General features: G+C 30.9%; 4 protein-coding genes across 8 annotated transcripts in view; 2 read left to right on the top strand and 2 right to left on the bottom strand.

The window, feature by feature from the left end:
• The first annotated feature begins 17,060 nt into the window (after positions 1-17,060).
• Positions 17,061-20,948, top strand: LOC7470588 (polyadenylate-binding protein 6-like). Its single transcript, XM_002299711.4, has 7 exons — positions 17,061-17,388; positions 17,522-17,831; positions 18,539-18,798; positions 18,939-19,235; positions 19,329-19,600; positions 19,691-19,756; positions 19,932-20,948. Exons 1-7 carry the CDS (start codon positions 17,178-17,180, stop codon positions 20,199-20,201), a joined length of 1,686 nt encoding a protein of 561 aa, XP_002299747.4. The 5' UTR covers positions 17,061-17,177; the 3' UTR covers positions 20,202-20,948.
• Positions 20,811-22,814, bottom strand: LOC7470587 (GDSL esterase/lipase APG). Its single transcript, XM_002298213.4, has 5 exons — positions 22,174-22,814; positions 21,946-22,076; positions 21,629-21,859; positions 21,296-21,551; positions 20,811-21,214 (listed from the first exon to the last, which is right to left on the bottom strand). The coding sequence occupies exons 1-5, from the start codon at positions 22,415-22,417 to the stop codon at positions 21,018-21,020; spliced, it is 1,059 nt and encodes a 352-aa protein (XP_002298249.2). The 5' UTR covers positions 22,418-22,814; the 3' UTR covers positions 20,811-21,017.
• A 16,195-nt stretch (positions 22,815-39,009) lies between these two features.
• LOC7475109 (protein CHUP1, chloroplastic) lies at positions 39,010-42,779 on the bottom strand. Of its 2 annotated transcripts, none has more exons than XM_024592826.2 (5): positions 42,587-42,779; positions 41,853-42,085; positions 41,654-41,769; positions 40,185-40,955; positions 39,010-40,087 (listed from the first exon to the last, which is right to left on the bottom strand). In XM_024592826.2, exons 2-5 carry the CDS (start codon positions 42,022-42,024, stop codon positions 39,182-39,184), a joined length of 1,965 nt encoding a protein of 654 aa, XP_024448594.1. In that variant the 5' UTR covers positions 42,025-42,085; positions 42,587-42,779; the 3' UTR covers positions 39,010-39,181. The 2 variants fall into 2 exon arrangements, with proteins under 2 accessions (XP_024448594.1, XP_024448600.1); XM_024592832.2 differs by lacking the exon at positions 42,587-42,779 and adding an exon at positions 42,280-42,577.
• Positions 42,780-63,212: 20,433 nt separating this feature from the next.
• The window catches only part of LOC7475108 (uncharacterized), a 10,592-nt gene continuing 1,715 nt past the window's right edge, over positions 63,213-72,089 (top strand). For 2 of the 4 annotated variants that reach the window (XM_052446435.1, XM_052446437.1), the window contains exons 1-12: positions 63,213-64,081; positions 65,359-65,414; positions 65,910-65,968; positions 66,143-66,214; positions 66,633-66,716; positions 66,916-67,023; positions 67,476-67,538; positions 68,660-68,740; positions 69,016-69,081; positions 69,729-69,884; positions 70,064-70,141; positions 71,352-71,390. In XM_052446435.1, coding sequence (XP_052302395.1) covers positions 63,333-64,081; positions 65,359-65,414; positions 65,910-65,968; positions 66,143-66,214; positions 66,633-66,716; positions 66,916-67,023; positions 67,476-67,538; positions 68,660-68,740; positions 69,016-69,081; positions 69,729-69,884; positions 70,064-70,141; positions 71,352-71,390 — 1,611 coding nt within the window. In that variant the 5' untranslated portion in view covers positions 63,213-63,332. The remainder of the gene's footprint in view (positions 64,082-65,358; positions 65,415-65,909; positions 65,969-66,142; positions 66,215-66,632; positions 66,717-66,915; positions 67,024-67,475; positions 67,539-68,659; positions 68,741-69,015; positions 69,082-69,728; positions 69,885-70,063; positions 70,142-71,351; positions 71,391-72,089) is intronic. The other 2 variants (XR_008057100.1, XM_024605241.2) reach the window with 2 other exon arrangements.

Below are 72,089 nucleotides of genomic sequence, written 5' to 3'. Positions count from 1 at the left end.
TTTTTCCTATAATGTTTGGTAGGTTTTGTCGGAGCAAGAAGAGGATGCTGCCAGACGAGGACTGCTGGGAAAATATCAGTATTTTGCAATCCAAGGTTGCCAGGAACTTGCCCCAATGCCACTCAGTTTGTGTTTTGGGACAGTGTCCATCCTTCTCAGGCTGCTAATCAGGTTCTTGCTGATGCAATTCTTTTTCAAGGTGTCTCACTATTTGGATGAGGATAAGTGACTCGTCTTGCCTGTCTGAATTGTGTGATGAGTGTGTGACTACCTTTGTTTACGACTTGTTGGAATTACTTTTGAAGGTATTAATTAGTTGTTCTAGGTTCATATATGTAAAACATTAATGATGTGGTTATCTTTAGGTTTCTGGAATTATCCTTGGACTAGTGTGTGTATATATATATATATATATATGTTAAGAGTATTGCAGTCTAAGTCCACGTTCAATGAGCTTCCTCTCCTATACGAGTAACATATTATCAGTTAGAATATGTGTTCAACCATGCTTTCCTTCCTACTTCCTCTCGCATTTTTTTTCTAGCTCAGCTGTCTTGAAAAGCTTGTCTTAATTTTCATGTTGCTGAAGACAACTGATGTCTACCACCAGCAATGTAATGCATATTTTTGTGTTATCACAAATATTTTCACATGGTTATGTTCAGCCACTTCTGCTCCAAATACAAGGCACTAACCCCACCAGTTTAGGATACTAAAACGGAATGGATTAGGCCTGCAAAAGTTCAGTCCCTTCCAAGGAAGAGTTCCTCTCGAGCCTTAGCAAAACATAGAAGATTTCCAATCCAGTTGAGAGCAGATAAGAAGTAAAGTTAAAATTAATAGATTTCTTAAGTGAAGTGAGTAAAATCAACGTGGTGGGTAAAACCAAAATCTTGTTTTGAGAATTCCCGTGTTGATTAAATTCACCAAAAATAAAATAAAATACGAGGACATGACATGCTGCTTGAAAACTAAAGCGAGCAAGAACATGTGAGCCCAATGAATATGATTCTCTTCTCTCCCTTGTTACATTTTCTTCTATAAATATGCATAACATAAGAAAGATAAGGTAACTTATGGGAAAGAAAAGCACTCAGCAGAATCAGATGTTCCTTTTAATATATGATAAACCGAGAAAACTGATGATCCTACCAGCTGCTGGAAATTAAAGAGCATTTTTCAAAGAAGAGAACCAGTCCAATTAATGCTACGAGCTAGTGTCAAATATGCAGTGAATTAGAGAAAGAAATTTCATTATACCACCGACGAGGACATCAAGCAGCAAGCTGAATTGGGAAAAACAGCACCATGTCTAAACTTGGCAAAGCATTTGCCTCCTTCCATCATTTGAACAGATTTTCGATGTCAACCTCTGAATCATCAGAATGTTAGCTATATCAGAGTCGACCATTTCCAGCAGAATTTGTTGTCTATCTTGCTCAGGCTACTGAGAGAAGAGAAAGTTCACCCATCGATGATTGAGAATTCCAAGTCTCACAAAAAAAGGGTTCAGTCTGAGCTGAAGTTTCTGCAAAGACTATTTAAGCTACATTTCAAGAGAAAAAATAAGAAGCCGCAAACCAGAAGAACATTCTGGGCATAGGGCTGGGAAGTATCTGCATCGTCTTTCTTTTAAGTCCTCTAGAGATTGTGCTTGTGTAACAAAAGACAGATTAAATTAAAAAAAAAATAGTAAAAAGAACTTGACATCCAAAACTTCTAAATTGCAATGCTATAATTGCATTCAAGGCCACACAATCCCCACCAAGGTGTTCTTCTGTATATTGAAAAATTGGAAAATGACGGAGTAGAGAGGATAATTTTTTGTGAAAAGTTGTTTGATGTATGTTTGAACAATATAAAAATTATTTTTTCATGTGTCTATTTAAAAACATTTGCCTCACTAAAAGGAATAGGACAAACTTGTTCAATTCTTCACTAGAGTTAACCCGGGTTGATTTTGATCAATGTAAGGATAAAAATGATTATTATCACAGTTTTAAATCTTGACTAAGAAGTTGACTCGGAGCAAGGCTAGGGTGACAAGTCGAGTTGACCATTGACTCAAGTCAACGTAAGGATAAAATTGGTTATTATTGATACACGTGTGTGGCGTTGCAACGATTAACCTCATGGGTTGGGATAGTCGGGAATGGTATGGGAGGAAGGAACATTGAATTTTTGTCCTTTATCAGTAAAAAAGAGGGAATGAGAGTCGTCATATAATATCTTGGTCTATAAAAACCTTAATTGGTCTTCGAGTCTGTGAAAGGGACTCGTTGCATAAATAAAAGGTATTAGCACCCCTAATACATCTTACCTGAGGTAAGTTGCATTATTTATCTGTCTGATATAAACTAAAGAAATTTTGTGTTTTCTAACTATTGATATGTTTATGGTTGAAGAAAAATTCTCCTCAGTAAGGAGGTTCTTATCTTATTGGATTAAAAAAAAACTAATTGTTCTAATGCCAATATAAAAATAAAAGAAACTATTTTTTTATTTAATATTGAAAATACATCTTACTTATAAGTTCATAATCTCAGATACTAACAGAAAAAAAAATAATGTTTTTGGTATTTTTTTAATTTAATATCAGGAATATATCTTACATATAAGTTCGTAATACCACATATTAAAAAGAATAAAATATTTTTTTTTGTATTTTTGAAATGTAAGCCAAGTTCTGGTGATTAAATTCAAAATGCATGCAAATATATATATTTTTGAATTTTGTATAAAAATACTAAAACACACCATGTATTTTATTTCTTAAAACAAGATATGATTTTTTATTTTTTGAGAGACTTGACAGTACGCAATAAAAATTGTATTTTTAAAAAGAAAGATTTTTTTCTGTTATTTTTTATGGAAGGGAACCAATTCGTTTAATATCAAAAAACCACCTCATGAAATACATGAGGGGTAAAAAGGTAGGGAAATTAAAATTGATTGCAAAATCATCTTCTGAACATTTAAAAACTATTAAAAAATGACAAATGATGTATATGGCAAGACACAAATAAAAACTTTTTATCAAGTTATTTTAACCACGATATCAATTCAAAATAAATAAATTATAGTTCATTAATTAAAAACCAAACAATGCCAAATATCTACACAAATCTTATTAATTTCACAAACTTCATTCAAACTTTATGTTAATTCAAATAAATCAACATATACCCAAGCATAAATCATGAACCAACATTTAATATCCAAAAAGCAATCACAACCCAAAAAAACAAACTCACAATTCAACGCAAATTATCGAACAAAAAACGACACATGAATTCAAATCAAATAATGTCCAAACGGTCCAAAAATATACATAATAATAAACAATTTGTCTCAAACTTCACAATGTTATAGCAATTGTCCAAAAATGATTTGATTTTATAAATCGACCTTCCGAGGTGTTTAGCGTGTCCAAGAATTAACTGAAAAGGGGTCAAAAGTGTTGCTAGAATAGTGGCGGCGCATGTACCACTTGCCTCCAACACTGCTGGTGTAAATTCCCAGTCAAAAATAGATAAATTTGGGTTAAATAGAGTAACTATTATTTAAAAAATAATAAATTAGGGAAAAAATTCTAATGAATTGGGTGAACATTTTCGGGAGATTGATTTAAAATTCTGAGAAGATAAAGTAATAAAATATTATGCAAAATATTAACTAATGATAAATCACGAAAACTCCCTAACTAGGTAAAAATAACAATTTGGAGAAAATTTTTAAATTGGGTGATATTATGTGTAAAATATAAGGAAATGTCAAATAAATCAACGAATGACCCTTTATGTGAGAAGCATTGAATTTCAGTATAATTCCTGCGTATAATCGCGCTACCGAGACTAAAAGTGGTAAGTAACTGAGAAAAATTTTATGATGATTATGATTAGAAATATCCAAAGAATTAGTATAAGACCCAAGATAATTTAAGTACATTATATAGTATGCAAAATTTGGATTTTCACATGAAATATCCAACGGTATAATTTTACAATACAAAATGTATCTTCCAATCCAACTATTGGATCAGGCTGAAATTTTACGTGGGGTATTAAGACATACTGTTTTACCTTGGATTAAAATGTGAGGTCAATCAGAGTTTAGGAAGGTCCTGAAATAAAGCCACGGTGTCGAGTTAGTGCAATATACCAAAATTAGGAGGGGATAAGTTTGAGTATAATAGTAATTGACCCAAAAAAACCTAATGTAACTATGGTAGCTGATATTGTTCACACTGGACAATAGCTAAAAAGAGAAGAAGAGGCTTCTCTCTTACCTCTCTTTAAAAATCATTTGAGAAATCCTTCCAAATTATGAGAATGAAGCTTGCAAATAGGTTTATGATAAGAGAAACACATTTAGGCTGAAATTAGAAATCTTGGTTAGAGGAGAGGAACTTAAGGGAAAAGTATACGTGATGAAGAGGAAGAACAATTGAAGAAGGAATTGGTAATAACTCTTCAATTTGAACTTGAAATTATTGATAAAAGTGTTATTCTTTAGTTTTACTCTTTAATTTCATAGTTAGTAAAGGATAATTGAAAACCCCCTCAATGTTGTTATTATAGGGTTCTTGAAAATATATAGGAAATGAGAGTTTCTTTGAATATGAAGTATGAATAATGGATGTTGTGATGCATGAAAACACTTATTGTGCTTGTCAAATTTATCTCTCATGTAACTAAAATTCTGACAATCTTACTAGTCAACTCCTAGTTGAAATACAAATTGGAAACGATGTAATTTGGAGTTTGTCTTTATAAAAGTTGTAGCAAATGGAACTAGTCTTGACTTATTAGGAGTTGTATAAGTCCAGATATTAGAAAAACACTAAGTAAAGGTCCAGACCGATAGAGTACTGGAAAGATTTTGGGTGCTACTGTAATTGTCAATTTTGAGCTTTGATATGATGTAATTTGGAGTTGATGTTTTATAAAAGTTCTAGGTATGGATGTTAGCTTTCAAAAAGAACTGGTCTAGACTCATTTGGAGTTGTATAACTCTAGATATGAGAAACACATTAGGCAATGGTCCAAACCGACATAGTACTAGATAGATTTAAGGTGCTACTGTAATTGTTAATGTTGAGCCTTATAACGATGTAATTTGAAGTTTGTGTCTTTATAAAGGTTGTAGGTATGCATTCTAGCTTTCCAATGAAACTGGTCTTGATGTATTTGGAATTGTATGACTCTATATATGAGTAAAACAACGAGTAAGGGTCCAGACTGACATAATACTGGATAAATTTCTTATGCTGCTATAATGAGTGAGTTTAGACATGTAGATGGCAAAATTAAGTGTTGTATCCTTTATGAAAGTTGTAGCCCCATGTATTAGATTTTCATAGATACACACCACGTTAAACAAAGAGTTCTGAAACTTTATTTATGATTAAAACATCAAACAGTGTTTGGGGTTGAGTGGCCTAAACCAGCTAGGACTAATCAATATCTAATCTTTACTTAGAATATGTTGTTGTTTGAGTGTTCTAGCATTTGGATTGATAAGAATCATTATGAACATGAAAAATATATATGTCTAAGGAATTTTAAGGATTTTCCTCGCTAATGGTTTGAATGAAAATGATGATTGAATGAGAATTGAAATAAAATGTTAATGTTTGTTGCATTGTTGATGATAAATGTATCATTGGTAGTACAAAGGAGGCTAAGGGGATAGGATAGTAGTAGGGAGTAGCAACACATGCATATCATGGAGGTGGGTGCTTGACACCTTATCTTTTTAGAATTAATACAATTTTAATTTATGGAACTCATAATTTCTATGTTATGATGTAATTGTGAATTGATATTGTATTTGATGAGATTGTGTACTAATGTTCTTGTGAATGGAACTGGATACAATGGAAATTGTGTGTTAATTGATTATGAGTTTAAATTAGATACAATGAGATAAAGGATGTAGATTGCATGGTAAATGTCTGGAATGAGATGAGATCGTGCATGAGAAATTTAATGAAATAGTTAAATTAGGTTGGTGATTTCCACATTTATCTAATGCTATTAAGTTCTTGAAGTACTCTTATATAGTATTGCTATCTGAATTTAGTTGCTTAATTTATTCATGAATTGTAAATAATTATGAGATTAGCTTTGGCTAATAGTATCCATGTTCGATAGCCGGGAATGAAGGATCAGATTAGCTTTGGCTAATGGTTTGTATATTGGATAGTCAGGAATGAATGATCAGATTAGCTTTGGCTAATGGCATCCATGTCGGATAGCTTAGAATAAATGTTAAAGACTAGTTTTGGCTAATGGCATCCATGTTGAATAACCGAGAACAAGCATTGAAGATTAGCTTTGGATAATAATATTCATGTTGGATAGCCGAGAGTAAAGGATGAGGTTAACTCCAGTTAATGGGGTCCATACTAGGATTACCGGTAATGAGTGTTGTGAACCATCTCATTTGAATGCATTTACTGATACAATGAAATAAAGAGTGTAATGTGTTATTCATAATCGGAATTAATATTTAGGGAACCATATACAAAATTGATCATAGTTAGGAATGAATAGTTATGTATAGAAGAATTCTATATGTATAAGGATTTCTAGACCATATTACATGTCATCAGTTGTTTGTTGAACATAGCTCAAATAAAATAATACGGTATAAGATTGTATGAAGATGTGAAGTAAAATATTAAAAATAGACTCGGTAGGAAGTTATTAATTGCTGAATTTATTGGCAATCAAATGCATTTGCAAGAATTTTTGGCATCGATGAAGGGATAATCAAATTATTCTTAGTGGTCGTAGTATCAACAACTAAGAATGAAAAATGAATGATACTTAGTGGCTGTAGTGTTGGTGTCTAAGGATGAGATCTGTAGTGATACTTAGTGATCGTAATATTGGTGATTAAGGATAAAAAAAAAAAGGAACGATACTTAATGATCGTAGTATCGATGACTAAGGACAAGATATAAATTGACAGTTGATGATCAATTATTAATATCTATGAATATAGCAACTATTGATGTTTAATTGCCCAAAAAACTGATGACTAAGGAAGCAAAGTATGATTTGGTTAATTATAGGATGATGATGTAGGTTCTCATTTTTCTATGCTTCTACTTAAGTTGATAAGTCCTTTAAATTAAATCGTAGGCAATAAAAGTTACTTCCTAATTGTTCCTAATAAAAATAAAATTCACGTGGTTGTCTTTATTTTTGAATGGAGACCATTGTGTTGTTGTTTCTAAGGAGTGGAAATCATGGTGTTATTGTTTCCAAATAATGGAAACCATTGAAACTATCCTCAATTGTATAATGAAAACCATTGTATAAAACCATTAATTGATGCTTAAAAGTGTATATGATGAGAGGGTTAATTGGCAACTTAAGACTTAATATCGTTTGATGTACTACTACGTCAAAGCAAATATTAATGGGGTGATAATGTAACAAACGGTTGTGATACCTAAAAAATAGAAAATATGGTAATGTTAAAAACAAATTATGTTAAGCGGTGATGATAATTTATAAACATAAGATTAATACGTGTCAAGGATTGTACCCAAGGAAATCAGTGACTAGGGGAATGAAATATTAATTATTAATTGGTGAATCAAAAATCAAGAAAATGAGTTATTATGTAGTGATGTATAGTCGACAACCTTAAATTTAAATGTATTACATAATTCATTGTAAAGGCAGCGTTAAAAGTAACAAATATAAACTTAGACGCCACAACAGTTAGTGCATAATTTAATATGTGGTTAACCATTGACTTGGGTCAACATAAGAATAAAAGTGGTTATTATCGTATTTTTAAAACCCGACTTGGTGATCAACCTAGGTCAAGGCCCGAGTCATAGGTAAGGTTGACCATTGACCTGAGTCAACATAAGAATAAAAATGGTTATTATCATAGTTTTTAGACTTGACTCGGGGCTAGGCTCAATTCACGGGCCATGTTGACCATTAAAGTCAACCCAGGACAAGGCTCAGTTCACAAGTCAAGATGGTCAATCCATGTTGACCTAAGACAATGTAAGAATAAAAATGGTTATTTTCATAGTTTTAAAACTCGACTTAGAGGCAACCCAAGGCAAGGCCTAAGTCATAAGTTGAGATGGTTAACACTTAACTTACGTCAACATATGAATAAAAGTGGTTATTATTGTTATAAACAAATTTTGGCCCATTGGCTTTTGATTTAATTTTATGGAGGTAAAATGTAAAATTAAAATATTAGAGATTTATTTCGATGAAAAGTGTTATTTGTCAGATTGCACGGAAACTAGGGACTATAATATGCTTTTGTCATTCTATCCTTATCTTCAAGATAATCCTTATCTTCAAGATAATGATAGTTGTCTGCTTTCGAATTCGATTCTTAATCAAATTTAAACTTCAAAAAAGAGAATGAGTTTGATTGGGACTTTATTTCTCACAAGTGATGGGATTTTTACACTATAAATACAGATCTCAATGTATGCAGAAAGAAGGATCGAGAGAAAGGAGAGGGAGAGAGAGACCCAGGCGAGCCAAACAATAGCCAAAGAAAATTTAATTACATAGGTACCGTGGAAAAGAAGTAAACCAAGCAAGCTTCGTTCTCATTTAAAGAGAGCAGCAAAGAATACAAAAGAAGAAAATGTTGCACTACACCACTTGGTTCTTATTCAAAGGTTTTGCAAACCAGGTAAGCTTTCATTCTCCCTATTTTGGCATTTTAATTACATAGAGGTTGTAGCAAGCGTGCGTGAACAACTCACGCACGCTTGCTCTTTGGACCAGCCGGGTCATTAGCTTGGGCTAGTGACCGGGTTGGTCCGGTTAGGTCCAACCCAACCTATACTAGTTGGGCTCGGCCCAACCCCCCTAAAAAAAAGAAAAAAAGAGTGGGTCGGGTCTGGGCTTTAGGCCCAACCGGCCCAAATTATGTTTATTAAGGGTGTGTTTGGCAAAACACACCCTTATACCTTGGTCATAATTTTTATGTCCATCTTAGTTTGATATTTGGTCAAACGAGCATGTTTTCGATATCAGAAAATTCCAAAAATATTTGGAGATCTTTATTGATTTATTTGTGGGCCCCTCGCACTTTGATTTAGTTTTTTTTCTTTGCGTTTTGTATTTTTTTTTTTTTAAGTTATGTGCTCAATTTGTGGCCTATTATTGTTAAATGCAAAATCTATCGTGCAATGTTCTTTTTTTCCATCTAAAAAGGGCAAATAATAATAAAGGATAAACAAGAAAAAAATGACATAGAAAGTTTCTTCTTCAAATTCATTTTTTGCGAAAATATTCACTGACATCAGAGTCAAAAGTATCGTATTTTTTGGATTTGCACGATATTTACCAACGCCAGAGCTGGAAATATTTGTAGGAATTTTTCACTGATGCCAGATTCAAGAACATGAAAGGAAGAATAAAAAAGGAAAAATATAACAAATTCTTAGCAATTTTAGACAAAACCAGAAATGCAGCTTTCCTCAGGTAGGACGCTTAAGGGGTGATAACATCTTCCCTGTGGCGTAACCAGTCTCGTACCATAGAATCTCTGTTGACCAGTTAGAGTTCCTAGTGACCATAATACTAGGTGGTGACTCCTTGAACTAGACATTTTCCCCTAAAAGAACAAGATGTCAGATATCTGTTCTTTTTCCATATATAGTTTAATTTTTAATTGGTCACTGCGATGTCTGGGTGTGACAATTATTATAATTTTAAAACCTAATTTGAGGGTCAACCAAAGGCAAGGCTCAGGTCATGAGTCAGGAGGGCCAACCCGAGTTCACTTAAATTTAAAAAAAAATCAAAGCAACCTTGTTTTGACCAATAAAATTCAATGGGTTTTGTACCCATGTTTTAAACCAGGTCAACCCAAGTTTTTGTCCGAGTCAGTTCAGATCAATCATTCCTCTATTTTTTCTCAAACTAGACCGATATAGGCCCCAGGTAGGCTAGGTCCGTCCAATATCTACCAAACACAAAATAAAAATAAAAACTATCTAGTCTAGTCCAATCAATATTGTCCAACATTTTGTTTACACTTTTTTCCACCATATTACAAATCTTTCAACTCCTGGGTTTTATATGACTATAGAAGAAGAGCTTGTTGTACCGATTTTTCTAATATTTAGGGGATCATAACATGTTACTAGATGATGCATCTGATCTTTAAATATAAATTAATCCATTGTTGAGTTAATAATAAATTAAATTATTTAATTATATTAATTAGAATTATAATTTATATTTGGACCAACATATTATGAACCAAATAGGTCACACATATTAAGAACAATTAGTAAAAAAATAAACTATGATAATTTAATTAAGTATGACTTGATTAAAATATATTTTAAAAATTAAAGACTAGAATATAATTAATAAAAGGATTATATTTCTAGACCTAGAAAAATCAAGTAAGGACTTGATTGAGTTAACTTTTAAAATTATCTTGAATTAATATATGGATATTATTCAAACGGAAAATTGATATTTTACCAATTTATAGTTTTTTTTTTTTAAGATTTCTTTATAAATAGTAAGTTATGTCTCTTATTATTAAATATTGTTTATTAGACAGAAAAACTATATAAGTCACATGATAAAGAGCTGGCACTTTAGGCATAGCAATCCCTCTATCCTAAATAGGTATTTAAGAGATTTCTCACTAATGGTTAATGTGGATTACCGTTCGAGGCTGAAAAATTGGACAACTTGTAGTTTGCGACAATCCAACCTTTAAAGAATTATTCAAAGTCGAAGAATGTAAAATCTTCAGGTAATAAATCTCTATACAATTTTAGATCTGTCTATTGGGATCCTAGAGACTCCTAAAGAATTTTATTTCATTGTTTCCGCTGCGTGTATAATATTTAAGAGCCCAACACAAACTTGTAACTTGTCTTTCTTACCTAGGCTAATTGGACAAGGCTTGAAATGCAAGTAATGCTAGCTATTTGGGCTACTCCTAACCAAACAATGAGTGGGCAACTCGCTGTCTTCAGGTGATACACATAGCCTACTCTAGCCTCTAATAGTGACATTTTCAAAAAAAAAATTATGATATTATAAATGTCATCATTAGAGCTTGAGTATGATACCAACTTCCTTTTCTTTTTTTTTTTTTTTTGTATTTTAACTCTCTTTTTTTTTGTGTCGTCTCATTCTCTTCATAGCCATTAAATCTTTTTGGCTTTTATTGCTGATAATAAGATTTGGATAAAACCTAGATTTGACTTTTGTTCATTCAAATGCTTGGCAAGGGAATTTGCATGCAATGTATGGGGCATGCAGAAGAGAAAAAAAAAAAGCGTGAAGATGGTTAGGTCTTTCAAGAGTTTAGACTTGATCAATATAGTTGGGTTTACCACCTACTTGAATATAGTTTGGGCTAAGTTTTTTTTAATATTTTATTTTTATTGTACCATTATTTGAAAAATATATTTCTTTAAAATGAAAACACAAAGTAAAATTTTATATAATGTTTAATTTGTGAGTTTTTTAAAAGCTTTTGAGTTATTTTAAAAGTTTTTCTTATCTTAAAATAAAAGTTTCAACCACATAATTTCTAAAATACTATTTTGAAAAGTACCTTTTCATTTAAAATATGTGGTTTTTAAAATACTCTTTTAAAAGTTTTCTCAACAAATTTCCTACTTTCACTATTAATAAAAACCTAAGAGAGTCAATCTTTCATTGTATGTTAAGACATAGATTAATTTAGATTAGAACAGTGAAATGATCATTTTATCATTCAAAGAAAAATCATTAAACTTCTTATTAGGATAATATAGTATTTTCCTCATGCCTCGATGATTTTCGGATTGATAGAGGGCAATACGGTCTTTTCACATTCTATAATCATAGTAAAATAACTAAATTATCCTTAAAAGTAAGAAATTATTTAACTTGCATCCATGGTTTTTTTCATACTTTTCTACATGTTTTTTTAGTTATTATAAAATTGATTGAGGGACAATTTGGTATTTCAATAAATATAAAATACAATGTAGCTGATGCGTGTGTTGCTTGTGGGTGTCGCGCGATGTAATTCGGCGATCAAGCATCGCCTTTCATAACAACGTTGAAAATGTCCTTAAGTCCTCTTCCAGTGGTCAAGAACATGTGCAGAGTGGTGTAGCAGTTGGGTTCCGGTTGACTTTTTTCTCCACCTCCCTCATTTCTCTCTCCTCATATCAAGTTTTGTGCCCTCACTTCAAAAAATTAAATGTTTCATGTTAGTTTGTATTTGTATCAGTTTTGGTCATCATTTTCGTTATTGCTATTTATTTTTTTAATGCTTTTTGAAGTTTATTTTTTTTTCAGTTTTGTCCCTTAACATTTGATTTCGTTTATTTTTTTATCCAATTTAGTCCCTTATTGTTTTATTTAATTTATTTTTTATACCAAATTTGGTCCTTATTTTTTTTTATTACTATTTGTTTTTTTAATTTTGGTTGATTGAGAGATTTGCTTGATGATTTTTTCGTGTTTGCCTTAAATGAAGTAACCAGTTCTAATGACCTGATTTCAAAAATTAGCTCAATTTGATTTTGATATTTTGTTATGTTTTTTTTTAAAAAAAAATTTAATTTAATCCTTCAACATTAGATTATTAGGCTAGCTTCATGATTGTTTTCTCTTTTTTTATATAGAGTTATCATGATCTCATATCATGGCTCATGGGTTTGTTAAGTTAAGTCGAGTTAACTTAAGGGTTTTTTTATATTTTTTTAATTATTATTTTTTGCAATTTCGTCAATCATCATTTAGTTTGCTTGAGAGTTGACCTCGATGGTTTTATTCAATTTCTTTTATACAAGATTATCCTAACCTCATAAACGAGCTGTGAATTTGGCATGCTGACTCAAGTAAGGTTTTTTCGTCCTTTTCAAAAAAAAATTCAATTTGTTCTTTAATATTTGATTTATTGATAATTAAGCTTTGGATTTTATTTCTCTTTATAAGATTATCCCGTTCTCATTTAATTTTTTCTTTATTAATAAATAAGATCATTAAGATCTTTTAAGAATATTTAGATGATATCTTTTAATAATATTTACAAGAGTTTATTTTTTTTTATTAATCATTCTTATTTCTTCTATTTTTTATTGTTGATTTTTTTATAATTATATTATTAAATTAATCAAGTTTATTAAACTCATTGGAATCAATAACTTAGGTTTTAAATTTTTTTACTCCTTTAAAAACACTTTTAACACCTGGATATTTTTTTTATATTAGAAAAAAAATAACATGGTCTGCAAAAATAATGCAAAACACTTATTTAGTTTCTCGTAATGATCTCAATCCATTAAATATAACTTTTTATAACTTTTACACATAAAAATATATTTTCAATAAAAATACATGTTGTTTTGAAACTCGCTCTTTTAATATTTTCTAAAAAAATATGTGTTTAGTTTTTAATAAATATAAATTAGCTTTGTTTTTTTTAATAATCACATCATTTTATTAATGGTCTCAATTGTTTGAATAAAATCTTCTATAATTTCTCTACAAAAAAAAGTACATTTCCATCCAAAATATGTGGTATTTTTTCATTGATATTTTTTAATAAGGCACTTCATTTCATCAATGTTTTCAATTCATTAACTAGAGTTTTCTTTAAATTCCCCATAAAAAGTATATTTTCAATCACAATACATGTTTTTTAAAATATTTCTCTTATAGTTTTCCTAACAAGAATGCATTTAATTTTTAATAAATATGAATTAGTCATAATATTTATTTCTTGAATAAGACACATTATTCCATTATATTTTCAATCACAATACATGTTTTTTAAAATATTTCTCTTATAGTTTTCCTAACAAGAATGCATTTAATTTTTAATAAATATGAATTAGTCATAATATTTATTTCTTGAATAAGACACATTATTCCATTAATATTCTCAACTCATTGAATAACCTATAACTTCATAAAAAATACATTTTCAATCAAATATGTGTTTTTTGAAATAAAATTTTTAAGGTTTTCTGAACAAATAGGTATTTATTTTTTAATAAATATAATTTAGTTTCAATATTTATCCTTTTTAATAAGATACATCATTGAAAACATTCTTCTATAACTTTTTCAAATAAAATTAACTTTTCAACCAAAATATGTGCTTTTTAAAACAACCTTTATAGCGTTTCCTAAAATTATGGGCTATTCTATATATTTACTAAAATTATGAGCTATTATTATTCTATTTAATGTAATTAGTTTTATTAAATAGATTTTTCATTTTTGCAACAAACTAAAATTATACATTCTTGCATACTTAATTAATATATTTCATAAACAATAAGTCAAACAAAAACATTAATAAAAAGAACATATAGTATAATAAATGATTAAACTAAATACAATGGCTTCTAATCTCAAAGATGTAAAGAAATAAACTTCAAAGTTGTTGAGTGATGAATAAATTGTTAAGGAACTTCATGGAAAATGACATAAAAGATGAAGTTGAAGACGATAATTATATACTAAAGTTTGTATCATGCAAAGATGCACTCAAAGTATCAATCACATTACATAATTTTCTCTTAAAACATGAGAAACTACATCAAAGTTTTTTTAATATATTAAGAAAAGTCAGAGATGAGTTCTAAGAAGACAAAATTTCAAGAGAAAACACATAAGATTAAAACCATATTTTATAAAAGGTTTTTTAATTGAGTCATGTATATATATAATTTTGATGTATAAATATATTATTAATTTATTTATGAAGTCAGATCTATGCGTTTTGTTTAAAATATATTATCTTATAAATTTAATTAATTATTGATTTACCACATTGGTTTCAAGTTGAGACTGACAAAAAATGTTATTTAATCAAGGTTATTAGTTTATTGAGGTTATATTGTAACTAGATAACTGCTCATGCTATGCCCCGGTTGGACCAAAAAGTTTTTCAACATAAAAATAAAATGTCTATGTCACAAGGAACTCTTTGGTATTATTATTAAACATGGTTCTGAGAGTCAACCTTGAAACCTCTCGACTAGACTTCTTGCCTAAACCAAGTTTAAAATTAAACCATGTGAGAGTTGCACCATGTGACCTAGCTAACTTGGTGGATCCAAAAACAATCTGGACAACAAGTAAAAAAATAGTTTGACTTAAAAGAATCTTAAGATGAAATATTTTTAAAAAAATATTGAAGCGATGACATATTTGATTTACCTGAGTATCGTGAATTAACTTGCCAAACTCGCGACCTGAGTTATGGTCACTAGGTTTAACAACTTTGTTTTTCAAAGATAATTTTTCACTTAATTATATGATAACAAAAATAGATGATTGCAAAATCAAGCACCAACACAATGTCGGGATGTTTGCTTTAGACAATGATAATATCATATAAAGCAAATCAAAATAAATTATGAAGCTCAATTTCTAATCAACTCAAGTTGACCCGCTAAACATGTCATATGGGTCATGGATTATATTGGATTTAATAACTTTTTTTCTTAAACTACTTTATATTTAATTATACGATAAGAAAAATAAACACTCGCAAAATTAAGCACCAGCCAAATGGCAAAATAATTGTTTAAGACTATAATAACCTCATAGAAAGAAAACTAAAATAAATTATGAAGACCAATTCAAAGTCAATCAAATGTCAAATGATGAAATTGAAAAAAATAAGCCAATAAAAAAAATCAACAAACATCCAAGGTTAAAGGATGAAATTAGAAAAAATAAATCAAGAAAATAAATAAAATAAGGTGGATATATGGCCTTGGATGACCCAATGCACCTTGCGCAATTAGGTTGTTTAAAAAACACTAAACACGTCTAGACTTTATTGTTGTTGTTGTTGTTGCCTCAGAAATAGACGACACATCACCTTCTCTTATTTTTTTTAAAATGGATGACAAGTTGCTTGTTAGGTCGCTGCCTACAATTCGACTCATGCCAGTGTTAAGTCAAAAAAAAAAAAGGAGGCCTTTAGCTTATTTTAGTAAAGCATTGAGTGTAAAACACCTGGGATTATTCATATATGAAAAGAAATATATGGTCGTTCTTATGATAGTAAAGAGGTGGTGGCACTATCTAAGCATCATTAGTTTATTATAACAACTGATCATAAAAGTTTGAGGTTTTTACTAAAACAAAATATTGCACCTATTCAAAAGAAAGGGCTAACTAAATTGCAGGGATTGAAATATATCAGTCAATACAGACAAAAAAAAATAAAATAAAATTGATGGCTAATGCTTTGTCCAGGAAGGTTGCAACTAAGAAATAGATAGATCTTGAAGAGGATAGGCAAGGCAAATTAGCTTCCATTACTACTAAAACCCCAACCTTGTATGAACAAGTTAATGAGACATGTGAAGGTGATGTGCAATTTTAGCAGATTTGTGTTACAAAAGTTGATTACGATGAAAAATTGGCCACAATATTCATATAATGAAAGGGTTTTGAGGTATAACAATAGAATTGTTATTGGTAGCAAAAGAAATTTAAGAGATAAGCATATGATTCTCATGTGGGAGCGCATAATTCACATCCAGTGAGCACCTCTCAAGTAGAGGAACTTATTAACACAAAAATCCTATCTTTTTTAATTAGATTTTGGTCAACCAATAACCTTGTTGTTTTTATATAATTATTTAAAAAGATGAAAATGAAAAGGGTAAGACCTTCATTATTTATATTCGAATGAACAATAAAACACCATCAAAAATTCCGTATTTTATATAATTATAATTACATATTTTTTAATTTGAAATATAATAATATCAAATTAAATATTATCAACATAAAAGTAATTTAAAAATAAAGTTGACTAATTAATTATTTCCTTTTCTAGAATTAAGAATAATCCTTATTCTTTTTCATGAGATTTTTTACATTAAAAAAAGAAAAGGTATAACTTTCAGTCTATTACAAGTTTTTTTTTAAAAAGGAGGTGAATTCATATTATAACACGTGTCGTCAAACCGTAGCGGTTACTCAATTTCAAGCGATTATAGTCCGTACAGCACCCTCCCGCACCTGCATAAAACCTCACACACAGCATACCGTTATAACAATAAAAATTCCCTCCCTTTTTCATCTCTATCTCTCTAGAAAACAAAACGCCATTATTCTCTCTCTTGAAAACCTCCTGTTCCTCTTCTTTTATCCGTGCATTGAAACGAAATGACGGCGGCGGTGGCGCCGTGGAAGCAACAAGTACTACAGAGGGGAGCGTCGCTGTACGTGGGTGACTTGGACCCGGAAGTAACAGAAACGGACTTGAGAGCTGCGTTTTACCATGTGGGTCCCATTTCCTCCCTCAGACTCTGCCGTTGTCGTCTCACCGGAAAGTCTCTCTGTTACGCCTATGTCAACTTATACTCTCATGCTCAAGGTAGTACTGATTTTTTCTTTTCTTGAAGAATAGAGAAATGGGGATTTATGTTTTTCATTTCTTGGTTCTGTATTATTTATGGGCTTCTGTTTCGGTTAGTTCTTGACCTCGAGTCTCTGCTTTTTTATTTCAGCATCTAGAGCTTTGGGTCTTCTAAATCACACTAACTTGAAGGGAAAACCCATGAGGATAATGTGGTGTCAGAGGGACCCTTTTGCAAGAAAGACTGGTTTTGCCAATCTCTTTGTAAAGAATCTAGACTTTTCGATCAGCAGCTCTTGCTTGGAGAGCATCTTTAGCAAGTATGGGACAATACTTTCTTGCAAGGTGGCTGGAGAAAACGGAAGGAGTAAGGGCTTTGGGTTTGTTCAGTTTGAGTCTCAGGATTCTGCTCTGGCTGCTCAAACGGCTCTCCATGATACTATGCTGGGTGGGAAGAAATTGTGAGTCCGTCCTGTGTATTTACTACCCTCACTTTCTTTGATTTTTTATGTTTCTTTAGATGAACAGTTTTCTGTGAATGACAAAATGTTGGTTGGAAAGAGAAACAAAGAAGAAATTGTTTGAAACTGATCATTGTTTTTTGTTCTTTCAAAGTAGTGCATTGTAACCAATTGTCGATGTGAAAAATCTGTGGATACTATTTGGAAGTTGTCTCAAGAGAGGAATTTATTAAAAAAATTTAAAATACATCAAACTTTATATATATATTCATAAAGTTCGATTTAAAGTTCAAATGCATAAAAATGGTTACATCTTTCTTTAGATTTTGGATTTAAAGTTCGAAATCTATTCATAAAAATTTATTAAGATTTCTTAAATGCATCAAGCGCATGTGAATGCAACGTTCTTATAATAAGGTTTAATAATTAATGCTAACTGTTTCTAATTTTCACTTCTAGAATGTGAAGACATATTGGATAAAAATGAGAAAAATAAATCCACAAAATACACTCATAATGTAAATTGTGAACTTTCACTAGTATTGCACTTGTTTTGCTTGTTTATTCTCTCAACTTCCACACATGTTCTACTAACATGATTTCCATTGCCATTTCTTGATGTGCAGAGTTTCTTCTACCATCAGTATTAATTTGTTGATTTGCTATTTTATGTATCTCATGATTGAACAATTGCATTTCTATCTCAGGCATGTCTGCAAATTTGTCAAGAAGACTGAAAGGACAGCAGCAGCGCCATGCGAAGTGTTCACCAATCTTTATGTTAAAAATCTAGATGAAACAATAACAGAGGATGGCCTAAAGGATATGTTTTCTGTAGTTGGTGATGTTTCTAGTGTTGCCATCATGATGGATCACGAGGGGAAATCAAAACATTTTGGATTCGTTAACTTTAAGTCTCCAGATGATGCCAAAAAGGCTGTTGATGTCATGAATGGTTCTGTAATAGGTAAACTTAAAGCTAGTTCCTCTTAATTTCCCTTGCTTATATATTTATCAAAGAAAAAAAAAATCCTTGATTATATATATGCTTCAAGTAATGGGAGGATTTAACTTCTTTAACAAATGAACCATCAATTTCCAATTTAGGTTCGAAGACTTTGTTTGTGGGAAAGGCTCAAAGGAAATCTGAAAGAACAATGATATTGAAGCAAGAATACAAGGACTTGCACAACAGAAGTACTGAGAAGTTGAGGGCTTCAAATCTGTATGTAAAGAACCTGAATGTAGACATTGATGACAAGAAATTGAAAGAAGTTTTCAGTGCCTATGGGAAGATTCTTTCCGTGAAAGTGATATGCCATAATGATGGAACTAGCAAACAATTTGGTTTTGTATGTTTTGCAAGCCCTGAAGAAGCAAACAAGGCTTTGGTTGCACTAAATGGTCATCCTCTTTTTTTTTCCGTGTAATTTTTCTTTTCTATTTAAGCTTAATTAGTTTCATCATTTACTAATAAGCAATTTATAATTTTCCCAGGAGCCCTCCTTGAAGGAAAGATTCTTCATGTGGCAAAAGCTCAGTGCAAAAAGGATCACCGCCAGGAATGGCACAACTTCTCTGGACAGAACCAACCTCAGTCTTTCTATCCTTCTAACTGCAATACTGTTTCCTCAGCAATCCACCAACTTCATTTCAATTTTGATCGCTCTCCACATATCCCTTTCCTCCACCATCCAATGTTCTGTCAACATTTTGGTGTTCAGCATCCTTTTATGGCACAAAATTACCAGCAGAAGTTTTCCAAATATGTACGACTCTACTTTCACTCTGCAATGAGCTTTTAGCTATTAGAAATCCTTCTGTTTAGATTACTATCTTGTGTGCTTGTCAAATCACAGATGCCAGTGGCGGAAACGCATCTAGGGAGCACGTTGAACACCAGAGACAAGTCCTACCAACAGCATGTATGCTACTATCATTCAAAAACATTTGCAGCAATTATTTTCTGTTGCATGGCATAATCCGAAGTTGTAACAGATCTCTGAAACTATTTTCCTTCAATGTATCCTTAGTAGATTTTGCAATACACTGAGCCATTTGCTTAATTTTCTCATTTCTTCCATACTCTGTGTTTTACAGTCCTCGAAATTTGCAACCTCTAATTTTAGCAACCGAGACCTGAAACTTGGGTCTGCTGGAGATCAAAAGCTTGGTTCCGAAAAGAAGGGTAGCAAGAGAGGAGCAGCTGTAGAAGATATTTCCACTGGATCACCGTCTACCAAAAGTCTTTCTGCAGCTAAATCTACTGACAGTACCGTCATTAACTTTGGGAGTCTTCTTCAACCCGTTGTAAAGAAACTTCAGGTTTGTGGATTCTCAATTCCCCCCCTTGAAAATATCGCAGTCTAAGAGGACAACCCTATTTGCCTGATTCTCTCTTCCCCTCCCTTCTCCTGAAAGACATCAGAAAGCCCTTGGAAATGAGCAAATTGAATGTCACAGAGTTCAATTGGCAAATGCATTTGCTGGTGCTGCTTGAGCTACTAGTCAGTAGCAGTACAGCTATCCACTTTGATGACTGCTTGTCTCACCAGTTCCTGTTAACATTTAGTTTTTCTACTAGTTGCACTGTTTTGTTATAGGAAGAAATGCTATGCATTAGTTGTGCTGTAAATTTTTACTAGGAAGGATTCACACAGTTCTCAGAATTCTCAGACATGAAATGGAACTTTAGATTTTTCTTATCATACTGCCTTCTGCTTGGCGTTTCTTTTCAGCCCATCACCTTCTGTTTTTTAAGCAACTTGTGATATTACAAGGTAACAAAACATCGTGCAAATCCTTGAACATAATTTTCCTTTTACCCTAACTTCTTATTTTTATCTTTGGCAAATTCTGTGATCCTATTGATTCGGAGGGACTTCAGCTAAATGAATTCATTCGCACCTTGACGCCTTCAATATTATATCGTACTCAAATTTGAAGGAGAATGAGCTCGACGAACATATATACTTGGAATAGATAAAAGTTTGCGTCATGCATCTTGTAATCCATAAATTTTCTTCAGTTACATGAAGGATTTCTTCTTCTTTTTTATCACTTGTAATTAATACAATAATAATTCTCAAAAGAAAAAAAAAAAGAAAAGAAGAAGAAGCTAAGACAACAACAATAAGGTCCGGCACACAGGGGACATAATGCAGACACAAGAATAGTGATGCATCGTCAACCAATGAGGGAGATGCCTTGAAGAATCAATGCATCAGCAAGAACCTGATTAGCAGCCTGAGATGGATGGACGCTGTCCCAAAACACATACTCAGTGGCATTTGGGCAAGTTCCTGGGGATTTTGGATTGCACAGCAATGATGTTGTCTCCACTGTTCCCGTCCCACAACATCCTCTCCTTGCTTCTTGGAAACCTACAAATTAGAAATTGCTACAATTCATTGCTTGAAAGAACCTTTAAGTAGTAGTCCCTCAGAAAAAAGTTGATCTAGTACCATTTTCTGAAGGAGATTTAACAAGGTCATAGAGTGGCTGGAAGATGTCGAATATAACAATCTTAAGACCAGGAAGTTGTTTTTGGAGGCTTGTTGCAGCTGAGTTGATCTTCTTGTTGAATTGCTGGGCATCAGTGTTGATCCTTGAGACGCACCCATTCTCGTGATATCCGAATATGGTTCGGGCAGCTGGAAGGCAACCCAGTGGTGGGAGTGAAGTCACCCCAAGTTTCCTACCCCCCAAGCCGTACAAGGTCTGTGTTTCATACAGAGCTCTCCACCGTCATTGAGATTCAGATGAAAATATAGAAACAACTCACAAGAGTACCGTACCTTGACAAAGCTTGTGAATGAACCGACAAGGTATGAGCCATATTGATCAACAGTATAGATTTTGTTTAGGTATGGATTGACGTAGTAATTCTGAAGAAAGTCACTGCTCCCCGCACTCAAAATATATAGCGCACCCTTGATGATTGATGCCGATTTGCTACCAGCAACCTTCGCTAGCTTACCTTGGTATTCCTTGAAGTACTCCAGTTGCTGGCTCAATGGAATGGCATGCTGCAGAGCCAGGTTGATTATTAGAGATGATAAAACTTTATAATACTAAAGGACTGATCATGTCTGACATCAGGAAAATTACTTACGTTCAAGGCAGCTGCCTTTTCATCGTAACCAGATGCTGCAGATGCAAAGTTGGATCCAATAAGTAGGTTCTTCCCTGATGCGTCTGGGCTCAGATACGCCGGTGCGTAAGACTTAAATCCCAGAGTTTCAGCTGCCAAAAAGAAATTCATTCGTAAGGCGTCATTCAAATCCTTATAAGCAAGAACATTACTGACTAATCTTGGGAATTTTGATGCTTTTTTACTCACCAGTGATGTCGGTGGCTAATTTACCATTACAAAACCTCCCTGTAGGTTTCTGATCGACAAAGTCCCTTCCATAAGGAGGGTAATTGGCCTTGAATATCGTGGGGAGATAGTCATTGTTGCCAACATCCACAGCCGAGTCACCAAATGTTATGATAGCAGGAACTAGAGCATCTTGCGCACAGCCAACATCCAGAAGTGCAAATGCAAAGGCCAAAATCAATGCTGCTCTGTAGCAGATTTCCATTTTTCTGCTCTAGTACTGCATGCAAGGATTCGGGCTGGCTTAAAAAGGAGGTGTAAAGCCAGTCAACTGAAGTAATTCCTGAAGATGGTGGATGGAAGTTGGGAAGGGCTAATAAATGAGAGTTGTTCAATAGGCAATATCGGCATTCAAATCATTCATCTTTTATGTATGTATACAACTCCCAACATGCGCTAAGGTCATTTCAGGTTTCTGTTTTTCTGGCTATACATGCATTGAAGAGAACATATTTATAATTATGGATGAAGAGGCATGGTAGTTGGGATGATAAATGAGGATGCACGATCTGAATAGGAAGTTGCATGTGCGGGAGTTAATTTTGGTTGTTAAACAATTAGCCAACTCACATGCTGATGCGGCTAGTTTGATAAGTATAGACTAGGAAATGCAATAACACTTGGATTTTCTGAGATTTTGGTTGCTTTGGCATGGAAAGTAAAACTGTCCAAGTGTCCATGAAAGAGACCTTAGTGGAAAGCAAGGAAAAATCACACCTTTGCGGGCAGTTTGAACTTTGAAGCTGGAAGGGCCAGTAATTTGAGATGGGTTATCTATCCAATAACGCCTCACCCAATCCATTTCATCTTGCAGGTTTGACTTGTGTGTCATTCTTAAAGAAAGAACTGTGCTTCCTTCCATAGTGAGATACAAGTCATTCTCCCGAGTACATTCAGCGATGGTCTCTAAAATGGGACTACTGTTTTCAAGAAATGAATCTCCACTGCGTAGCCATTGGTGGATTATGTCTACATCTATACGGCTAGAGTATTGCATTAGAGTAGGCAGTAGTATATTTATTTTCTTTTCCCAATCTACAGTACATATGCTAAATGGATCTAGATCATATAGAGTAACTTGCTGTTGAGGTCTGAAACTGAATTCCTTCCACACCTATACTCTAGTTCACATACTGTATCAAATTGAATTCTTTGTACTTTAGTTACTACTATATATACTTGTTTTTCACTGCTAGAATTTTTTAATTTACCGATAGAATATTCTATTGATAATTAGACATTGAGTCTATCAGCATGATTTTTACTGATAGGCTTACAAACAGAAATACTTCATCGAAAAACCTATCATTAGTGATTTATAGTCTATCAGTGAGTTCAATAAAATTACCAACAGATTTACAGATGGACAAAGCAAGCCAAATAAAAAAAAATTATGCGGTTTAATTCGTTAGTATTTTCATCGATTACTTTCACATATCGTCGACAAAAAAATCATTAGTAATGCCAACGATGAGTTCTTTTTAATATTATCGATAGAATAAAACCGTCGGTTATTAAACAGTGGCACAATGGTGTTTGCAGTGATTCTTTCCCAACTCTCTGGAATATACTAATGGACTTAATCTAACGGTAAGACCATCAATAATTTTAAAAATATTTTTAAAAAAATAAATCTATTAAATAGAAGTAGAAAATAATTAAAATAAATTAAATTAAAATAAAAATCTTATATTTATTACAAATTTATAAATTTAAATACAATTAATCTCGAATAGAGAGGCTAAAGAAGAAGGAGACAAGTCTTCACCGAAACCGTGGAGCCAATAAGGAGGAGCACATATACCACCCATCTGTGATTTCATCTCCATTACCAATTGGCAAAGTTCGACCGTCTCAATACTAAGTCATTCTGTCTCAGTAGTTAGATGGGTTGTCCGAACTTGAACTCGTTGGTCTAAAATCACCTTGAACTCTGAAGTTTGAGTGCTCGAAATTAATTACGAGCCTCCAACAGTAGAAACACTCTAGGTCGTCTACAAGTCTTCGACCGTAATGTTTGAGATACCATACACCCAATTTCTATCAGGTCCACCAAACAATCATTTCTCCAACCACTAATCCAAATCGAGTTTTGGATGGGTCAAAGGATCGTCTTTATATCTCTCCTTCAATCGGGTGTTATACGTATACTAAAAAAACTTAGCAAATTCAAAAAAATGATAATATAAGAAGAAAAAAAAATTGAAATCCAACATACCACAAAATGCTAAGCTCAACTATCTACAAGATGTTGCACCATTTTTCGAAGATCATCATTTCACACGTCTGTTTCTACAAATAGCTCCATCAAACTTGATTCACATCCAAGAACGGTAGCCTGTAAGAGAAAATTATTGTTAGTTAAACATATTCATATAAAACATCAAATTAAAAAAATGGATGTATTAAAAAAAGAATATTATCATTCACTTTGCATGAAAAAACGAATAGAATGTATCCATCATTGTACGTGGTAATGAAACGTGCTGAATATATTTCAGCCAAACAGACTCCGAGACGTACGGAGATCTGAAATCCTTCCAAACAGTCACGTCCTTTCAGTTTGGAAGCTCTTTTTCTTTCATAATGTTTTGCTTTCTTTTGCATCTCGTACCAAAAATCACTCAACCTATATGATACAAATGAATTAGCTATTAATAAGTGAAAAATAAAATGTTAAAATTTAGATTTAAAAAATTATTTTGATTTCAATTTTACCTAATTACAACGTAATTCTCTCAAACCCTCATAACAGTAGCATTGTCGGCTTTATTCTAGTAAAAACTTTCATTGCAGTTCAAATTTGTAAAAGAATAATTTCCTCAATATTAATAAAACTAACCAAATTAACAAAATAAAACAAAACTGTTTAAGTTAATACTAATCTTAAACCTTTTGAATCATGCATCAATCATGGGTTTCAATTTAGGATTTTTAAAAACCTGACTCCATTGAAACAATGGCACTTCTATCGATGATTTCATCGTCGATATTATGGTTCGAGAAGCCTTAATATTTGTAAACCTAAAATAACATTCGTTAATTGAAATTAATTTTTCAAAAATTATTAACATGTTCTTTATTTTTTAGTAGTGCATGAAAGGAAAATAAACTTACATTGAAAGGTTTGGCTTCAATTGGGCATGGTACTTCCTAGTAAATAAATCCCATTGTAAGAGGACCTCTTCTCAGTGTGACGACATCGCACTCGACGAGCCCATATCAAAAGTGGGTGCCTATGACTCAGGTGTTTGTTCTTGGTCAGCACCTAACGACTCATAGTCGTCAAAAGCGTTGTTAAAAGAACTAGCAGCGATCTTGTCCGTACGATGTGCTATTAGCTTTCCCCTAGGTATCTACATAAATTAAAGGATTAAGATGCTGTGAACCATTCCTATTTAAAAAGAAAATTTGGCAGCACCTCCCCTATACGAGAGACTACCTAAATTTTGTTTACTTGCAAATACATAACAATTTAAATTCAATTGCCACAAACTATCTAATTTTATTCAATTTGTTTCCTTGTCATTGAGTGAAGAGTTCACTCAACTTGTACTCAACCTAGTTTTTAGATTATTGTTTTTAGATTTTTTTATTAATACATATATTTATTATAGAGCAAATCAAATTATTGAATCTTTACTTTTTAACTATGATTTTACTTTATGAATAGAAAAGGCTTATTTTCTATAATTAGGTTATATACACAATTATTATCATAACAATATTATATTGTATATCCTATAAAAATCAATCTAAATTTATAACCTTAACTTGTAATTGAAATTGAACCTATAATTATAAATATAGGGTAATTAATTATTATTATTAACTAAGAATATTTAAAATTTATTAATGTTTAATAGAATATTATTAACTAATAATACTTAAAATCAATCTTATACATTTAATTGAAATTGAACAACAAAATTAGAAAAACAATTCCAACAATAACATTCATGCAATTATTAAGAACATAAAAATAAAATAAAATAAACAAAACCAAATATAAGTGTGAAGAAAAAAAAATCTTACCTTAATTTTGTTGTGAGTGAAGTTGAGAAGAGAAAAAAAAATTCATAAAGTATGTTAATTATAAAAAAAAAAAAAAAAAAAAAAAACTTAGAAGAGAAAAGAGGAGAAGACATACATGCGTGTGAAAGAGAAGAGAATGAGTTGGGGAGAGAAGATAAACAAATGAGGGACGTTGGTGTTTTTTGTAGAAGAAAAAGAGAGAAGAAGAGGAGGAAGAGAGAAGAAGAAGAAAAGGCGTGTCCATTGTGAAATTAGAGATTTTATTCTTTTAATTGGTGTTTTTTATCGACAGTCTTACCTGCGGTTAATTAACTATTAATATTTTTAACATTTCATTATGTAATTCTGCGTGTAATATTTAATTGAAATTTTTATTTTATTAAAAGATATTTAGAAACACTCTTAAATATTACAAATAAATTTTTATTCCATCGGTGATCTCATATATAATGGCACCATGAACAGTACCAATGAGAAGTGGATAATTCCAAAGTTTTCAGGAAAATACCGACATTAACTGTCGTTGATCCTGTATGTAATGAACACCATGAACAGTAGTGTTATTGAGAAGTGAACAATATAAAAAAATTAAAATAATATATTAAAATAATATTTTTTTTAATATCAATACATCAAAATAATATAAAAAAATTAAATTAATAACATTTTGACAGCATCTACAAACGCTCAGCAACCACCTACTGTCTACACCGGTGAGTTCATCAGCAACATCACTGCAGTCTGCATTTGGTTTAATTAATTTATGCAACTTCTTCTGTTAAGATTTCCTATTGCTTCGATACGCCAATTAATGCCTTCTTACTAAATACATCTTCTGCCAGCTGGCAGTTATATATCAAGTTGGAAAACACCCCCTCTTTATACATTCTGCACGACCCATAATTGTTTTGGGAAAAAAAAAAAAAAAAAAAAGCTTTTTAAATATGTTTCTGCCATGAATGCCTTCTCACTAATACATGAATGCTTCTGCCAGCTGCCAGTTACATTTACATTTGACCCAAAATATCAAGGTGGAACCCCGCTCCTATACTACTTTGTTTACACTCTTTATACAATCTGCACCGGCTAATCTTTATAAAATCTCAATGGTTATTTCATCCCTGATAATTATTTTAGAAAAAAATATAAAATCTTTTTAAATATTTTTTTATTCTAATTATAAATCAAAAAGCATATGTATATATTTAATTAAATATATCCAGAATTATCTGTGCTAATAAATGCAAAAAAAAAAAAAAAACAAAGTGGTAACGTGTCTATTCAACTTGCCTCGCTGCAGGTTAAATAAGTTTTTTTCTAACACAAAAGAATTAATGTGTAAGTGTTATTAATGTATTTTTTGAAATCGAGTAGAAAACATAACCATTAATCAAAAAATTAATGCTTACATATTATAAAATATAGTAAAGATTATATGTATTAATAAAAACACGTAAGATCTTAAACTAATTTTTAACATGGTAGAAGAATTGAACAATATTGCAATTGCTAAATCATTTCCTTAATCTTTATATATTAATTTTTTCAAAAAAAAGTGTAAATAGAAAAATAGATTATAGAAAACCACCTTTTAACATCAGGAAATCTAGATTTCTAACACCAATTATCTTGGCCATCTAAACCTACTTTTAAAGACATCAAACCGAGTCATAGCCATAGCCATTATAGGGCTTTAGACATGGATACATTATTGGGCTACTTAGTAGTTATAGGAAAATAAATTATAGATATCCATAATGGGTTAACATGGTCTATGATCTCTGAAATAGATGAGTGAGTGAGGGAAGATAACTTCCCTATAAATAACAAAAAAAAATTCAACAAGGAAAATAGTTCTATAACAGAAGAAAAGAGCGTGAAAGAGAGAACAAAAGGTGTTCTAAAGTTTGTAGAAAAAGAATTTGCGTTCAAAATAAAGGAAAGAAAAAACTTTTTCAAACTCTCAAAATGTAATTCAAATATGTTTAGGTTGTGAATTATGAGTCTCTTTCGTGTTCTAATTACATGTGATGACAAAGTGAAACAAGTTCCATGAGCTAATTTTGCTTGAAATTATTTTTATCTATTAGTTTTTTCAACATTACTATCAAAGCATGTGTTGGTTGTTTCTTAATCCATTTACATGTAAAAACTATTTAAAATATCATTGGAACAATTGATGAAGATCTACAATGAATGCTTTCAAAGTTTTGTTAGAAATCAATGCTCATGAAGCATATTTCATGATTTTTTTTATCTATTTTTTTTATAATGAACTAGTTTTTAGACTATGTAAGATGGATTACGTGTTTCTAGATAAACTCAATAAAAGACTTCTTAATTCATTGCCAACAACTAGATTATATTTTCAATTTTAGTTTAATGTACTTAAATAGTAGTTTTAAGTTAAGTTATTTTATTTTTTCTAAAATATATGTTTATTTTAAAAATATAATCCTCATATAATTGATTACGATAATAATAATTATAGATTGGGACCTTAGATGATGACTACGAACATAATAACCTTTTTATTCTAAACCTAATGCAGAATTATTATTTGCATAATTAATAATGGTAGGATTATGTATGTATATATGTATGTATGTATTAGGCATTAAATAATACACATATATGTCTATACATTTAGAAATATAGAATTTAAAATGGCAAATGCTTTTAAAATGTTGGTCTAGCTCAACAAGGGTGAGAAATTGAATAAAACAAATTATAAAATTTGAGATAAAAAAATTTAATATATGCTTAAAGAGCATGAGGCTTTACATGCTCTAAATATCTTCGTATAAAAGCAAGAAGATGGCACCAAATTCCAACATAAGAGGGGTCGTGAGGCTAATGTGTTAGTGTGTATGTCATGTAGTCAACTGGTTGGTTACATGTGAAACTGACTTTGTTCATGTAAAAGCATATTTATTATTAATAAAGGTTTTCTTTGTCTTTGATATTCATTTGTGTTTAATATTATATTAATTAATTTAGGGTAAAGATAATGTTCTTGGAATAAAAATGTTTTGTAGAGAAAATTATAAAATGGTTATAATTACGAGATTCTAAATGCATCCAAGCATTGTTCCTAAATGTTTCTAGTCAATTTTGTATTAAGAATGGACTTTAAGAGTCATTTAGACTAGTACATATTATGTTCTTTTCTTTCTAAAAAAAGCAGTTATTCTCATAAATTAGGATATGAAGGATGCTTGGAACTAATATGTAGGTACTTGTAAGATGATATGTACATTGAAGTAACCCGTATGAGGATTTCATAAGGAAAAATCATTTGTGTCTATGAAAAGACTCATTTAACAGTTGTGTAAATGATCCTTAGACTTAAAATCAATAAGGTATCTTATATAAGGCATGTTATGCTTTGATCATGTCTACACGTTGTTTTAATCAAGGGTAAAAACAATAGGTAGATATTAGGTATAGAATGAATTATATGAAGGTATTTGAGTGATCAAGAGAGGACTCGTCACTCTAGGTAAATTAGAAAAAATGTTCCACGTGTTTTTAAATAGTATTGATTGTGAAATCTTTGTACAAGGTGAAATGAGATTTGAAAAAAATTTCAAGTCTTATTCAAAAAATCAATGACTATAGTGTTGAGAATAAACATGATTTAACCGCATATACTCTCCATGTTATAATATCTAAATAAATATTCTTGATGAAGGGATAATAATTTCACTGAAAAATTATTCACTGAAAGGTTAAGTCAAACCATGTACGACTTTTTTAATATTTGAGGGATCATGATACATTGCTAGACGATGCATTTGATCTTTAAATAAATACCATAGTTGAATTGATAATAGATTAAATTATTTAATCTATTATTCCTAGCTGGACGATGCATTTGATCTTCAAATAAATATCATAGTTGAATTAATAATAAATTAAATTATTTAATCTATTATTCCTAGTTTATTAGAATTGTGATTTATATATAGGTCAATATATTAGGAACCTAATAGGTCACACATAATAAGAACCATTTGTCAAAAAATAAACTTGGATGATTAATCAAGTTTGACTTGATTCTAAATAAATTTTAGAAATTAAGGACTATAATGTAATTAACATAAAGGATTATAATTCTAGACCTATGAAAATCAAGTGGAGACTTGATTTAATAAATTTCTAAAATTGTTCTAAAATAATATGTATTATATTATTCCGATGGTAAAGTGATAATTTATTATTTATAGAGTTATTAAGATTCATCTATAAATAGAATATTATGCCTCGTGTTTTCTACAACATAACATACTTTACACACTCTACCTATATAGATAGGAAAAGTAGATAAAAGAAAAAATTAACACTCAATGCATAACAATTGTTCTGAAGTACATCATGAACAGTACATTGGTAACAGTCAAGGCCAAAGAAATAGTTTCTGTGATAAAAAATGTGTCGTACCATTCATCGAAGCAGAAGATTGTAGAGATAAAAATATTCACGCTTCTAAAATTATGAACACTAAGTGGGTTCCTGCAAATAATGTGTTGAGAAAGCTAAAAGTCTTGGAAACAACAAGGATGACAGCTAATTGTTTTCTGAAACATGGAATTCCATTCCAATTTATTGGGTTCAACACCATTGTGTGACAACCTCAGAGGTATGAAGCCTTCAGGGATTTTATTTTTCAAGATAAAATAAGGATGGAATCAATACCTAACAATAGGATTAGGAGGATGGGTTGTAACAGGTTTATTCCATGGCATAAATGTTTAGTCTCGATGTAAATTTTAAGTGTGTTGATTTGTTATGTTGTGTGTTAATGGTTTTAATACATGATTTTCTTGTGTAATAATAGTTTTAGTATTCACTAACTCATCTAAGATAAATAAACTATCACTAGGTTGTCTTAAAATATTAATTGGTGAGTAATAAAATTGCTTAATACATTATATTATTATATTTTAAAAAAATTCAAGATATTTTTTTCAAATATTATTGTATATTAATAGTTTTATTATTCACAAACCTACCTAAGATAAATTAATTGTCACCGGGTGTTGTCCTAAAGTGTTGATTAGTGGGTAATAAAATTCCTTAATACATTACATTATTGTGTTTAAAATGTCTTCGAGATATTTCTTTCTCGCAATGTTAGTATATTAATGATTTTGTTATTCACAACCCCACCTAAGATAAATGAATAGTAATTGAGTGTTGAATGATGGGTAATTAAATTGCTAAATATATTATTTTGTTGTATTTGAAATGTTTTCAAGTTAGTTTTTCTCATAATGTTATTTTGTATTAATGGTTTTATTATTCACAAACTCATCGAAGATAAATAAATCATCATTAAATGTTGTCCTAGAGTGTTGTTTAGTGGGTGATGAAATTATTTAATACATTACATTATTGTATCTAAAATATCTTCAAGATATTTTTTCTCATAATGTTATTTTGTATTAAAGGTTTTGTTATTCACAAACCCACCTAAGATAAATAGGTATTTTCGTAGAGTGTTGATATTTAATGAGTAATAAAATTGCCTAATACACTACATTATTGTGTTTAAAATGCCTTGAATATATTTTATTTAAGATGATGATGATGATGATGCTAAACTATTTGTTATTTGAATTTTTCATGCTCGTGTTGATATGTGTGTGAATTTATGCTTGTGCTTTTGTTTTTTGGTACCTTTCTATGATGTGAGCATATTTAGGTTAGGTTGGATGAGTGTGATTCTGCATACATCCATTGAGTATGAGCAATGGTTTTTAGGCCCACTTCAATCAATATAATTTTGAACGGACTCATGCCTATCAATTGAACACCATCCTCTCAGGTCTAACATCTATATTTCAAAAGTAAGGACTGAGCCTTATTACCATGCCTAAATTTAAAATCACTCTTTTAGATCTTAGTAGTACTTTACCTTTAATAATAAATGTGCATATATTTGTCTAGAAAAACACTTGGCATGTAAGCGCAATGAATGACTAGTAAGGGTTATAGAACAAGCCCTTACCTTAGATAAGATTTATAGAATGATTTTTATTTTTTTATGACATAACCAGCCCCTTACCAAGAACTTCTAAAGACTAGTAAGGGTTCTTGGGTACCATAAAATTAGATCGTGATCTTCAAGGACATAGCTAAGATAATTTTCTAGGGGGGCAAAACTAATAGAACAAGGCATAAAAAGAATTTTTTTTCTACCATACATGAGTTATAAACACAACAAGACTGCATGATTTAGTTTTGTACAAAGAACTTACAACAAACAAATATAAAAAGGTTTTTTATATGGGATAAAGGGCTAAGAGCAATACCCTAATAGCAATACCAAATTGAATTAAAGTTATGAAATTAATTTTATCTTTGTAATGCATCCATCATTTTAATTTTATTAGTCTTCATACCTATCAAATATAAACATATAAGTTTATAAGAAACAAAAACAATGAAAATACAGAGATACAAATGAAAATGAGAAAGCCTCTGGAAGAAAATACAGAGATACAAATCCACATAAAACGATCCACAAGTTTGTAGCAAAGAAAGAAGTCGACTAGGAAATTACTGTCAAAAGGATTAGAAAATAAACCCATGTCTGTCTTTCTGTTCCAAGACGTGCAGATATCACAAGATTTATAGATACAGCTAGACCTCACTTGAACTGCTTTAATTAATCTAGAATGTACATCTACATCATTCAAGCGTCAAGAAGGACATGAAAACAGCTATATGGAGAAACAAAATGCAATCAACAGTAATCATCAACTACTGTGATATTGCATGCTACAACATCTAATTCATTAAAATTATGCTTGGAAAGTTCACTAGGATTAGGAAATAAACTAAAAAATTAGGAATACACAGCTTTAATAACACCTCTGCAACAAACCATTCTTGATTTTTTCTTGAATAACACCAATCATTCAAATCAAGCATGTTACAGATTTAAAAATATTTTATTGGGACCACGTGATTTTTCAAGAAAAGACGAAATCATTTCCAAAAACATAAAATAAACTTGCCTATATATGTTATAAAGAAAAACAATTTAAAAGATAAAGGGAAATTAAGAATATACATAAAAACATGACAAACTAAAAAACCATTTCAGGATATGTGATGCTATTATATAAATTTCAGCCAAATGGGTGTTGATTGGTAATTAGATTTGGAAACCTTTTTTATGACTTCCATGTGTAGACAACACAAAGAGATGATGCATCATGGAAGAAAGATAATATAAAAATAAAATATAAAGGTATTCACAATATTTTGTTCTACAAAACATTTTTAGAATAATACTCACCTAAATCCGATATTATTTAACTTTTTAAGTGGCCAGGATTGTCATTCTTTTTGGTGTTTAGAATAACCAAGAATAGTGTTTGTAGTTGTGGAAAAAAAAAACTATTTATCTAAGCTGGCACATAAAACAAGAAGAACAGTCTATTAAATTCAAGTTGCATTCACTTTTATATACCTATAGAACTGAGAATATGGAAGCATTTTAGATAGAGAATGAAAATCTATTAAAAGGCAAATGAACCTTGTAAAAGTAGTAGTGGTAATAGTTTGCTTGATAGAAAGGATTAATTTTAAAGATTGCGTGAATGGGAGAAAAGTGAGTGAAGATGGTGGGATTTGTTGTTTTACAGTAGCAGTAATAGCTAGATTGAGTACAGAACTTTGTATTTTAGAACAAAGCCCAAACCATGTTGTTAAAAACAAAAAAAAAAGTTATTAAAAGTGTAGAGATTTTTTTTCTTATGTTATAAATTCAGGCAAGATGATAAATTTTTAAGAGTAAACTCGATGTGAATTGATTTATTTAATAGGTTTAAAAGAAATCTGGATGACATTTTTTTATTTTAAAAAACCAATATTGAATGATAAAATTAAAAAAAATAAGGCAAAAAATAAAAGAGAATGTCGAGCCATGTAAACTTTTCAAACCAGTAATCCGGGATATTAGATCAAAAATATCACACATGAAAAGGCAGTGAAACTCAATTCCCAGCAAATATAACATTGAATAATGAATTATCACTATTATTATTATTATAATAATTCCTATTCTCATTGTTATTATTATTATTATTATTATTATTGTAACTGTCACTACAACTACCACCATTATTACTATTATCAATAAATAATATCATAATTATTATTAGTATTAGTATCGTGATTATTATCATTATCATTATTGTCGTTGTTGTTATCATCGCTATTATTATTACTATTTATACTATTGTTATAATTATTATCACTGTCATTATAACTAATATTATCAATATTTTTATTCTTATCACTATCATCATCATTATTATTACTATTATAACCAAAATTATTATTATTATTATTATTATTAAGTACTACTACTACTACTACTACTACTACTACTACTACTACTACTACTACTACTACTATCACAATCACAATTACTATTAACTATTATTATACTATTATTATTATAATTGTTGTTGTTGTTGTTGTTACTACTGCTGCTGCTGTTAATATAATTATCACAGTTATTACTATTATAACCATAATTATTGATATTATAACCACTACAACCATTATAATAAACTATTATTATTATCATTATTATTGAAATAACAAAAATTATTAACTTATTTTGAAGGATAAAATCATAAATCGTAAAAACTTTGAGAAAAGGGCAAATAAAATAAATAAGAAATCAAACGAAAAAGGACCAAACTAAAATAAATATTATTACTATCGAAAACAAAACCATAAATTTGATTTGAAGGGTAAAATTAAAAACTGTAAAAACTTTGACAAAAGAGCCAAGGGAAAAAATATGAAATCAAAAGTAGAAAGACCGAATTGAAAAATATAATATACACAAATTAGAATTGAATGACTAAATTGTAAACAAATAAAACTCAAACAAAAGAGAAAATAACCAAAATCAAAAATCAAAACAAAGAGAATGGATTCTGAAACACCAACCAAAAATAGGGCTGGATTTAGGAGCACTGAAACTATAAAAGGAATAAAAACAAAATAAAAAATAAAAAAGAATGAGGACTAAAATGAAAAACAAAACATATGAGAAATTCTAATTGAAGGACAAAGTTGAAAAAAAAAACTTCTATAAAAAGAATAAGGACGAAATAAGAAATTCAAATAATGGGGACTGAAATTGAAAAACAACAAACAAAGAAACAAATAAGACAATTATGCATTTTAGCTGTCAGGAGAAAGAAAAGAAAGAAAAACAAAAAAAAATCGATCACTAGTGGCAATCCAACCATTATAAGCATACATGCGCCACACCATGTGAAAAAGGACACGGTTGTGCAATGAGGGAGAAAGCGGATGACCAGATTTGGTCATCAGGTGGTGTCACACGCGCTACCATCCACTGATTGGTGCGTGTAGAACACGTGACAACATCTTTTCGATTAAAAAATCAAAAACAAAACGTGAAAATACTAAAACACCCCTATGGCCCTCTTAATTACATAAAATACTCATGAGAAAATACCAAAATAACCCCAAAGGCAAAGCTTCTTTTTTGTCTTTTCTAAGGCTAAAAACGTTATTTTACTGTACATGAAAAGTGAAAAAACCTTGAAACACCATTTTCCAGCAGCGTAACTTTTTTTTTATCTTGAGAGCGAAGAAGTATTTTTACTATTATGAAAATTGTGAAAAGTTAAGAAATCTCTTGGTCAACAATTCTAAATTTTATTGACTCTAGAGGTAAAAAAGTATTTTTACTGTGTTAAAAAATTTGAAAAAACGCATTCATCCCAAATAATCTTTTAATGATCACGGAGCTAAAGGAAAAGAAAAAAAAACCCCAAATCAAAAGCTTAAATTTAATCCATTCAAGAGTAAAAGAATGTCTATGGTAATCTATGTAGAGCTATAATAAAACCCACATGCTGTCTAGCTTTTGTTAATATAGCATTGTGATTCACTAAGAAAGAAGCATAATAATATAAATAGTTTCTGGAGGACGAGTTTTCAAGGAGTAATGCTACTTGAAAATCTCAATGGCTTTGGACGGTATATAAATCATGTTATAAATTCTTAAAAGCGATATGTATATGTTTTGAAAATTTGCGGAAAAAATAATTTTAAGGGACTGTAAATTATAAATTAGTCCCTTAGTTTCAAGAAATTCCCTTATTTAAAAAATTAACTAATTATTTAGCGAGTGTTGGTCATGTTTAATTTAATGTTATTTTTTTTCAAAAATATTTCTTCTTTTCTCATAATCTTTCCATAATATCTATTTATTTTTAAAATAAAAAACATTGGAAAAGAATGTAAATTGGATGAAAAGAATTAAATAATTAGTTTCTAACACATGCGAACTAATTAATTCATTTCTCAAAAATAGAGGATTTATTTATAATTATGTTTGTAACTTGCACAATTCTTATCTTTACTTAATTTTTTGTATAATATAGAACAAAAGTAGAATATATTATGGAAAAAGACTTGATATTAAGACATGAGATATTTGCACAAAACATGTAAGTATAGCACTAGCATTCTTCGAGCTTCAAAACTATAGTTTTAAATTGTATAGAAAACTCTGAACTAAAAGTTCTATACTCAATCTCTTCTAATGAAAAATATCACATAAAGTAGTTCAAATAAGAGCTAAAACGGATCTAGATATAAAAACATAAACAAAATAAAACTATAAAATTTAACTAAGAAAAGAATCCTAAAATAACTAGAAAAATCCCGAGCAACAACTTCTATATTAAATTTATGCTTGTTCTTGAACTCAAACGGTATTGTCTTTATAATCTTGTAGAACTTTTTAGTAAAATTTCAACCCAATTCAATTGTTGAATCGGAATTTAATGTCTTATTTTTTGTTAGAAATGTCATGAATCTGGACTTTTTCTTAAGTTATGACTGTTGTTACACGTCCCATGTTAGGCTTCCTCACTTACGATGAGAAATTAAACTCTTCAATTACAGATAAATATAAATAAATACTTTGAATATAATATTTATTGTTACCAATTTATGCATTAGATAGCTTGCCTTTTCACTAGTGTAGATGCCACGGGAAGAAAGTTTGTGTATGTATAGAAGGAGTTAAGACTTGCATGTTCCTAGATATGTATATCTTTTCTTAGTGCTTTAACCTCTCTGTGGAATGAAACTTCAAGATAATCCTCCATGATATCTCCATATAACTCTACAGAAATCAACGTAGGATCACATTTTGCTTCTTCCTTCCCCAACTTAATTTCAAAAGAATGAAGTTGTTTGTCAGCTTCCTCTCAACATGATAGAATAGCTTTGAAACTTCAAAACTAGAGATTTATATATCTAAAAATTTTCATTTGTAATCTCTCTAATTCATCACCTTGCAAATTAAATCTTAATATATAGTAGTTTTTGGTTTCAATTTATAATGTAGCAGAACAAATCTATCCCTCAATAATATTTTCATTCAGAACCACAACAACAGGTGGTTTACCTTATGTGATCAAATTATTATGAACCATTCTTCATCGGAAAGAAATTCTAGCTTTCAGCCTATTCACGACTGTTTTTTATCTTCTCCTCTGAAATATTCATGCATTCCTGAAGTCTATTGCATTTAGCAACCCAATCAAGGAATTTCGCTATGTCCAGATCTCCATTGAAACTAGAAATATGAATCATCGGATGAAATTCATTAATCTCATGAAAACATCTTTCATGTCTTTGTCTGGTATAATTTATGTAGCCTCCTACAATTTTGATCTCACCAAACTCTTCCACGCAGGTAGGTGGTGGTTGTCTATATGGGATTAATGTAGGAAGGGGTTTGGGGGGTTTGGTTTGTCTTGAGCTAAGTCTCAGGGCATATCACTCTTCTTTTCACTATTTTTGTTTGCGTATTCCCTGGTAGAAGTTGATCTAGCAGCTTAGTTATGTCTACTAATGACCATTTCAATCGATCAAGCCTCCACAATTGTGTTCTTTGCAATGCTTCTTGAGCACACATCACATATGGTCTTCACGGGGTGGGAACATTTTTTTCCCAATATTGAATAGGCTAACACACTCTAAAACCAATTGATGCATCGTATGGTATTAGGGTTTCTCAAGCTCTAAAAATTACAATCTTTAAATTGTAGAGAAAACTTTGAATTGAAGATTTTTTAATAAGGTTATGAATTATCAATCTCTTCTAATAAAAAAAAAATAACACAGAAGACTGTTTAAATAAGAACTAAGTCCAATCTAGGTATAGAAATCTAGACCAAATAAAATTATAAAAACTTAACTAAGAAAAGAATCCTAAAATAACTAGAAAAAACTCATGCAGTAACTTCTAGGCCAAATTTGTGCATGTTTCCAAACTCGGATGGTGGTAGTCTTTGTAATTTTTTTAAAGGAACAAGACATTTTGAGTGCTTAGCTTGGTCAAATAAAAAATTATAGCTCGTTTTTTTCATAAAAATCATTTAACATGTCTGAATTTCTTAAAAGTAAATAGTTTACAACAGAGTAAAGCATGAGGATTAGTCTCCAGCGTCATTTTCCTTCGCTGGTTACGAAGGGATCCGCCTGGTTTTGGTTTTGTGAAACCACCACAAATTCAGTGATTTTTGTGTCTAAAGAAAGCTAACTTCATCTTCATCACCAAAGTAGTTTTTCTAGTGGGGAACTTTCTGAAAAGGCACCGATGTTACTCAGATTTCAACAACTCTTGATCCCACTATTGCAAGGTATCTCCAAAGAAGGAGGTGGACTGGAAGTTGACAGTTTTAGAAGATTAATATGGCAACTCTTAACATTTATCATATATAAAACTCGTCTTTTTCTACAAAAACTAGTTTCTGTGATGTCATTAGTGAATAATATGGAGAAGCTACACTGACTGGTATATCCTTCGCTTAAGGTTTCGAGAGTATAATGAAAAGGTTCTGAGGTGGGATTATTTCGAAGAGGAGCTACGGAAAGCCTCAAATGAGCCGATTGATACTGATTTTCTGTGCAACTTGTCCATCCTATTGCCATTTCCCGCTCTACCTCCGGAGTCCTTCAAAACATCAGCAAATTTTGCCATCTCGGATTTCTCAATAGAATGCAAGTCTTGATCCAGTAAATTGTCAAGTGACAAATCGCTAGTTCTACCTGATGAAAATCTCATATGCCCATTAGACGATCCTACCTCCCTAAATCTCTGACTGTTCTCCAGACTCCTGCTGATTCTTTGGATATCCATGGAATGTCTAAACGAATGCCTGGATGAATAGAAGGATGGAGTTTGACCTCCAGTAGATTGCAAATCACTTGTGGCGTCTGTTGGTGTTGAAACACTTAAACTGCCATTTGGAGAATCAAAATCTCCTGTCACTCCAGTTCTGTCACCTGAAGATCCATGAATGTGATTATGAGTCTCCTTTCCCAATAAAAGTTTCCTAAGCTTGTGGAACATTTTGGTTTTCCCTGAGTGGCTCGTTTTTGGTGATAGAGGATCATCAAGTTCTCCTGCGTCTGTGATATAGGAGGCCTGGGAGGATGACCAGTGATCAGGTTCAAACTCCATTATGTTGATCCCCTTCTCCGCCATTCCTTCAGTATTTGCAAATTCAAGTATGAGCTGTTTTGCTTTCATCTCAGACCTAGGGCTTAGAGACTTACTAAGGTCTCTTGCAACAGTTTTACCATGAGGGGGCTGAAAATTGCGCATTTCATATCGCAAGCAAGCATTTACCCATCGAAGATAGACTAATTCTTCAACATCACTGCACCGGTCTGCTTGGAGTTGCTCAACTTCCTTTGCCAAGTCCTCATTTTCCTGCCTTAACCGATTGCCCTGCTTCCTTAATGTTTCTGTCTGCAACAAAATGAAACTAGAAAATGAATCACATGATAATCGGGTATAACTGAGGAATGATGCATGAATTATTAAGAATGAACTAATTACTAATTACCTCTGGATCCTCCAGAATGGAATTAGCAAGGATTTGGGTGGACTCCAGTTGAGAAAACAATTCAGAGTTTTCTAGATGCAATCTGGAGTTAGATTTCCTCAACTCTTCTGCCTCAATCTCCAAATCCTTCAGCCTTTGCAACTTCATTTTAATATCTGAATCAGTTTCAGCAGACATGAGTTCCTGCTCTTGCAACCTAGAAACTCTCTTTTTAAGGGACAATATCTGTTCTTTGTTCTGCTCTGCTTCAGACCTTAGTTTTTTCTTCACCAGTTCAAGTTTTGACCTGGCAGCATCAAGCTCGGCAACAACTTTCGCATGATCCACCACTTGAGCTTGCAGTCTTCTGTTATCAGCCCTCAAGGACTCAATTTTCAGAGCAAACAACTTAGCCTCCATGTTGTTTATTTTCAAACGGTTTTGCAATTCCATCACAGCTGCTTCTTGCTCTTTTAGGCCATAAAACTCAAGCATTTGGACCTCAAGGTTTCTTTCCCTCTCTCGAAGCATTCTAACCATGTTCTTCAGATGCCTGATATCTTGCTCATAATCGACCTTTTCCACACTTTCGAAGGATCTTGGAGTTTCCACATCTGATATAATTGTTTCTTCTTTCTTGGATGTCTCAGAATTATTGGCAGTAAAGTCCAATTCCTTCACAAGATCATTGAATTCAGTCAAGAGATACCCATCTTTATCCCCACTGTGTCTACTGCTTGGAGACAAAACCTTGGAATTATGAACAGCAACATTCAGCACGCATGAGTCATCCTATGGAACAGAGAGCATGAAATTACTTTTCAAAAATTAATAACAAAGACATAAAATTTCATCTTTTGAAGAGCCATAAACCACAGCTCAATAGCCAAACAAACAGGTAAGAGAATTTAGTTTTCTAAAATGACTCGTGACAAATGGAGTACAAGTAACTCTATGAAATAATCCAGAGTGACACAGATTTTACCTGCAAACATCATTCTGCAGAAAAATAAAAGGAGCACAGGGTAGAATTTAGACACCATATTAAACGAGTTAAATACTTTATTCTGGTGCCCTCATATTTTTTACTCGGGCAGAACTTACAATGAAGTCTTTCCATGGCCTAGCGAGCTCATAATTTTCACTAATTCCTTAAAATATTTCTTGAGGGAGAAGCGGCGGGTTCAGTTTTTACAGATATATTCACAAAAGGTAAACATGTAGTAAGGTGATGAGAAAACAAAACAATTCAATTTCAATTAGATAAACTGATTTTAGAAATGCTTTCACAATAAAATTGTTCGATTCAAAAAAGCAAAGTAAAACAAAGGAAATACTACAAGGTTCACCGATCACCACTCTGCCATCTTGAGTTCACTGCTGACAGACAGTTGCTAATTCAAGTGTTACTATTAATCAACCTAAATGCATTGAATATTAGCAATAGAAAACATTATCCTGTACTATCAAAATTTATGAACGAAACTTACATATCTTTCTGCTGAAATTGAAGCGACACTGCCAGAACTCGATGTTCTATTCTTCACTTGAAGATCGTCTCCGTGCCAAGTTCTTTCCCCCCCAACGTCAACCTCACTACCATGATCTATAAACAATGAAAATAGACAGAATTATCAAAACATGGACAGAAATAAAAGCAAGACCAGTCAGTGGATAAGGAGATCAAACCTGAAGAGCGTGGGGAGCAAGGAAGCTGGGAAGACTTATTCATGTTGATTTTCAAGCGTGCAAGGAGAAATCCAGCAGAAGAGAGTGCTAAAGCCACCCCAAATTTGATTAAAACAGGCCTTATGTCACTTTTATCTTTTACCATGATACAAGTCAACTTATGAATCCACATGAAAAATAGAGAGAGAGAGAGAGATCATAATTCATAGGTCGTCTTCATCATCATCCTCCATCTACATAGCCAAAACAACCAATATTAGCCAGCCTAATATTTACATTAACAGACAACAAGAACATATATATATTGAAGAACCAGCAAAACCCACATATAGAATTAATCTTGATTCTAAAAAAACATAGAGAAAGACCTTGAACCCCATGGTCCTTGCCATATAAAACCAAGAATCCAGAATAAGCCAAACCTTACCATTTAGTACGTAAGTTTTAAGATGGGAGGTGGCCAAAAGGGATAAATGAATAATCAAAGAAGCAAAATTTAATTCAAAGCATGCTGATTTCTTCTAAACAGAGAGCTTAAAAAAACTAAACAAATAATGATCCACGCCATGTTAAAGCAACAATTGATGAATAAGAAAAATCCCAAAAAAGCAACGTCTTTATCAACCATGCTCGTTCTGTTGGAATACAAGCCTATAGCTAGAAACCAGAAAGGATCAACGAGATAAAAAAATAAGGGAGAAAAAAAGCTCATGTCGATAAGACAAATTGCATACCCAGAAACAGAAACCGAGATCAAAACAAGCCATTTCAAGTTTAAAAAATTAAAAAAAAAATGAGGTATGACAAAAACCCCACTGGAAAATTCAGTTATATATAATTTTGATAGAGAGAGAAGACTAAATTATTAAAGAGAGGGATTGCAAGGGCATTGAATCTTCAGTGGCAAGCGCGCTGTCTAGAAAGCGAAATTATTGATATCGATTTTTTAAACAATATAAATATAATTTTTTTTGTGTATTTCAATGAAAGAATAATTTTAATAACTTATTTGTACTTTAACTACTTTTAATTTTTTAAGAAAAACATTGAAAAAATAATAATCTTTAAATAATTTATTTTAATAACGTTTTTTATTGAGCTATCTCTTTTAGCTGTAAAATTAAAGAAAAAATTATAATTTTGAAACCTATTAGTTTTTTTTTAAGATGGTACGTATTTGATTTAATTAATAATAAAAACGTACAGCTTGTTGGGTTTCTGTCTTGTCTCGTGTTCTTTTTAATGGCATATCAAAAAGTTAGGTGAGACAGAGAGAGACAAGTTGATTTGTTTTATTGTCTGAAAGAGAAATTTTGGTTAGAAACTACAAACACCCAGATTCTGAACCTTTTTCTTTTAAAGAAAAAAAAATATTTAGAAACTAGTAAACTCTTCCTGGAATTTTTTTTAATGAAAAATAGTTTTTTTTCTATTTTCAGAAAATAAATTTTTTTTTCATTTGAATCAATGGACTTTTAAAAAAAAAATACTACAACAACAACAACAAAAAAAATTTCTAAAATAAAAAGTAAATAAGTTTTCTAAATCCTTATTAATTTTATATATATATATATAAGTTGTTAAATTTGGTTTTGAAATAATTTATTTTGATACCTTTTTTTTAAATAATTAGAACGAGCTAAAATCCCTTTGAAAAACATTGTAACTCACACTCATTTACATTGTTCATTGACACACTGTAATGACCTTTTTGTTCCTTCACTAAAAAAACTTAATACTAGTTATCAAGTGGCATTAACGTAATTTCACATAACCCATTTATGATTATTATTATATTGACGGGGAATAAATAAGTTTTTTTTTCTTATTGATTACACAGTGAAATGACCAAAATATCATTGAAAGTAAAAAAGTTAAACATGGCATCAAGGGGTTTTTTTTTCACAAAGATTTTTTTGTTAATATAATATCAGTTGAGAGGCAATTTGGTATTTGAAAAAATATAAAAAAAAAACAATTAAAATACATAGTGAAACTACAAAAAAAAACCCTTAAAAGCAAAAAAAAAAAATTAAACCTAGAGTCAATGGGGGTTTTGGTCTTTTCACAATGGTTTTTGCATAATTATTAAATCAAGTTAGGGGCAATTTGGTATTTAGATAAAAAAAAAAAAGGCAGGGGCAAGCAGCGCACTCAACGACGTGTGGGAGGTGCCTGCACCCATTGTGCAGCGCCTCTCTGCATCCAAAAATGTCTTTTTGTCATGTCGGCGTTAGTGGTTCAATTTGTCATTGGTGACCCTTTTTGCTTTCTTTTATAAAGAAAATAACATAATATATACCCGTCTCAATAGATCTAATTAATGTTTAGTCTTAATAAAGCATTAATTAGGAACATTTAGGAACAATGTTGTGATGCAATAGGAATCTTAAAATTTTAACTTTATAATTTCTTTTGCAAGATATTTTTGTCCCAAGAACTTTATCTTTACTCTAGATTCATTAATCAAATATTAGATTTATTAATAAAATATTTGACAAATATTAAAGATAAATAAAGCTTTTATTATTAATAAATATGTTTACATGAACAAAATAAATATCACGTGTAACCAACCGATTAGTTATATGGCATATACACTAACAATCTTTCACTTACATTAAAGTCAATCACTTATATATCAAACACTATATCACTCTACTTGATTATAATGATTTTACTTAGACAATGACTTAGTAAGATGATCTACAAGATTTTCTTTAGAAGATTTTTGATATGTCTTTGCATCTTTCTTTCTATGATTCTCTAATCAAATTGAATTGTCTAAATATATTTTTTAGATCATTGATGAGACCTTGATTCTTTTGCTTATGCAATGACTCCATTATTATCACAGTATAGGGCTATTGGATCAACAATACTAGGAATCACACCTAATTCAATGATGAATTTCTTGATCCAAACAATTTCTTTTATCCCTTTAAAAATAAAGATGCACTCAACTTTAGTTGTAAAATCTACTTTGGTTTTTTATTTTGAATTCTTCCAACTCGGACCATTACTCAAAATATAATATAACTAGACTGGATTTTTATTTTCAATATTTGATTGAAAACTAACTTCCAAATAATCATGAGCTACTACTTTATCTCCTCTATAGACTAGAAAAACATTATTAGTTCTTCTCGAGTATTAAATAATGTTTTTCACTATATTTTAGTGACCTTCACCTAGATTAAATCGATATCTACTCGTTATACTCAAAGTATAAGATAAATCTAATCTTGTATATAGTAGCATCACATACATTATGGATCCTATATTTGAAGTATATGAAATCATTTTCATCTTATCTCTCTCAATTTATGTTTTAAGATACATATCCTTAGAAAGATGTATCCTATATGAAAAAGTTAAGTATTCTATTTTGGATTCTTCCATGCCAAACCATTTTAACATTTTATTTATATATGTGGATTAGGATAATCCAAACAACTTTTTAGATCTATCTCTATAAATCATTATTCTCAGTATATAGGTTGTTCTCTCATATCTTTCATGGAAAAATTCTTGGACAATTAGATTTTTACTAACTAGAGTAAAGAAATGACATTTCCTATTAATAATGTGTCATCTATATATAATATTAGGAAAACGACTCTACTTCCACTGACTTTTTTATAAACACAAGGCTCATTCATGTTTTTTATGAAATCAAAATGTTTGATTATCTCATCAAAATTGATATTTCAACTCCTTGAAGCTTAATTAAATCTATAAATGAATTTTTATAAATTGCATACTTTATTGGCAAATTTCTTATATTCAAAACTTTCAAGTTGTGTCATATACACATTTTCTCGAAGATTCTTATTCAGGAATACAATTTTGATATCCATTTGCAAAATCTTATAATCATTATATGCAGTTATAGCAAGTAAAGTCTTTATGAATTTTAACATAGTTACTTGCCATAAGATTTCATCGAAGTCAACCTATTTCTCTTTGTTTGTAACCTTTTATAACTAGTTTAGCTTTTTACATTTATAAATTATCATTTATGTCAATCTTTCTATTAAAGATCCACTTACATCAAATGGGTTTTATCCACTCAAATGGATTAACCAAGGTTGATACCTGGTTGGTATACATGGAATCCATTTCAGATTTTATAGTCTTAAGCTATTTTTTAAAATCAATATTGGATATTGATTAAATATAATTGGTAGACTCATCAAGTATGAACAACTCATCATTTTTAGCTTTCATGAGAAATTCATATCTCATTGGTACATAATGTGTCCTACTAGATCTATAAAGTTTTTATGTTTCTTGAGCTTTAGGCTAAACATCCAATGTTATAGCCTTAGGGTTAGGTTTTATTTGGGTGTTAGTTTATGGTTCTTAAATTTCTTCAAGTTTTTTTTCCTTCAATTGCTCATTGCAAGAACAAATTCTTTTTTTAGAAATGTAATATGTTTTGAGACAAACATTTTTACATAATGAGATAATATAAATAATATCCAATGGTTTCATTTGGATATCTCATATATTTATATTTATCTGACTTAGGTCCTAACTTTTCAAATACAATACGCTTCATATAAATATCATATCTTAAATTTAAATATGATAAGATTGGTATCCTAACATTTCATATCTCATATAGAGTTTTATCGATAAATTTTGATCGAACCCTTTTTAAAGAGTAAATAATAGTTTGTAGGGCATAGCCCCAGAAAGAAAGAAAGAAGAGAGAGAGAGAGAGAGATCAGAGAGAGAGAGAAATGTATGTTTTGGACTGTATCTAATCTAATAGGGTGCAATTTCTCCTTTCAGATAACTTAGTAGTATCAAGTCTAACGATTATTTACACAACTATCACATGAGCCTTTTCATAGACAAAGATGGTCTCTCCTTATGGAATTCTCATTCGGATTAGTTCAGTATACATGTCATCTGATAAGCATCTACATATTAGTTCTAGATATATAATAACAACTACTTTATTTTATAAAGGAAGGAACATAATATGTATCAATCTTAATAACTCTAATTAATGTTCAGTCTTAATAGAGCATTAACGAGGAATATTTAGGAGCAATGCTTTGATACAATATAAATCTCATAATCATAACAAGTTTATAATTTTCTTTACAAAACATTTTTATTCCAAGAACTTTATATTTATTGTAGATTTATTAATAAAATACTTGATGAATATTAAATATAAATAAAGTCTTTTATTAAAAATAAATATATTTACATGAACAAAGTCAATACCATGTGTAATCAATTGATTGACTATAAAATATAAACACTAATAAGCTTAAAGGTTACTTTTTTTTATATAGTTAAACAGTAAGAGTGTCCTCGAGCTTAGCTTCCAAGCTTAAATTATTTATAAACTCATTAAGTAACTTAAACAAGCCAAACTCTACGTACAAGAGCATAAATCAAACATCTACCTAAGTTAATTAAACAAGCTTATGGTGTGTTTGTTTCCTGAAAAGTGGTTTTCGGGAAATCACTTTCCAAACTTTCATGTGTTTGTTTGCTATTAGAAAAGTTGGTCAACGGAAAAAAGTTTCTAGTCAAAGAAAAATTTGGCTTGGTTTCCAAGAAAGTGTTTTCCTTTTATTTTGGGCTGAAAATACTTTCCGGAAGTTGTGAAAGATTTAGAAATGCTATATTATTTGTTGATTATATCAAATTTGATCCTTAAACTTTTGATTGCTATATATATTTTGTTTTGAATATTTTTTTTTCAATTTCATCCCTTAGAATTTAATTTTTATATTAACTTTGGTCCTCATTTTTATAATTGTTATTTGCTTTTCCCTTATTATTTTTTAATTGAAATTTTTTATCTATCAAATTTGGTCCTCATTCTTTTGATTGTTACTTATTCTATTTGAAATAATTTATGAAATTGTAATTATTATTATTTTAATTTCTTCATCTTTCAATTTTTTTATTTTTTAGATTTGATCTCTATTATTTTGATTATTATTTATTTTATTTGAGATAATTTATGAAATTATATATATTTTTTCAATTTCATTCTCATTCAACTTTTTAATTTGTAAGATTTGTTCCTTATTATTTTAATAAACTTAAAAAAAATTAAAACATTAATAAGTTATTATCCAGCTCATTTTCCATGACATAAACAAATACTGGAAAGTGTTTTCCAACTTATTTTTCATTATACTACTAAATATCGGAAAATAATTCACTTTTTTTTAAAAAAACTAATTTCCAGCAGACAAACAGGGCGTTAATTAGTTGAGTTTCATATTTTAGGATTGTTATAAAAACTTAGGCAAGCTAAATTTAAAGATATCATAACTTGTTAATTTTATATACTGGTGTCAAAAATAATTTTTAAAAAATTAAAAAATATTATTTTTATATAAAAAATACTTAAAAAAACAACTATTAACCCAGTATATAGTAAATTACGTGTTGCGTTGTTTCAACTTGCAACACAAGAAAACATACCTATCAGTGGATGTATCATTTAACGATATTGTGACTTTGCATGCAACATTCTTGAAAATAATGTAAGAATCAAATTATGGAGCACAGAAAGCCACTGGTCATGTTCAAGCTCATGATAATAATTATGTTGGTGGGTACTGTACTATTAAATATATAAGGTTGGTCTGCAAATTAGGTTTTAATTTCTTTTTCTTTTTTGGATTCAAATTTTTAAATCAATGTTTTAAAAAAATATATTAGGATTATTTGATGTTTTAGTATATTTGATGATGAACACCAGAAAGAAAAAAGAAATAAATTTCAAAAAAGGGAAAAAAATTTATAAGGGAAAAAGATTCGTTATTTATGTGAATAGTGTCAAGAAAGTGTAGAAAAGAAAATATGAAAAAAACAAAATGTTCACATGGACAATTAAAATGAAAAGGAAAAAAATTGCAGAAAAAAAAAACAATTATTACATAAAGGGGGGAAATCCCACGGTTTACGTGAACAAGCAAGAGAAAAGGTTTGAAAAAGAAGGGAAAAATCATTATTTATTGACGGAAAAGTAAAGAAAAAATTAAAAAAAAAAATTGCACCAATTGAATTTAAAATAAAATCATATAAAAAAACCTTAGTTAATGTGTGTGAGTTATATTTAAAAAAAAATCAAACCATTAAAGTTTTTAAAAGTTATAACAAGTTATTTAAATGCTCGTTTGTGTTATAATTTAACCTGTTTTTTATAAATTGTTTTTATTTTAAATTATTTTTTTAATATTTTTGAATCGTTTTAGTGTACTAATATTAAAAATAAAAAATTATTATTTTAATGTATTTTTAAATAAAAAATATTTTAAAAAACAATTATTATTATTATTATTTCCAAAAATAACCGTGATATTGTTTTTTCTTTTTTAATCTTTTGAGATATTTAAAATGTATATCGCCGTTGCAGCGAACCTGATGGCCATAAACTAATCTACACGGTCCAAAAAGCCGACATCTGGTCGCACAAAAATAAATGTTGACTATGACATTAACACGGCCCACAATTTATCAAAAAAAAAAAGAAGCAGCGTTAGCGTTATGGTGACCACGTAGTTGCTTTGGTAGGTCGAATGGATGGCCCTGAGATTGACACATCAAATAGCACTCCATCACAAACACATCTCTACTACTTATCATAACCTTACAGCTAAATTTCCATCCACCTAATTTATATTATAACACTACCTTACATCTAAATGTTTTGGCACTGAATCTCTTCGTACTAATAAAAAATTGTAGCCGCTTCAAAACAATATTATAATTATATATATATATATTATATATATATATATATTATATATATATATAATACTTTCTATAGAATAAACTAAACATTGTTTTTTTTTTTATATCATAGATGCACTTATGGACGCGATTCATAAATAAATAGCTATTTTCAAGAGTTAAATCACAAGGGAGAGCCTGTCAGCTCAAGGTCCTCAGTCGATCATACATTTAGGGTCTGTTTGATATTATAATTGAGGTTGTGTTTTGCTTAAACCGGTTAAGAATTTGATATATGGTTTAGGGGTGGGTCCCATTAAAAAAGTAACCTGCACAGCATTTCAAAAGACAACCCCACTTGTTAATAAAGTCATGGCTTGACAAAATAACTCCACCTTCTTGCATGAACAAGTCATGATTTCAAACTCTTCCCATGCTTATTCCCAAAGCATGTTACCATGCTTATGCAAACTTGATGTTTTGATTCATTGTTATATATATATTTCTTCATTCTTACTGTATATTAGTTTGTGTTCTTAGATTATTATCAAAATTTAATCCATGGTCCATAAGGACTTTGATATTGTTTTGCTATATTTTTTATATATTAATAATCATATACTTATATAATTTAACATTATGAAATACATGTTCTTTTTAGCTATTTTATTATCAACAACAATTTTAATCAAACATCTTTTAGCTGCTTTTTATTTAACTGCAATTTCAACCGCAATTTTAACAAAACACATATTTTAATCCAACTTATAGCAACTAAAAGTGCTTTTTTTAAAATCTCTTTTTTTAAAACCCCAACCATAAAAGCTATTGCAATGCCAAACACATACTTACATGTGGATTGAAAAATGCAAGTGGTAGTATTTAAATCAGGAATGTCATCTCCTCCTAGTTGACTATTTACCACTTGACTATTATCAGTTGAATTACTAGCTGACTTGGTATAGAATAAACACTATGTCCTCTTTCATAAACTATAGTAGACGATAATAGTTGGGTTTTTTTCAAGGTAGACACGAGAATCAAGAGAGAAAGAAAACAAAGAAGAAAAGAAATGGAAGAAAAAAGCTACTTTGTGGCTTCTTGGTCGTCATGCACCGCCATAAGAGAGAGCTGCTACCGATTCTAGTGATTAGGGAGAGTCATAATCGGATCTTAGAGAAAGTCACATGCACCATCTAAAAGTGATGGACTTCCTCATATATCGGCACATGTGATGCATGCACCATTATTTTTTAATTCGGCTTTTCGTTAAAGTCTTTTTTATTTGGTCCCTGATTCTTTGATAACTCTTTTTTTTTTTTTTTATTTGGTCTCTAAAGGTTTTATAGCTTTTCAGTTTGGTCCTAAATTTCATTCCACTCAAGCTCAATAAAGACTTAACTGGGGAGAAAAGAAGGGCAGAGAAATGAAAAGGATATCTTGACAAATCGGGTTAGCTTATTATGATCGTGTCATGACCCTGCTAGTGAATATGACAAGTTAACTCGGGTTAACCGGAGTCGATAAAAAATGGTGTTGTTTTTTTGTTTTGCTCCCTAAATGTTTTTTTATTATTATTTTATTCTTTAATAGTTCGTTGTTTTGCTTTTGAGCCTAATCAAGTTTGGCAAAGGTTAAAATGATATCAACTTGAAAAGTTTTTCGAGAGCCATATCAGGTTTTCGATAAGGTGATTGGGTTATGTGCTAGGCCTACTTGGTCAAATAGGCTATGTCGAGCCAACCCCAACATGATATGATTTGAAACCCAAACCATCCAATGAACCATGATATAGGGCAATGTCGAAAAAATATAAAGCGAAGAAACTATGCTAGCAAGTTATTTTGTTTTGATTCAATTATTATTTCTCTCTTATAAAAGAATATAGACGAATAATTCAATGAAGAAGCTAAATAGCATGACACGTCACAAATTTTGTGTTCTTTATATGCATCCATCACTTAGCATCCCGGTCTAGTCTTTGTTATCGTTAACAATTTTTTTAGTATTTATTATTGCACATGGCGATCAATTAATTTTTTTAATATACTAATCGAGCTTTTAATACGCCTTTTAGATTTTTCATTGTCAACTCAAATTTTCATATTGCCTATATTTTTTTTATTTGCACATGTTTTTTTATGCTTAAATTAATTTTTGATCTGTTTCTAGCATAGTATGGATACCAAAACTAGTCATTAACTAGTCTCAACTATAAGTTAAGGAGGACTGATATCTACTTAGTGGAGATCACAATTTCTACCAGACCAATATGAATGTAAATGTTTTATGGATAATTAATGTTTTCGTTTGGTTATCTATTTGATAAGAGAAGAATATAGATATTGTTAAATTCATTCATAATATAATCCAAACTCAACTTGCAATGTATATTAATAGAGTTAATTTCAATCTATTTCCTGAGATTTTACACAAATTCACTTTCTTTTTCTGAGTTTTCGTTTTGTATCCCCTCAAAAGTTTTCATACTGAATCAACTAACAAAAACTGTTTTTTAGTCCTTGAAATTTGATCCTTTAGAACCTTCTACAAATAATTTGACAAGATAGGTATTTTTTTTTAACCATAGCTAGCATCCTAGTGTCAGCATTAATAGGTTTACTAGTTGCTTTATTAGTTGATGGTTATACCCTTGTAACAACACAAAAGTTTAAAATTGTTTCACTTTGAACATCAAGCTTCTTAGTTCTAAGGTTTGCCAGCACAAACACGCCCAGTGGAGGCATATTGGGTCTGGCACTAGCCAGACCTGGCTATGATTAGGTTTCATAGTGCGCTAGACCCAGGTATATTGGATCTGGCATTAGCTAGACCTAAGAGATGATTGGATCTAACACCATTAATTCTATATATTTTATATAAAATCATAGAGGAATTATTTCTTAACAAATAGACTTAATTAAACAAGTCTATTAGGTGTATTAAAGTCTATCACGGTCCACCGTGTCTCCATCCTTTTGCTTTGCTGGATAAAATGAATGGAATACAACTCACAATACAACTTAAAATATTACAAAAGTGAAATCACACTACATTCTTTCCTCTCCACAAAAAAAACAAGACTTTTGAGTTATAAATATACCATGAGACCTTTAGAAGAAAGATTCACATTCTTCATTCTTTACTACTTATATATTTTTAGAGCACATCTCTCTAGAATATTATTATATTTTCTCTCTCTAAAAAGATACTTATTTAAGTATCAAAGAGTCCCTATCTCCACTAAAAAATACATTTTGCCAATACTAGTCATAAGTCACATTGGCCTAACAAGCTATAAACCACCTTGGTTAAAGAGAATTGATGAAATTGCTATAAATAATTGATTAACCGATTATTTAATCCGAGAATCCTATTTCTAGACTATTTGGATTTTTGGTATTTCATCAGTTTTCAATATTAACCTTACTAAAAAATTAATTAATTTTCTTTCTCACTTTTTAAATATAAATGATATACATGGTACTATTTGAACCTCTTAAATCCAGTATAAGATTTTATAATGAGAGAGTTCTATTTGATCAAATTTTAAAAATTTAAAGACTAAAAACACTTTTTTCTCTTACTTTTGGTAATTTGAAATTTTGAAGAGGGACATTGATACTTCTAGAGATATATTGAAAACAAATTAAAATTAACCCGAAATATTTTAATTTTTCCTTGTATTTTTTAAGTTGTCTTAAATATAACTTTATATGTTTAATTATAATTAATATATCTTTAAATATAAGCATAATCTCTCTAATAGAATAGAAACTTTTATTAGAATGTTTTGTCACTGGAAATGTGACTTGCAAATGATTTAAAAAAAAATTATATTTACTTATTAGCATATTCCCATCATATAAATATAGAATTATTTTAAATATAATTACAAAATTATTAATTATTTCTTAAAGTATAAAATTAATTATTTACTTAAAACTAATAAAAAAATTTAACAAATGAAACGATGTTTAAAAATAATTATTTACTTGATTCCAAAAGGATTAAAAAAAAATCACTTTCCACGTTATTTCACGAGGGTAGTTTTGTCATAACTCGTTCTTACGGGAGATTGTTTTTATATCTAGGACATATTGCATGCAATTAGACATGTTCTACGATGAGATAGCTCATAAAATGGAAGGGCATATTAAGTAAATTTCCCATAATAAATTAATAATTTTTCATTCAATATAAGCATACACTTACCCAAAACATATATTATTTTTAATTCTCATGTTGAATAATAAATAGTGATTGATTAATAGATGTTTAAAACCTGACACGTTGTAAATATGATGTTGGAGAATTTTTTAAATAAATTATTTATTTTTGTACTTATTTTTTTTTTAGTTTAACGTGGGTGTCCGGGCCAGCTTGCGCGCACCTCGACTAATCCCACGGGCCCTGAAGTTAACGACCATGTTTGTACTTATTTTTATTTTTATTTAATTTAGAAATTTTTTTTCTTTTATGATGTTTTTATTCTTCCTATTTAATTTAGGAATTTTATTTTATTTATTCATTTTAGGTTTAAAATTAGTATAAATAAGATTGTTTACTTTGTATTTCATAAGACTATTTGAAGAGAAAACATTCAGTAATAAAATCTTGAATTAAAGTTTTTGTACGGTGACCTAATTCGGTAGAATTTTATGTTGTTTGTGCTTGCTGTATTTCTTGTATTGTTTTTGTATGTGTTAGTTGGTATCGAAACTTTGTGTTAGTTGGTATCAGAGTCCAATGATTCCTAGTGGTGTTGTGTGATGTTGAATAATCATAACTAGAAGAGGTAATCACCAAACAAGACATGTTGTAGGAGGAGATGAAGAGGTTCTCTATTGAAAAATAGATAATTACGAACTAGTGATAAAAGATATGTAATGATAAATTGCAGAATTAACACGTCAACTAATGGTGATAAACTTCTTGAAACATGTTGAAGAATTATCTCATCAATTAGCGAATATGAAGAACAAATAACTAGAGGGGAGTTATAACAAATTCATAGCTAATTTTATGAGCTCATTCAGAAGTATGAGAAGAGGATATAAATATGGATTAATATTCTCCACCAAATTATGATGTTTTATTTCGATAATGATTATGTTGATAATGTTATTATAAAGAATGATAGTAATAGATGTGATGACATAAAAAATATCCTTATTGATAAGTTTAAGGTTAAGTACAAAGAAAATAAGGAAGGTGCTCAACAAAAGAAAATCGTTGATTTAGGCTATGTTGATTTTTTTGATAACAAGTTTTTTTTTTATGAATGAGATAACAAGTTTATTATTATCACAAATGTATATTTATTCAATGGTTATATGGATACAACATATATTGATGAAGCTAGTTTGAGTTTTGCAATTCATTATGCTAGAAGCAAGTACAAAAGAAATTATTTATCAATTGATGTTTCTTATATAACATTTAACGTGAAGGGACTAAAATTGATATCTAAAATTTTTATGTACATGAAACGAAGAAAGAAAAATGGTTGGAGAGTCTTGATTAGAAATCCATAGAAATTATTTGTTTCCGTAGTTATTATTATTGTTATTTAGTTTAGAAAAATATTGTCCTTTATGGTTTTTTTTATTCTTCCTATTTAGTTTATTAATATTTTTATTTAGTTTAAGGTTTAAAAATATTAAAAATAGAATTATTTAGTTTGTATTTCAAGCGACTACTTAAAGAAAAAATATCAAGTGATAAAATTTCAAAATAGGCTTTTTGTACGGTGACCTTACTCGGTAAAATTCTATGTTGTTTATGCTTGTTGTTTTTCTTGTATTGTTTTCATCTATGTTCATGTAGCTATTCAAATTCTTGACTTAATGAGCAATGAATAGATATTGATTTTTTATTTTGGGTATAAATATGAATATATAATAAGTTAGATTGATGAGCATCATTTGTCATCTTTGCATACTTAGTTATCAAAATTTAAATCTCAAATAAAATTATAATATTAAAATTCTTATGAATTTGTTATTCTTGTTTTGTATTATTTATATTTGATTAGATTGGAGAGATAAACACGATATCAATAAAATTATTCCAAGAATACTACCAACCCAAGAAGAAAAGAAAAAAAATCCATAGTCATTTTGATATTAGATCCTTTTTATCTCATTAACATACCCTGCACTTTGTTATGGGAACTAGACTTACCAAATAGGTTGGATTGGAAAATTAATAATCAAGATATAAGTCAAGATAGTTTGTAAAAAGTCCAAATATAAATTGAACTATTAAAAACTAGATGCGAGAGATCTTATCCCATAAAATACCTTTCTATCAACCATTTAGGGCTCTTAGAATACAACATCTATAAATGTACTCTTTTAAAATGTTTACTAGTTATATTGCTTGTACATCGTCGTGGATATGCATACAAAATGTGAATTGATGATGTTTTAATTGCTAAGGATCTTAAAAAGAAAAAGAAAACCTTTGAACCAGATGAAGTATGCATGTTATGAGTCGAAGTATGCATAACAAGAAAAGCATTATCCATGTAAAGCAATAGTCAAAGAGATATTTTAAAGAGCTATTTATGTGAAGAGATAACAAAATTATGTTTGTCAATTTGAAATGATAAGTATATAGTAAATAATTATTAATGAAACCCTTAAAAAAAAAGAATGAATAGGATATGAGAAAATAAGTAAATAGATGATATCAAACATTCAACAAACTCTTTGTGAAAATACAATTAATTTTAGGGAAAAAATCAATATCCAACAACATCACAAACGAATCCTAACACCGTTTATTTTATATTCATACAACACTGCTGACCTTCGCACATCATAGAATAAAAAAAAAGAATTCAATTCTTTCATTCTTAACCTTCCAAGGACAACACAACCTCTCCTTACAAAAACTAAAAGGTATTAATCATGGTTCCTCCAAGCTAAAAGAAGCATATTTAATGATTTAATGAGTTAAATTATCAATTGAAGAAAATAAGAGAATGCAACTAATGAAAGACCAATAATCTCTTTCAACCAAGGTTCTATTCCAAGGCAATTCCAAGATAATGCAAAATGCATGTCTTAAAGCAAAATATCTCATAATAGAAAGCTCATTTGCTGAGATCTTTATTACCAACAAAGTGCCAAGAGCATCATAACAACCAATCAAAGGCTTTTATTGAACAAAGTATAGTAAACAAAAAGATGGCAATCAAAGACAATGAAAGAGAAGATTCTAACAAAAAAAAAACAACAATATTGCAAAAGCCAGGGAGAAGAGAAAAAAACACTAAAAGGATAGATGAATGGATAGATAGATAAATAAATGGAAAGGTAAATTACAAAACCTAAACATCCTCCAAACTCAACATTCATAGTAGAATAAAAAAAGGAGCAGGACCTTAAAAGATGAAAGAAGCCTAGGGCAATGTTTTTGAAGATGCAGAATGCAAAATAGCCTGAAGCTTAAAAGATGATCGAGCAAAGACGATAAAGGGCCTCTATGGAACACATGAATAAAAAATAAATTCTATATCAAAAGACAAAGGCAAACCCAATTAAATAATTAACCATGACTGAAATAAAACTTAATCCTTTAACTTGCACATCACAACAATATAAATCATTGATAAAAGTTTAGTTCAGAGTACTCCATCCAAATGAAAATGTGACCAAAAAATAGGGTAAAGCTTGAAAGAGAAGAGTATAATTTTTTTTTTAAAGGTGCTTTCTAAACAGACCAAACACCCAAAGGCAATGAAAGCAATAAAAAATTCATAATAAAACCATCCAACAATGCTGCATGGAAATACTACCATGCATGCTTCCCACCTTCTTTAGATGTGAAATCCCAAGATAATGGATGTCATCGACTGATGGCCAATCATATTCTGTAGCATATTTGGACCCTCGGATAATAACAATCAAGACCACATACCATGTAGGTAGTAGCAGAATCTTCCTCATAAGTAAAAGAAGAAATAAGAATAAAAAACTCAGTAACAAACCACCTTCAAAGCAATAGACAACAAACACAAACAAAATAGAAACCAACAACATGAATATAAAAACCAATCCTTGGTGCAATAACAGAGAAATGTTAACTCAAAATACCAACCAACATAGAATGACATCTAAGACAAATAATATAAACTAATAAGAAACTTGAAAAAATTGGCATAACAATACCTTAATACAAGTACCAGCAAAGCAAACAATAAAACAAGAATCATGTCAGCTCAAGCACAATGAGCGAAACCCAAACTTGTGAAGCCATAAAGAGGAAATGAAAAAAAAAAGTTAACATGATGGTTAAAAATAAGAAAACTAAAACCAACCAAAAAGAAAAAAAAAGAATAGAATGATGAAAGAAACTACTAGCAGGTAGAAAATGTCACAACACCAAACCACCCCACCTGCAATCGATGAAGGTTGTTAAACCCAAACCACCCCACCTGCTCTTTATCAGAAAAAAAGATGTTAAAACTATAGCATGCCACTCTAATAAAAACCCAAAGAAACATGACATGAAGTGACATAACATTAGCAAGACCAATTATATTTTTTTTTTCTTATGAAAAAGGAATCAAACCAGAATAGTTGTTAACGAAACTAACCCACACACAACTTAACAGCATTGGAAGGGAAACTAGAGGTAAAGTAACTAAAATCAACAAATAAATCGCTAACACCTAATTTAACATCCAATCCAGCATAACAATCACCAGCCCCCTCAAAGTTGTTGAAGGACAAATGACGAAGACAATTGCGCCTTGCATTTAATGAATAATCATGATTGCATACCATTATCTGCTAGACAACCCTCACAACACTCAATAGCCCAACCAATCTAGATGAAAACCAATGGCTTCCTGGAACCCAACTCTAGGACCAGTGCACCCTCTGCAGGAAAACTTAAACTGAGAAGAGATGTGAGGCAGCCCAAAAAACAAGCCATAAGAAAAGCAAGGATTCCAAACATGAATGTCTAGCCACTCATAGTCGAGGAGTCAAAGAGCCTCAAGGTGACACGAACAACAACTTTACTTGCCTATAGGAAGCCCCTGATTAATAGTAGTGAAAATAGGTTGCACATGCTTCCCTTTCCAACAATGCCTCCAATAAAAAAAGCAAAGAAAAACCTAAACAGCCCTGCTTAATAACATATAGCCACTAAAATCATCAAGAGTAAAATCAGCAGCACACTCTCCTGACCAACCACACAACACATTACCTTGACTAACCATGCCTTTAAGAAAGAAAACAACAAAAAACCTAGACATCATTTGCTCAACAACACCTAGCCATTTAATTCATTAAGGGAAAAACTAACAACACACTGCCACAATCCACAATCAAAATGTCTCAATGTCCACAATAAAACATACAAGAAAACAATATGTTTTATATTTTTGTAAAATTTGTTTTGCGAAAATTAATTTTCTAGAAATTGTTTTTCTCCATTTTTCAATGTAAAACAAACATTAACAAATATACCAAACACATAATATTTTCCAATCAACTTCTTAATAAAACTAATTTGGATGAAAATATTTTAATTTTAAGAGTTTAAAATGTTTTTCATGATATTACCAACTCACAATATTCATTAACACCACAACTTATTTATTTCAACAATCATTATGAGCCCATTACCATTACCATTACCATTACCATTATCACCATCATAATTGCCTTACCACCACCACCATCCCATGACCATTAGCTACCACCACCAACACCACTCGCCATCACTAATTTTTTTTTATCAATGTACTTACCGCTTCATAACCATTTCCATCATCTAATACTTTAATACCATCACTATTACAACAACAATTGCAACCACTAGTTACCACCACTATTGCAATCATAACCATCATTTCTCCACCAACACCACTGTTACCACCACTTGGTTATTAATGTAACCACCGCTTCATCAATATTTTTATAATCACTATATCACTTAATACTATCACTACCATAATAATAATTACCACTACAAATTGTTACAGTTGTCATCTTATTACAAAAATAACATCAATTACAATTATAACTATATCATTATTGTTATAATAACCATCATCTTACTACCATCATTGCCACAAACATTATTACAATCACCATCATAAATACTATAACCATAACCATAACTATCACCAATAATATTATCATAATTATCACAATCACCAGTACCATTATTTTTATAACCACATCATATTTTTTTATTATTATCATTATTTAAAGCTACTAGTGAAAGTAAATGTATCTTATAAAAATATTTTCTTTAACATATCCAAATAATAGAAAATAATTCATTTTTTAGAAAAATAAATTTCACAAAATAAAAAACAATTTTGGTAAAATAAACAAAAGTTTTAATCCAAAAAAGGTGGTTCGATATGCCTTTAACTTTGGACCATGCTTAATTCCGAGAGGACGAGGACAAGACAATACTTTTTAAGTGATATTTTCCCATCTCTCCCACCCTTCCAAATCTTTCATATTATAAAATTTAAGCTCATTTAAATTCGGAGATACGATATGAAGAGCGTGTTTGAGATTGAGTTAGAGATTATTTTTTAAAGTGTTTTTCACTTGAAAATATATTAAAATAATATATATTTTTAAGAAATTATTTTTGACATTAGCACATCAAAATAATAAATAAAACACAAAAAAATCAATCTAAAGCTAAAGGAATTAAAAAATTCTCAAAAGCACGGTCCATCCATTATTCTAAACACTACTAAAAAGATGATGGTGTTGATGTAACATTTCACCCATTACCCTAATATAATGAGGTTCACAGTGAAGTTCCTTTTTTTTTTCCCTATTTAGCCCCCACCTTTTCTTATCCTTTTCATTTCCCTCCCTTTTTCTTTCAATTTTATTTTTTTAATTTCATCTTTAGATTTTTTTTAACAATCATCTATGTTATTTTAGAATCGGTTAAGTCGACTGGATTACATCAACACAACTTTCACATGTTTTAATTTTAAATATAAGCTAAGCAAGGAGTCAAGTCAGGATTTTTTTTTTTGTCAATTTCTCAATTTCATTCTTATGCTTTTTTTTATCATTCAACTAAGTTGTTTTTGGACTAACTACGTCAATTAGATCATGTTAGGACAATTTTTACATAGTTTAATTTTAAATCTAAGTTGAAAAAGGAGTGAAATTAAAAGATTTAAAAATTAATATCATTGACTAGATTTAATAATAATATCAAATAATTATTTACAAGTTAAATAGTTTTTTCCTAAGTTGAATTTTTTTTATCCGATCTATGAAATTAATTCTTAAATGATTCATAAGTCAGAAGAAGAGGTGGCATCCATTTAACCTCAATGGACTAAAATCTATAGAGAATACTTGAACTATCGGTTATTTTACTTTCTATAGTTTTTTCTCTCTCAATTTTAGTACATGATTTATTGTGTGTTTGTATTAAGGCCCTTCCATCACAATTTGTTGTAGAGACTTCACGATTCCGCCTATCAAATTATATTGAAAGACCACCAAATCAATTCTTTTAGCCTTATAAATAACATTTTAAAATAAAAAAATTCATTTTAAAAATCAAATCAAATACAAAGTCCTAGAACAGTCGAATTTAATAAAGGTGGAGTCCAAGATTTATGTGAATGAATCAGTGGCAGCAAAATGTTTTACTTCAACATCAACATTTATGATAGGATCGTAAATGATGGGGTTTAGCCAAATACCTAACAACTGAGGTATGAGTTTTATAAAATTTTAATTTTTTTTATTTAAAATTATTTTTTTTATTTTTAAATTATTTTAATATGTTGATGTTAAAAATAATTTTTTTAAAATAAAAAATTATTATTTTCATGTATTTTTAAATGAAAAACACTCCAAAAAATAACTACTATTGCACTCTTAATTACTACCTAAAATAAAAAAAATCAAAATAAAAAGAGTAATCAAAACAAAGTATAGATAGTTCTGTGCCCCTATATGTATTTTTAATACAACACGAAAATACAATATAAACTCAGGTCGTAAAAACAGATCGTTAAATAGTAAGAAATTTTTTTTTCATATATAATTCAAGTATCTTAAAATACAATGTTCAAATAAAAACTTGTACATAATTCAATCACTTTAAAATACATGATTCAAATAAAAATTCATATATAATTTAAGTAATTTAAAAATAAAATATAATTATTTATTCATTATTTTTATTAACTAACAATTAATAAACTTAAAATAAACAATCTACTAGTATACAGGTGTCTACACCTTGCTTATAAAACTACAAAGAATAAGAACTGTATTATCTTATAAGAACTGTATTATCTTTGGTCTAGAGCTTGAATTGTGTGCGAGGAACAAGAATTGTGTATTGTTTTCTCACAATTGTCTAAAGAAAGATCAGCGAGCAACAATCCAATTCTAACCATAGTTAGATTGCACACTTGGAAAGGTGAGGGAAAAATGAAGAAGATATTGTGCAGTGACCAATATATAGCACTGTCTTCACTTTTTTAGATACTCATTTCTCACCGCCATTTCTTGATCCCAAAAACCAAGTACTTCATGCCTAGGGCTACTGCCCTTTTCAATCTGGAGAAAAAAAACCCTGAATAGACAAGTATATTACTCGAAATAAAATCATAAATTGAAAAGAAAACAAAAAAAAAAAGCAATAATGTAAAATGATCCTTGCATGATGGGAAAAAAAATAAACAGAACTACAGAATAACTTACAATTGCTGGTGGAGAGGACGCCACTGTCTAGAACTCACAGTGGCTGGGGAAAAAGATGCAGTCGACGATGAAAAAAAACGAGAGGGTTATTGGTGGTGGTTGATTGTTGAATGACTAAGAGAAAGAAATTAAAAGAGACTTGGGTAAATATTGTATAGGTGGTTGGTGTTGATGTCGAGGGCTGGACTTTGAAGATAAAAATTTGATGTACTACACGTACTTAAGTGAAATTATAAAATCGGTTTTAAATTCGTGATTTTATCTGATTTTATCTGATTTTATTCGATTGTAGTCTGATTTTAATAATTTTTGAGTTTTCAAAACGATTTCACATGTTTAACATGTGTTGACTTGTAAAATCATACGATTTTACGAATCAACTTGTGATTTTAACAATCTTGCTTATAACAAGTTAAAGAAAAATAAAATTAAGGTGTATAATGAGAGAGAAAAAAAAACACCACACTTTTATAAACTTCAATAAAATTTGATAGTGAGATAACTAGGTTTTTCAATCAAACATGAACTTTTTTTAAAATAAAAAATATAAGCAATTTGTTATAGGAAATCTCAACATTTGTTCTTGAATTTTTTTTTAATGTAATTATCCCTCAAAATTATCATAGCCATTTTGTAAAAGTGAATTTATGATAATATGTTCTCCTTTGGCATAAAAATCTGAATTGACAAAAATTGACAAAGTAAACCAAAAAAACCCTCAAAATGTCACTATATACCAAATTTTAGAGCAATATTTCTTCGTAGACTTAATCATCATTTATTTTTATATTTGGAACAACGTTTGATTTCATTTTAAAAATGTTTTTTGATTTGAAAAAAAATATAAAATTAATTATTTTTTAATATATTTTTTAAAAATAATTTACATCACACAACTGAGCACATACTGATTTCTAACCCTTTCCTTTTGTTTTGAACTTGGCGGGTTTCCCATTTCATTTCATCCTCAAAACCCTAAAACCCTAACTCATTCCTTCATGAATTAGACTTTTCACTTTCTCCCTCCCTGATGCAAACCACAGCCATGAAAGTAATAAGATCATTCTACACTTTCAAAAACCGTTTCCTCTTAAAACCCAACCCTATTTTTCTCTCCCGCCATTTCCACCTCACCACCTCCCCTTTCCTTTCCAAAGAATCTGGCCTCGCTGTCCATTCCTCCGCAAACGACCCCATTCCCATTGACAGCTCCAAAAATGCCCCTCTAGTTTGGAGTGTTTTCGACCCAATCTCGGATGGGACAGTGACGCAGAGTGGCGCCAGCAGTAGTGCTGAGTTTAGAGAATCGGAGCTCAGGCTGTCCAGTTTTGATGAGGAAGTGGATGGCTTAGCGGGAGAGAATTTAATCAAACGAGAGAAAACCCAGATGGGATTGCCGAGTAATCGTAATGAAATAGAGGATTTGAAGAAGGAAAAGAGATATGTGGGTGTGAAGAAGGGGAGTTCAGTTAATGGGGCGGTGGGATCTGGGGATAGAGCGGTGTATAGGACGAAGGGGAAAAGTAAAACTAGTTGGGTTTGCGAAATTTGTGGGTTTACATCAGGGCAATGGTGGGGGTCTTGTCGATCGTGCAATGAAGTAGGGACAATGAAGCAGTTTTTTGAGGCGAAAATTGGGAGTGGGAATAAGGTGAGTGGGATTGAGGCTTCGGAGAATGCAGTGCGGTCTTGGCTGCCACAGAAGCCTGGGGAGTTGCGTCCCTTGAGGCTGACAGATGTGAATCGTGGGATGAATATGTTGAATTGGCGTATTCCTTTGTAAGTTGTTATCTTATCAGTTTTGGGATTTATTTCCTGTTTTGTTCTTTTGGCAACCGAAAATACCACTAGAATTTGTGATGCATCTTTTCTTTTCTTTTTATTTTGTAGCTATTGTAATAAAATAATAGGATTAACCATGCATTAAGACAAAAGAGGGCTGCATAGATGTTATGAATTTTATTTTTTTCGCTCCTGTCTTATTGCTCGAATTTTTTTTTTTCATATTTCACAAAGGAGCGGAATGAAACCAAAGTCTTCTGTTCTGTTTTGAATTGAGATGTTATAAAGGACTATAACCCCTAGCCTTCTAAGCTTATGATGCGGGTTTGATTCCCGCTACCTGCTTATACAAGTGGTTATATCAGTTGATTTCGGTGAGAAGTAAAAGATCTAGGGGTTGAAATGTCAATTGTGGAATACTGTGGTGGTATGGCGGCAAGGGCAGTGGCCATGGTTGTGGGGACTGTGGTGAGTGCTGTTGGTGGAATGGTGGGTGGTGATGGTTGCACTCATGGAACCCATTTAACTCCACCAAATGGAACTTTTAAACCGCTATGTATCCTGTTAAATAACATAGTCTGGTTTTTAGAGGAAATGTAAGGTCACAGCCAATTAGCCTTGGTTGAGCAGAGACTTTTGTTTATTTGAACAAGAAGCGTTACTAAAAACTAAGATTGTGTGTTTTTATGTAGAGTTTTCATTATTCTGTCTGTTACTTTCAATGCCTTCGCATGTAACTGTTTTTTTTTTTGTATGTTGTAATGGCTGTAACACTACATGTGTAATCTGGTGATTAAAAATTCAATGGAGGTATAGAATTGTTGTGAAGTATGAAGGATACAATAGGAATATGATTTTTATATGAAGAGAAACAACTCTCTTATGTTCGAGCGAGAACATCATTGGATTGCCTGGAGGGTCCTCCATGCCTAGGTTTTTATCATTTTCAACGTGCATTGTTTGGTTGACTCCTCTGCACCATTTGTGGACAGCTCTTGCAGCCAACTTCCCCTCATTGAATATGTGAAACAATTTCCACATTTATTATAATAGATACCTCCATTAGTGCAGCCATGCTCCTTTTGTTGTGGTATGGCAGATAATTTCTATAGCTTTTAGGCATTTGCTTATAAAATGTAGTTTATTTTTCAATTGCACAACTGCTTTGGATTCTGTAATGATGAATTTATGATGTCTCATGATATTGATTGATTGAGTTCATAATTATATTGGCTTTAGGAAATCTGTTTTCATATTTTTTGGTTGTGATCCAGGTCTGGACTTTTTGGAAGTGAAGTTGAAAGGGTGCTTGGGGGTGGTCTTGTTCCAGGTTTCATCAGATTTACTTGATAATATTTTAAATTAATAATTGTTTTGGGGTAAAAAGCTTAGAAGCCATTGCTTGGTGATGGGTCATGGGCTTGCAACCACAATATAGCAAGTTCAAGTTTTTAGAGCAGCCACTTTACGATGAAATATTGAAAAGTTGGTCTCTCCAAACATTCTTTACAAAAAACTCTATTTTTCGTAGAACATAACCAGTTATAGCCTCTAGCTTTTGGAAATATTACTTTGTTTCCTGACCTTTTGACTTGCTGAATTTTATTAGCTGGAAGTTTTAGGAGCAATGAAGCACATGATTGAAATCCATAGGCTTTAAGTCCTGCTATCTAATCCTGCACACAGATGTTTCTCTGTATTTTGCTACTTCTTTCACGTCTTTAGTCAAGTCTTTTCAAAATTGTCTGTTTTTGATGCTCAAGTCATTCTTCTGTAAGAAGTGGATTCAAAGTTTACTTTGGTTATATGTCCTTTGCATTTGAAGGTTCTTTGGTTTTGGTTGGTGGTGATCCTGGGGTCGGCAAGAGCACACTGTTATTGCAGGTGAGTCTCTTGTAATAATTTTGATCTTATGTGCTTTTACATCGTCAGAATTTGTTGCTTTAATTTTTTTTTATGTGACCAGATTTTTTCTATATGCCTCATTTTATCTCGTTTGATCCAAAATAACCCCTCTATTAAGTATTCTATCCTATGTCAACTCTTTTGAATTGGAAGGTTGCTGCAATAATAGCTGACAGTGAGGATCCTGGTGGATCAGCTCCAGTTGTATATGTTTCTGGTGAAGAGGTTAGTGTTTCCTGCAGACAACTTTCACATGCTTCATGCTTTCTCAATAGCCCTCTTGGCCCCCCCACCCACCAAAAAAATGACTAGGCCATATGCTTTCTTACCTGTGCAGAAAATGACATACCAGTTTTACATGGTTTTAATGAGGTATTTTAGTAAAATTATTAGAAGGGAAAACCTGATTTTTCACTCCGAACTTAGAATGAGGAAATCTTAAGGATCATCACCGCTTAGATAGGGATAGTGCGGGAGGCTCTGAAATTGGTACTCAAGCTATCTAACTCATGTTTTGCTCCTGGAAGGCTACAACAGTTGGGCTGCTATCCTAAGATAAATTTTGACATTTATTTGGTAATATAAGTCTTGATCTTATTATCAACAAGCAAATACCATTTCACTTTTTTCTTCCTCATGGCAGAGTGTCGAGCAAATTGGAAACAGAGCAGACCGTATGGAGATTGGAACTGAGGAGCTTTACTTATATTCCAGTACTGATATTGAGGTGAACAATTTCGGACTTACCCTAACTGGTTTGTTGGTAATAGTTTTGATTTGAACCGTCCCTTTTCTTTAGTGATTATTTTGGTGCTCTTTTATTAAACTCTTTCAGGCTGATCAGGAAAGGGCATTCTACTCAATCATCCAGGTCTAAGATACTTTTGTACGAACTTCTCATAATTAGTTTCCTTGCCCTTTTTCAGGATATACTTGGAAAAATTCAGCATCTCTCCCCCCGTGCTCTGATTATTGATTCAATTCAAACAGTTTATCTGAAAGGAGTTGCTGGAAGTGCTGGAGGACTGTCACAGGTTGGAACTTTATGCACTATAGACTGCCAAGCGCAATATCAGATTTTAGCTTAATGTATTCAACTCTTATGGGGTGCATCAGTGCAAGAAGACATGGTGCTAAGCAATGTATTTTGACCCAAAGTTATGTAAATCGCCTCATTTGCTATGTAGTTCTGTGCTCAAAATGCATCTACTTTTTTTAAAGTTACTGTCTTGTTGACAATCCAGAGGCCTCACACATGAAAGACAGCACCTTTTGTCCACCTATCTTCATTCTCTGTGAGCAAAAGTAATGCAAACATATCAGAATGATGTTGTCAGAAAGCATTATGTGTAAATTTTGGTGGTCCTTTTCCTATACTCTTTGCTTTCTGAAGCAAAAATGCAAATATCTGTGTGCTGTGGGCACATTTATCTGGTGGTTTCAGGAGAGAGTTGCTGATTGCTGTTACTGTATGGATATGTGACAGGTTAAGGAATGCACATCAGCCCTGTTGCGTTTTGCGAAAACAACTAACATCCCAATACTTTTGGTGAGAATCCTGTGCAATAACCTAAAAATTACTAATCTAGTTTCGTTTAATATCTTTGAATTCGTTAATCAATTATAACTCTGAGATTACCAAAAAGTGGGGTTCTGTATGCTTTCACACCATGTGTCAAAAAAATCAACTAGACTGTTATTGCTTTGGTGTTTTGAATTAATATGAATCCATTTACTTTGTTACTCTCGTCTGTGTTCATTTCTCTTCATTGCAGGTGCAGCAGATAAATCAATTCTTTTCTTTAATTATTGTTTCTGAAGAGTTAAAGTCTATTGAAAAGCATAAAGGAGATCCCACCAAATACACAAGTATACATGCAAGACTGATCCTTCTTAGACTGACAAACAAGAGGATAGAGAAAAAATTAAAAATCATATCAGAACTAAAAATTTGGAAACTATGGAGAATAGTAAATAATATTGTGCATGAGGTGCTGGGTTATAGCTGAGACAATAGTTATGCTCTTAAGTTTTGCTCAGTTCTGGATTTTGTTTTCTTTTGTCAGTGAACTTCAGGGACTGCTAGGGAGAAGTACTAATATATAGGGATGGTTTGTTCACTCTGGTATGGTAATGCCTGGTGATAGAGAATACATCAGGAACTAAATGATCCCAAATAGACATGTATGGTATATGCTTCCAGATCATCATGTCATTACTTGGTTGGTTGATTTTGCTCTTGTTCTTTGGAGTCATACCTCTTTATTAGCGATGGAAGTAAGCAAGTACTCTTTGGCTTTTGTCTCTTCGGTCTCTCACTGTAAGAGTTACAAAACTGTCTTTTATACCATAGTCTTGCCAAGTCCTTAACTTGAAAGTTTCATCTCCCTTTTCCCTCATTTTTCTTTTGAATCGATTTACTTTTCAGTATCACTTTGGTAAAGGGGGCTAGATTGATTTTTTGCTTGTCTTTAATTGTTTATTTTCCTCTTTCCTCTTTTGTTTTTTGCTTATCCTTATCTATTATTAGATTTATACATCTGTCAATCTGTAGGTTTCTCTATGATTATTGACATGCTATTACTGTAAATCTCTATCTTGCATGCAAATAATCTTTTCTGCTCTTGTCTCTTTATTTTTCATCTCTTTTCTTTTTATAATGTTCTGCAGATTGGGCATGTGAATAAATCTGGAGATATTGCAGGGCCTCGTGTATTGGAGCACATTGTTGATGTTGTCTTATATATGGAAGTTGGTACCTTCTTAAATTATCTTTTTTGGATAGTTGGCAAAGCTAGTACTTGGTTATACTGTAGATTGTAGACTACTTTTCTTACCTTTTCTATTTGGCATTCTTTAACTGTTTAAAGGATGCCTCTCAGGCTATACATTTCTTTAGAGAAACTTCAACTGCTAGTTTTCAATTGCAACTTTAACCCATTACTTTGGTGGGATTCCAAGGCATTTTTTTTTTTTACTTGGAATGTGAAGATTGCTAATCAGTGACATGTCATGCTAACTACCAGGGGGAGAAGTACTCGTCTCATCGGTTGCTTCGACCTGTGAAGAATCGTTTTGGGTCCACAGATGAGGTGTGCAATTCTAGGGATCTACAACTTTGTGCATATTTGTGGCATGCATTCATTTCATCTGGACATTCTGGTATTTAACTTTTTTCCCCTCCAATTTGGAATTTGTCTAAGACTTTTGACATTGCAATTTTAATTTTTCAGTCAATACATAGGAGCTGGGTCCTATATCCTCTATGCATTGCAGTTCTACCAACTTTTGGCTTGTTTTGGAAAGAAATATTGAATTAATTTTTAACTTTCCTGTGCTAAAGTTTCTTTTTTTTTAAAAAAAAAAAATTTGAAATTTTCATGTTCAAATAAGATCTACTGAAATCCTATACCATGTAGTAATTTACCTATTTAATGAATTTTCAATACTTTTACAGTAGAGCACTGCATAATCCAAATTGGTGTTTAAATTCTAATTTTCTGGGATGGTGTTTAGATTACTTTACTGCATCTTGGCTCAAGCAGTTACATATGTTGTCTATACCATGTATTGTCTCAGAACAGCAGCTGTAACTTTCTGTTTTCTAGAAATCTTTGTGGAGGGATTTTCCTGGAAATAATTTAAAAAATGAATGTGAATTTTCTCCTTGATGTTTCTAAAGATTTAGATGCTAGTTTTGCATTTCTGAACTGATGTTAGAATTATTCCTTGTTGTCAGCTTGGAGTTTTTGAAATGTCACAGTTGGGTCTGGCAGTTGTTTCCAATCCAAGTGAGATATTCTTAACTGAGCAGCACTCAGATTCAGATTTTTTAGCTGGGCTAGCTGTTGCTGTAATAATGGATGGATCTCGAAGTTTCCTTATTGAAATTCAGGTAATCTTTATAATTACCTTTTATACTTCTTACTTTTTAAAAATTTCATGTATGCAGTGGATACACCATTATTTGAGGATGAGAAGTCCAATGATGATTTTACTGAGGTTTCCTTTTTTTTTAGTTTTCATTTATTTATTTTCACCAAATGCTGATGGTCCATTAAAACTTTTATTCAGGCTCTGTGTGTCTCTGGTTCATCAGTTTCAAGGCACATTAATGGAATCCAATCAAGCCGAGCTGACATGATCATATCTGTAAGTAATCTAAGGCTTTGATAAGATTTCATATGCATGTCATAATTGCTGTTGGATACACCTTTTCTTTTTCTTTTTTGATTTAGATTTTTTGTTCAGATGTATAATCGATGTCATATCTCTTTTTGTAGGTTGGCCTGTACTGGCTAAATTGTGATTGCTTATTTTCACAATCACCTCTCTTTTATATCATTGTCCCAGTGAACTTATCTTTGAAAATTGGCAAAAATCTTTAACTTGTTCATAAGAAGTAATGCATGCTAGAAACCAATGTCATGATCTCGAGGGTCGGGACAATAGCATCCCTTGGATAGATAGTAATCCTTGAGAACATAGATGTGATTCTGTGAATTGGGTTAAAACCTTGAAATCAAGAATGGCTATTTGGTGTGCACTCTTCTTGGTCAACCTTCGAGGAATACATACAACCACAAGGTCACCTAGTATAAAGTTCAAACTTGAACTGCATTTAGCTGGAGGTAACCCAGTTCTCAGCCACTGCAAGTGGCCTGACTGAATAGGAGCACATAGGAAGTTGGACACAATTCCCACCATGTAATTTGATTTTGGCCCTCCTGTTATGATATAGGGCCTATATGATTTGGGCATTGGCATATCCCAATGGAGGGAATCACTGTTATGTTATGGACATCATGGCCATTACATGATTACACTTTACAAAAAAAATCTCATTTGTTCTTTAAATACTTACAACTACAACAACTCGTGATTCCAACTAAGAACCATGGTGGTGGGCACCCTCTCCTCGTTTCTTTTTGGATATGAAATGAAATTGAAGTCTGCACTCACTAACTTACATCATCACTACCATGTGTTTGTCTTATGAGCCTGGACAATTCTTTTGGGTGAGAAGAAAGGAACATTTTGTTAACTTGAATTATTTGTTTAATATCTGTGAGTGTTGGAGAGTATAAGTTGAAATTACCTAAGTTTTCATGTTTAGAAATGTAAATTTGAACAAGATATGTTATTTACAATCTTCATGTGTTCACACATGTGCGTGCACACCCACACAAACACATTTTTCCACCTTTCTTTGCTTCCAAACTAAAAGTAAAGCAAAGCCAATGCTGAAGTAGCAACTGAATCTCTGAAGTGACAGCCTATTTTAGCTTATATTTAAATATTTCACATTGAAAAGTTGACAAGCATTTTTTTTTTTAACTATTTCACATGTCTCTGGTTCTAGGTTCTTATAAAGCAAGCTGGTTTAATGCTCCAAGAGAATGTAAGCTGATTTTTCATGTTCCTTTTCTGGGTTTGTGGTCATTGTGGCCAATCCAATAAAACATGTCTTTCTAAAGTGTTGTATTTGAATTTCCTGCTTTTCATTTATATTGAACTCGTCTTAAACGGGATTATGTGAAATATGAAGGAAAAAAAAGCAAAACTTTAATTTGAACTTGTGCAATATCAGTCAAATAATTTCCTAAAAAACAGTTATGGAAGGATTTACCATTGTGGCCAATCTAATAAAACATGTCTTTCTAAAGTGTTGTATTTGAATCTCCTGCTTTTCATTTATATTGAACTCATCTTAAATGGGATTATGTGAAATATGAAGGAAAAAAAAGCAAAACTTTAATTTGAACCTGTGCAATATCAGTCAAATGACTGTCAACATGCAGAAATCTGCAAAGGCAGAGTACTGAATTTTTAAAATGCACAGGAATCTGTAAATGAACCAAATAAGATGCATTTTATGAATGTTGAAAATCCATACGAGCTTTTTATTTTTTCCTCACTTAATGACTTTAAGCATCCATAGCATGTTTCTTTTGTACTCTGCAAGTGAACTAATGACCGAATGCCTTAACACAACTCTAGGATTTCCTTGTCTTGTTTTTCATGATTTAGAGATGATTAAAATATTCATTTTTTTCAAGTGACTGGATACCTTTTAAAATTATTCTAGTTTAAAATTAGT

The sequence above is a fragment of the Populus trichocarpa genome, chromosome 1 (genome assembly GCF_000002775.5).
Source record: "Populus trichocarpa isolate Nisqually-1 chromosome 1, P.trichocarpa_v4.1, whole genome shotgun sequence".
NCBI lineage: Eukaryota > Viridiplantae > Streptophyta > Magnoliopsida > Malpighiales > Salicaceae > Populus > Populus trichocarpa.
The sequence above is the reverse complement of the archived record's forward strand: the minus strand, read 5'-3'. Positions and strand labels throughout refer to the sequence as shown.

What these genes read in the sequence shown, in the direction of transcription:
- LOC7470587 (XM_002298213.4), bottom strand. Translation starts at nt 22,417, where the DNA reads ATGGAAATCTGCTACAGAGCAGCATTGATTTTGGCCTTTGCATTTGCA. An exon ending in AAAAGGCAGCTGCCTTGAAC is followed by an intron (nt 21,860 to 21,945) that starts GTAAGTAATTTT and finishes CTGGCTCTGCAG; the next exon opens with CATGCCATTCCATTGAGCCA. An exon ending in TAAATCTCCTTCAGAAAATG is followed by an intron (nt 21,215 to 21,295) that starts GTACTAGATCAA and finishes TCTAATTTGTAG; the next exon opens with GTTTCCAAGAAGCAAGGAGA.
- LOC7470588 (XM_002299711.4), top strand. Translation starts at nt 17,178, where the DNA reads ATGACGGCGGCGGTGGCGCCGTGGAAGCAACAAGTACTACAGAGGGGA. An exon ending in CATGAATGGTTCTGTAATAG is followed by an intron (nt 18,799 to 18,938) that starts GTAAACTTAAAG and finishes TTTCCAATTTAG; the next exon opens with GTTCGAAGACTTTGTTTGTG. An exon ending in GGCTTTGGTTGCACTAAATG is followed by an intron (nt 19,236 to 19,328) that starts GTCATCCTCTTT and finishes TAATTTTCCCAG; the next exon opens with GAGCCCTCCTTGAAGGAAAG.
- LOC7475109 (XM_024592826.2), bottom strand. Translation starts at nt 42,024, where the DNA reads ATGTGGATTCATAAGTTGACTTGTATCATGGTAAAAGATAAAAGTGAC. An exon ending in CAATTTCAGCAGAAAGATAT is followed by an intron (nt 40,956 to 41,653) that starts GTAAGTTTCGTT and finishes TCTGTTCCATAG; the next exon opens with GATGACTCATGCGTGCTGAA. An exon ending in CCATTCTGGAGGATCCAGAG is followed by an intron (nt 40,088 to 40,184) that starts GTAATTAGTAAT and finishes ATTTTGTTGCAG; the next exon opens with ACAGAAACATTAAGGAAGCA.